The 72,089-nt window shown below is 42.8% G+C and overlaps 1 long non-coding RNA gene across 1 annotated transcript; it reads left to right on the plus strand.

The window, feature by feature from the left end:
• The first annotated feature begins 11,712 nt into the window (after nucleotides 1–11,712).
• On the plus strand, nucleotides 11,713–13,581 carry LOC142488552 (uncharacterized). Its single transcript, XR_012799486.1, has 2 exons — nucleotides 11,713–12,259; nucleotides 13,338–13,581. It is a non-coding gene; the product is annotated as an uncharacterized LOC142488552 (long non-coding RNA).
• Nucleotides 13,582–72,089: the final 58,508 nt, after the last annotated feature.

Consider the following 72,089-nt stretch of genomic DNA (forward strand, 5'->3'; position numbering starts at 1 on the left):
TGTTTTATTATGGGGTTTTTTTTCATTTAATTTTAATGCAAGCTGAGGAACATTGGTTCGGGGGTCAAGCTGAAGAAATTGGTGCTGCAGTTGGATGAGGAGCTTACCATTTAAAATAACACAAATTACACAAATGACACATAGGGCATAGGTAACCACAGTTACCTCATGAAATCAATGAATTAAATGGCTGGTGTCTGTTTTTAAAGTATTCTATTGTTTTTATTGTGTATTTTGTAGGCTTTTGAACGGTCAAAGGCGCTATTAGCTATATTTGGCTAATAGGATTATTGCCCATTACTGTGTGTGGTGGTGGGGTTTTGAGGCTAGAGTGGGTCACGTTAGGGTCATGTTCGGGCTCCGTTCGTCTACACAACTGACAATCTAAATCGAAAAAAATTCCCGCACATAAACTTGTTACGAAACCTTCACATAACATTTAACTGTCAACTACAATGTCAACTACGTGCGGAAGAACTGTAAACGCGGATTTGGTGCAGACGCAGCCATCTTATCTTACGGCGCTCGCTGGCAAACTCCTTTTCCTAAAGGCCGCTCAGCACTCGGCTGCACAATTATAAAATTTACAGAAGACAGAAAAACCTGTTAAGCTACATTTGTGTAAGATGGTAAGCTACTTTTATTATAGATCTTTAAGGAATGTATCAAAAATAATCAAAATAATTTACCATAATCCATCCATTACTTTTTGTAGGCCCTAGGCATAGTGCCACTAGTGCCTAGGCCATAACTTGGGCCTGATGCTAACCCATGTTAATTAAAAGCGGCATGTTCTACCTGTTTGGAAATTGCTGCATGGCATAGTTATTTATTTCAGTCTAGCAGAAGGGATTATTACTTTATGCATTTGTTTATACTGGGACAATATACAGTATTATATTCCCTTGGGCATTTCAATATGCAACCTTAGAGACAAAATGTGAACTGTGAAGCTTCATTCTAAAGTTAATAAAATATTCTCAAAAATGTGGCTTTTATAACAAGGGAGCAGGGCAAGATGTAGAATAAAAAAAGGATAAATCGATACCAGCATGGGAACCAAAACAATCAAAGTTACTTAGCGTAATTGAATTTTTTCTTCAAATGCAGTTCTAAATTAAGTGTTGTTTTCCTTTAAATTGGAGCTCTTACTCTCATTTTTATAAAGGTTGTCATCCTAATCAAAAGGCTCTGAGTCTTCCCTTCACTGACTCTATTTATCTCTCCCCTCACATACCCACCTCCCTCCTTCCAAAGCTTGATTTCAGCCGCTTGAGCTAAGAAGCCTGAATTTTAATCAGGCCTCAAGCGTTCCTTAAAGGAAAAGAGCAGGAAAGAGGAGGGGTTGTGGGTATGCATTTTCCCCATTAACTTTATGAGACAAATAAAGGCTTTTCCTCCTGCTGGGCAATCACTAGGATGCCTGAGGTACAGCTGCACTGCTGTTGTGTTGGTTTATTTGGTAAAAGGGTAGAATATTTTAAAAAGAACATGCAGTTCTTTTGTACATGTTTGTAATTAATGCTGTGAGCATGTCTCTTAACAAGCAGTGATTTACAAGTCAAATATGAATAAAGTTTGATAGGCACGGATAAAAACATATAATCATATTGTCAATTACAAATGTTTGAAGGCATTCAACATTGATGTCTACAATATTAATGAGTATATATGTACTAAGGGATATTCAGGATATCTGTTAATAATTAAATCAACATGCAACTTTTTAATATTGTATATTTAAAAAAAATGCTGACAAAGGAAGACTGAATTGACAGCTCAGAATTGCATTAAAAGTAAGAAATGTGTAAATCAAGTTTCTTATATAAGATGCAAATTATTTGCTAGTGCGGTTTATGCAACCTCATACTTTTTGGTTTAAAGAAAGGACAATAAATAGTAAGGATGGGCACTTTCGAGGATCTAAAATCCGGCAACTGCAAACTTTTGAATTGACCGTATTCGTCGAATTCGGGTTCCCTGACCACTTGATTTCAGGGTTGTTATTGACCACGTAACTGTAGTTACATAGCCAATCCACAGGGAAGCAAAACCAAAATGTAGTTTAATATATTGTTATAATGTTTAATATATACACATCGTTTCCTTCACTTCCACCGAGTGGCGTAGCTACTGTAGATATGTGCTGGCCCCCGGGCAAAAAACAATTCAGGGCCCCCTCATGTCTCTGCTCTCTGTCTGCCCCTCTCTGCCACTCTCTCTCTCTGCCTCTCTCTCAATGCCCCTCTCTTTCTCTCTGCCCCTCTCTCTCTGCTCCTCTCTCTCTCTGCCCCTCTCTCTCACTTCCCTTCTCTCTGTGCCCCTCTCTCTGCCCCTGCCTCTCTCTCTCTCTCTCTCTCTCTTTCTCTCTATCTCTCTCACTCTCTCTCTCTCTCTCTCTCTCTCTCTGCACCAGCCTCTCTCTCTCTGCCCATGCCTCTCTCTCTCTGCCCCTGCCTCTCTCTCTCTGCCCCTGCCTCTCTCTCTCTCTCTCTCTCTCTCTCGCCTCTCAAATAAAATCCAATAAGCTCTATTCGCATGACAAAAGAACATTTCCCTATTGCAAAAGCGTGAATAATAGGGGGTGGGGTACAATGATTACACAGTACATGAATAATAGGGGGTAGGGTATAATGGTTACACAGATCATTAATTATAGGGGGTAGGGTATAATGATTGCATGGTACATGGGTAACAGTTACACACAGGGATGTGGGGGTTAGTGGGCGTCTCTCAGCCCGTGGCAGGTGCTCATATAGTGTGCAGTCAGTGCTGCTGTGGTTTCATCGTCTCCCAGGAGGATCGCTATTTTTTGGTTCTCTTCTATATTATTACATTTCTGGATAAGCGAACTAAGGGGAAAGGGGGAAGGGAACCCTCGCTACTGCTTAGGTGTATAACAATGTGATGCTACTATCTGGGGAGTAATTAGAACATAGACAAGAAGAAACAGAACCCCACTGGAGAGCACTCAAACATGTACAAAAATCACAGTGTACTATCAATGGAATTGGTCATGAGTGAAATGAGGGGTGAGTGATTAAAATAGGGTTTAATGGGAGTAATAACTCAATTAAAATAGGGGTAGAACACTAGGTTATCAGGGTGAATGAGACTCAAGGTGAGCCAAAAAAGCGTAGCGAAAATAAAATATGCCGAATAGATGTGTATAATATGTGCTAACACCCTTGATGATATGTGCAGGGTGTAGCTAGATGGTCAAACCGAGGTGGCCTCTGCCTGTGAGAGTATAACACAGGTACAGCCTCTCTGTGTAAGGTTGTAGTAAATACCAGCAGGAGGGGAGATACATACACCAATATAGGTATGGGTGAGTCACCCTGCCTGAGTTGGCAACAGATGATGTGGATGCTGAATGAGCACTGCAACTGTCTGTGTTAGTGAGCTGTACTGGAGACTATAATGGTGGCTCTACACATCCCATAATGTGACAATCCAAGCAATTGTACCACTGTAAATATCAGTGATAATAGCTGTCATATATGGACACAGTTATAGTAGTAGGCAGACACCCCACACTAAGTGAGTCACCTGTGTAGGGAAACATAGAGAGGGTTATAAATCTGAGCACAGCATACAGCTGTTGGCACACCAATTGACAAAAATAAAAAAGAGAGAGAACAGTAGTACACAAGTAGTGTCTACTCACACCTCGGTAGGTAGGAACAACATAAATATCCGGTATAGATAAAAAAGCAGACTCTGTGGTAGCGCTAGATAATAAACACCTACTTGCTAGTGCTGGGTGTATTCGAGCTTGCCATGAGTGCTGCTTTGATAGTTTAAAGTAAGCTCAATGCATAGGAATAGCTCCGTGTTAGGGAGCTAGTATGGGACGGTCGCGCTCCGATCACGAGCGTTAGTCCCGCCACTTTGACGTGATGACGTCACTGCCGACGTACGTTTCGCAGGGCATGCTTTCTCAAGGCTGATATGCATAAATGTGTGTATAATGTATTTTAAAATTAGATAGATGTAATTGTTGCTATTGTATGGTGTACTTTAGTTCAGGGTGAGGCTTGCTTTTGTATATTGTATTCTTGTTGGTACTTATATTTTTTCACAGCATAACTTGTTCTGTTCAACGCTTGAATTAGTTAATTGTTTAATTGTTAGGGATGGAATGTAAATTGTTTAGGGATGTAATTAATGAATGCTAATTGATTTATGTTTACTGGATGGGTTTAAATAGTATACTTGTTTGGATGTATTGGTATTTTGTTTTGAATATGTTATTGTTAACATTCATTTGCAGAATGTATATGGTGCATAGATTGTATGCATCATATATACAATGTAAATGCAATGTTTTGATTGTCATTTGAGGTTTTTGATTGGCATTTGCAGATTTTGATTGGAAGATCAGATTGGATTATTAAAGGAAATTGATTTTATTGTAGTGTGTCGGTATTGAGAAGTGGTATTTGTAGTACAGCATGTTTTTGATAACCATTCTACATTTATTTGTATATTGGTTCATCATGTGTGTGTATATCTCTCTCTCTCTCTCTCTCTGTATATATATATATAGTTGCATGATGAAGCCACTGTACAAATGAATGGGTGAAGGGTGGGTATCGGGCCAGTGTGGCTTAACCCCTTAATTACCTTTGCGGTTATTATCCGATAAGATGTTTAAGGGGTTAATTGATATCTGAATGTAATTGCAATGTATTGGCTTTGTATTGGCTATGTATTTTGTGGGCAACGAAAGACAAGGATGTTGCTGGCGACGGGGGCTTCTTATTGATGAGGTCAGTAGTACTTTATTTGTTTTAATATGCTAGTTAATGTGTTTAATAATGGGCAAATAATCTATTATCCCTATCTGGATAATAGTTATTTTGCACATTATTGTACTGTAGGTGTTGGGGGGTGGGGGGTGTATGTATTGAATGTATAGGCCAGGTTTATTATTTTTACATTCAGGGTTGGTTTCTTGGTTCTGCGTGAGACCTCTGGAGACCACCTGCGGTCTCCTCGGTTATCTCACGGGTATCAGGCTAGTGGTTGCACGGATGACACCTGCGGGGATGAAGTGGTGGCCTCACATCTGTGGGGGCACCACGGACCCGTAGTCTGTGGGGATAAAGTGGTGGTCCCACATCCGTGGGGGCACCGTGGACCCATAGGTGCGGGGATGATGCGGTGGTCCCACATCCGTGGGGGCACCGCGGACCCGTAGTGAGCACTCGTGAGTTCCCCAGACCCCTGTGGAACCACCCGAGGCCCCGCAGACACCTGTGGGTCTGACCCGGGGCTCCCAGACATGGGGCCTACCGTGGGGACCCAATTGTGGCCCACGGTGACCCAAGGAGAAAACCTAGGGGCCATGGCGCTTGGCGGGATCCACCAACAGGCCTCCAGAACCTGTGTGAAACAAGTTGCTGGTACCCTGTAGGTCTGTCAGGTGCCCTGCCAGCCCGCCGGGGACTCGCGTGGGGCTGGAGTATGAACCCTCTATGTAAAAGGATAAATTGTGTATTTATTGGGGGGCACAGGGGGTGGGTAATGTATTAATAAATAGAATGATATTTATTGTGGGGCTGTGTATTGTTTTTATTGTGGGTACTTGGGGTGGGGGGTGTATTGGCCCCGACGGTATGTGGGTAGGCCTCCCTTGTGGGTAGTGGGTGAGAGTGGTTTGGCCTTATGGGGTGGGGGGTTACTGTGGGAGGGTATGTAGGCGTCCCGAGTGGTGAGTGAGGGTGGGTTAACCCCTTAATGACTGTAGCGTTTAATAACTGCTATGGTGATTAAGGGGTTAGGGGATATTACATTGGATGTTTTCATTCTTGTGTCTGTTTTGCAGCAGCGGAAGGGGCATGGGCAGGATGAAGATGAGGATGGCTTTCATCGTGACAGCCGGAAATGGGTGAGTGCTAAATGTATTTAATGTATTTATTGTTGTTTATGTATTTTAAAAACACAGGAGATGTATGTTGTTTATTGCAATGTTTATTGGGGGCAAATGTCCCCAATAAACATGCTATTCTGCCTTAACCCCTTCATTGCCTTAGCGGCTATACGCTATGGTAATGAAGCAGCATTTATGTATTTTAATAATATTGTGCGGAAGCAGTGGGTCCCCTGAGCTGAACCGCATTGATTTGTGGCTCAGAGACCCCCTGCTTCCCGAGTTACAGGCCCCGGTTTGGGGCATCGGTTACAGTGTCGCCGCCATATTTATAGCGGACACGGCGCGAATGGGACACTATAAAATGGCAGCATCACTGCCACCCGATGACACATACCGGGGCCTGTAACTCGGGAAGCAGGGGTCCCTGGTCCACAAAGCAACGCGGTTCAGCTCAGGGGACCCCCTGCTCACAGTACACTATTATTAAAAATACATTCATGCTGCTTCGTTACCGTAGCACATAGCCGCAAAGGTAAGGAATGAGTGTTTATTTTTTTATGTGTTTTAGTCATAGTGTAGATGTGCAGAGGGTCTCCGGAGCTGAAACGCTTTGGTTTTAGGTCCGGGGACCCCGTGCTTCCCGAGATACAGGCCCCTTTATGGGGTGCCGGTATCCCTCTGCTTTGTTTACATTCCACGGTCACATGATCGGGACCTTTTGCAGGAACTGCAATTGGCATTAGACAGTGAGGCATTTAAAGTGAGCTTTTTAAGTGATAAATACAGTTAGACTATAGTTAATATACTCACTTTCTTCATGCAAGACCAATAACCAATAACCTCAGCTGATATGACATGGATCTATTTGCATTCTCTTCACAGGTATGTTCCTGATGTTCAAATCCTGTGTAAAAGACTGACTCTGGCCTTGTAGAATTGATATAAGTGTGTTCCTGATGTTCAAATCCTGTGTAAAAGACTGACTCTGGCCTTGTAGAATTGATATAAGTATGTTCCTAATGTTCAAATCCTGTGTAAAAGAGTGAATCTGGCCTTGTAGAATTGATATAAGTTAGTATGTTTGAATTTAAAAAGTTTTTTTTTCCCCCTCTTAACTCTGTGCTGTTAATTGACCAACTGGAACAAGCTGATTGATTTGGGAGGGGGAGGGTTATGTGACTGTTTTAGCTGTATAATACAAACACCTCTCCTGCAATTTGCAGGAACTGCAATTGGCATTAGACAGTGAGGCATTTAAAGTGAGCTTTTTAAGTGATAAATACAGTTAGACTATAGTTTGACTAGAGGTGACTGGGGACTGGATCTACTGCACACTCTTTTACTCAAGACAACAAACGGTAAGCTATTCAGATCACACTATGATCCCATGCTTGCTAACCTGCCTATTTCAACCCCCCACCCTTTACAAATTATTTACTGCAGTCTCTCCCAAAACTGACTGCACAATACACTGAAACCCTGAACTGACTCTAGCAGTGCAATACAGCTAAACATTTGACAAGGAACAGGCACACACCTGCTGTTAGTCTGCTCACACTCACTCTGCTCACAACAGCTCCTTGCAGCACTACCTACCTCTGGCATCATGAACCTGCTATGTATTTTAACTTTTTTCTTTCTCATGGCCTCATGGAGATGTTACTCCCTCTATCCACTACAAACTCCTCCATCCTGGCCCACACCCAACATCACCATACACCCTGGACTACTCAAAAGCCTTGGATTATCTACTGAATGTTGGTGGAGAACTCTAGAAACCAACACATCAACCACTGCTCACTCAAATGACAAACACCACAAATCTACAACTTGCAAACAACTAACCAAATTTCTACTCATACTATTACTCTCTTTAGAGGGTGATATTGAACCTAACCCAGGTCCTCCCATTTCAGCTCTGTCCCATGCCCCTGAGAATTCCACCTTTAAATTCCAAAAAGGGCAATCTGTCGCCCATATAAACATCCGGAGCGTGCTGCCCAAACTGGATTAACTAAGGGCATGGTGCCTTATGCATAAACCCAAAGCCAACGTTCTTACAGAAACATGGCTATCCCCTAAAACCCCTGATGCAAATATTGCCATTCAGGGATACTCCATTTTTAGGAGAGATAGGTCAAAAAGAGGAGGAGGGGTATTATTTTATATTGCAAACACATTACAATTTACACTGTTAAATTGCCCACCAAGCCCACCCTCTTTTGAAATTCTAGTTGGCAAAATCTGCCTCCCCTTTTCTAAGCCCATCTTGCTTGCTGGCATCTACCGCCTCCCTAAAGCCCCTCTACAATCCTTGACTGATATCACCCAATTTCTTGGCTCCATTTCCTCTCTGAATGAGAAGAGTGAGCTGCTAGTTCTTGGGGATTTCAACTTCAATTGGCTTGACCCTTAAAAACCACAAAATCCAGATACAACTCAAGTCACTTAACCTATCACAACTCATTTCCCAAACCACACGGATAAACCTGAAATTGCATAACCATTCCTTGCTAGACTGGATTCTCTCCTCAAATCCCAGCAGAATCCAATCCTCTGGTACCCTTCCTGATATTTTCAGTGACCATGCAATAGTGTACTGTGTAAGGAAAATTAAACCACCCCATTCAAGCCCTAAAGTTCTCCTCACTAGAACATTTAAAAACTTTAACCCACAACAGTTTCTGGATGACCTTACCAACTGCCCATGGCAAAGAATCGATTTAATTCCCGACCCTGATTCTGCGCTCGACTATTTCCAATCCGAGTTCTTAAAACTCTGCGATACCCATGCTCCACTACGCAAAATAAGGGTACGGGGGGCCGACCTTCCGTGGGTTACACCTGACCTTATAGCACTCTACCAGTTCAGGGATGCCTTGTGGAAAAGCTACAAAGTAACTGGCACTACCAAGGATCTCAATCACTACAGATGCATGCGGAACATGTGCACAAGGCAAACAAGGCGTACAAAAGCACAATATTACTCTGACAATCTCCACCAGAATGCAGCTTATCACTTGGTCCTCCTCTTGAGAAATCCTATTGGATGAGGTATTAATATACCTTTAAAGTACCATATTATGTAAAGAGGGAGATCAGTGATTGGCTAGGTGTACCTAGGTATGTTACTCAAAGTGGTGACTGATAGGAAGGTTGTCCCATAAGTGTAGGTATACAGATGCACCTTGTCGTAGAGACCCGCGGGCATTACTAATACGTGATCTCGGCCACACTTCATCACATAGATAGGTTCACGATCAAATATAGGATTTAATGATACAAACCATTGATTACACCGTGTGATCCATTACCACAGCATAGACACAAACGCATATTATATGCCTGAGCTGCATTAGTCATTCCACAAGAGCACACAATATGAGATGTGACTCTATGTGGCATTATTACATGATCAAACCACCGATTACGTAATTATATAGTGGCACTACTGTGAGTGATAACATTCTTCTCAGGCCACAATACGTACCTGTTAAATGCATCACACAATGGTATGTATCTGGGAGTAGTATCTGCAGATACTTCAGAGTATTCACTTCTGGAATAGCAGCCTGGAGTCAAAACTATCATTACATAGAGTCTGATAGTTACACGGTACTCCTGGTATACTTACTTACACATGTGTGTGTCGAAGTGGCACGGTTGTTTAAACACAAGTACTACTGTACACAACACCTGTCAACATTACCCCTCAGACTCCTACTCCCTACTACAAGGTGCATCTGTATACCTACACTTATGGGACAACCTTCCTATCAGTCACCACTATTCACCTATACACTTTGAGTAACATACCTAGGTACACCTAGCCAATCACTGATCTCCCTCTTTACATAATATGGTACTATAAAGGTATATTAATACCTCATCCAATAGGATTTCTCAAGAGGAGGACCAAGTGATAAGCGGCATACTAGAAGGTATACCTTTCGATTTACTGTGAGACTTGATATCCTAGCAACATCAGTAGCTTTAGGTTTTTAAGAATTATTTTAATTATAAATAAAGTTTATATGTTGTATGTTTAGCGCATTTATAACCAGGATTTAATACCACTCAGGTCTGCGGTGCGCCCTAGTGGGGATCTTTTCGTGTGTCTCTTACACACATATCCCTTTTGTCCATATGTTTATCCCTGGCAGCACGCGACCTTAACCCCTTATGGTTATAGAGTTCAGAGCGAGGTTTTGCAAACTCTTGCAAAATCTCCACCAGAATACATCAAACCCAGCTAACTTCTGGAAGGTTATCAACAATATATTCCAGCCTCTTAACCATCAAAAACCAAGTAATATCACTAAGGGGGATATTACTCTGACAAACCCCACTGACATTGCAAATGCATTCAATGATTACTTTGTGGGGTGTGCCACTAACTTATTAGCGAAACGCAACACAAACCCCAAACATGAATCTCATCCTGGGAGTATCCCTACAGTCCCACCCCCTCCCAACACTGCCCACAATTTTCAATTTGGCCCAGTATCTGAAGAGGAGATTATACAAGCGCTCCTCAAACTAAAACTAAGCAGCCAATGTGGACCCGACTTACTACAATCTAGGTTCCTACGACTTGGTGCCCCAGCCATTGCCAAACCAATTGCGTCCATAGTCAACTCTATCCTGTATGCAGGCCATATCCCGAAGACCTGGAAAACTGCCAGAGTTGTCCCAATCTTCAAAAGTGGGGACAAAAACACTGTCTCAAACTACAGGTCAATCTCACTTCTCCCAATTCTATCCAAAGTCATGGAAAAATGTGTCCACTCCCAATTAAGCGCTTTCTACACCAAGACAAATTTCCCTAGCCAATTCCAATCTGGGTTTCGTCCCAAACACTCCACCGTAACTACCCTGCTAAAAGTTTGCAATGAAATCCAGTGTGGAATGGAACGGGGACAACTCACTGGTGCAGTATTCCAAGATTTTGCAAAGGCTTTTGTCACAGTTGATCATGCTATCCTGCTTAACAAACTCCAGAGCTCTGGAATAGGGGAACATGCTTTAAACTGGTTTCAGTCCTACCTATCAGGAAGATCCCAACATGTGTCCATCTCAGGCTCTAACACCAACCCCCTGGATATCACCTGTGGTGTCCCGCAAGGCTCTGTTCTGGGGCCCCTACTCTTCTCAGTGTTCATTAATGATCTTCCCACAGCTTGTAAGGAAGCCTCAATACACATGTATGCAGATGACACAATCCTATATGCACACAGCCATAGCCTCTCTGACCTTCAACACATACTTCAGTCTGACTTTGTGAGACTCGAAAACTGAATTTCTCAAAACAAACTGTTTTTAAACACTGACAAGACTGTAACAATGGTATTTGGGTTCAAGACTAAATTGGTAAAGCTTCCAGTGACTGAGCTCCTGATTAGAACCAACGCTAACACCACCCTAACACCTGTCACTAGTTTTAAATACCTGGGCTTATGGTTTGACTCCCACTTAACATTCGGGATGGAAATTGATACCCTGACAACCAAGACCTATGCCAAACTAGGGGTACTTTACAGGAACAAATCCTCCCTAAGTCTCCTGGTCAGAAAGCGTATCGCACAGCAGATGCTAATGCCAATTATTGACTATGGAGACATAGTATATGGCTCGGCTCCTCAAACCCACCTTAGCAAACTTGACACCCTCTACAATTCAATTTGTCATTTTGTTCTCCAATGCAACTACAACACACACCACTGCGAAATGCTCAAAGAACTAGATTGGTCAACACTAGAGTCTAGGCGCAAAGTTCACCTTTCCTGTCTTGCCTTTAAATTCTTCATGGGCAAGCTACCCAGCTTAGGATCCAGGGCAGGAAGGGAGCAGCATCATCAGGAACACCCAGAAAAAAATACAAAACTCATCATAGTGTAGTATGAAAAATAAATGTCAATATGTGGAACTTGGCTCTTTAAATAACCTACTTACAGAATGTAAGATATATAATAGCAGGTTTGTAATTGTGATGGATCTTTGGACACCTCAGGTTATGGGTTGCAGCAAGCAGCAGCATACATCAGATAGGGGTGGTGTCAGGCAAGATGGTGTTTTCACTCTGGCAGCAGCTTCCAATCAGTCATATGCAGTCATACAAAGATAAGGGAAACAATAGTGCTTTACCAAAATAACACAGAGTTTTATCGTGAAGACGAGCAGGAAATGTACTCACAATATAATAAATGAGCACATTCACATCATGGTATCTTTAGGAACCAGGGTATTGGATCGGCCGGTGGAGAAATCCCTCACTTCACTCCGCTTCCTTGTCCTCCACGAGGGTGCCCCCTCGTCCGGTGCCAGATGGATGGCGTCTGTCGTCACTTCCTGGCCTGGCGGTGACGACTTCCGGTGAGCGTAAGTAGAGCGGAGAGTAGGGGGAACGCCGGTCCAAGACTATGCCTCCGTGAATACAGCAGAAAGACAGTTCCCAAACGGTAGATACAGCTGGGCTCTGCTAACTGTCTGCAGATTTCTTTAGCTCAACGCGTTTCACTGCATGCCGCAGCTTCCTCAGGAGCAATGATAATGTCCCCTACTGGGTGCTATTTAAATAGCCCATTCAATTAGGGCAATTGGTAATGCAATCATATATAATTGACACAAGATGATTAACATCATTACACACAGAGTCTCCCAAGCTGGGTACATAATCTCTGTGATCCAAAAAACGACGCATAAAATACTTTAATACAATTTATTTAAAAAGAACATAGAACAGAATATATACTAAAATAAAAAATTAAATACTAAAATTAATGGGTAGTCGTTAGGTCGAGATGCTTAATGGAAGGTAGAGAGAGAGAAAGAGACATATGTTAGTTGATCATAAACACAAAATATGATTAACTTAAATAAAAACATATAAAAGTTATACAATGAGAAATCCAAACTGGAAATGTAAAAGACTGGCATGACTAAAAGTGACTTAAAAAGGAGGGGAGGGGGAGGGGGGAGTGTGTGACATAGGGGAAAATTTATTTTAAAAAATAAAATAAAAATAAAATAAAATAATAACTAGAGGAAGGGTGCAATCTCAAAATCAACATTAAGACCATGTGGTGTCAGCGTGTTAAGTTTATGCACCCAAAACATCTCTCTTTTGCTTAAATCTAAATTTCTATCTCGTCCTCTCCAATGTTGTGCCACATGCTCTATTGCGGTAAATTTTAACCCTTTTGTATTGGAGTTGTGAAAAGAGGAAAAATGTTTGGAAACATTATGTGACTGCACACTACGCCTTATATTGCTTAAATGCTCCAAAATACGTATCTTAATAGCTCTTGATGTTTTTCCAACGTATTGGAGCCCGCATGGGCATTCCAGGAGGTAGATTATATAATTAGAGTTGCAGTTCATGTATTGTTTAATTCTGTAATCCTCATTTTTATTATTGCACCTAAATCCCTTTTTGTCTTGCTGTTTGTATTCACAGGCCTTGCAACAACCACAGCCGTGAAACCCTTCCAATTTTTGAAGCCATCCATTTCTATTTGTCTCTACTTTCTTAATATTACTGGGAGCTATTATACCTTTTAGATTTTTGGCCTTTTTAAAAATCACTCTCGGGCGATCTGGGATTTCTTCTTTTAAAATCGGATCATTTAATAAAACATGCCAGTGTTTCTGTATTATTTTCTTTATATTGTTTGACTCTTTATTAAAAGAAGTTAAAAATGCTGTGTCGAAATTTTTCTTATTATTTGAAGATGTTTCTCTATCTTTAGCTACTAATAGGTCAATTCTATTCAGACCATTTGCTTTTTCTAATGCCAAAATTAGAAATTTTATTTTTATTTTATTTTTTAAAATAAATTTTCCCCTATGTCACACACTCCCCCCTCCCCCTCCCCTCCTTTTTAAGTCACTTTTAGTCATGCCAGTCTTTTACATTTCCAGTTTGGATTTCTCATTGTATAACTTTTATATGTTTTTATTTAAGTTAATCATATTTTGTGTTTATGATCAACTAACATATGTCTCTTTCTCTCTCTCTACCTTCCATTAAGCATCTCGACCTAACGACTACCCATTAATTTTAGTATTTAATTTTTTATTTTAGTATATATTCTGTTCTATGTTCTTTTTAAATAAATTGTATTAAAGTATTTTATGCGTCGTTTTTTGGATCACAGAGATTATGTACCCAGCTTGGGAGACTCTGTGTGTAATGATGTTAATCATCTTGTGTCAATTATATATGATTGCATTACCAATTGCCCTAATTGAATGGGCTATTTAAATAGCACCCAGTAGGGGACATTATCATTGCTCCTGAGGAAGCTGCGGCATGCAGTGAAACGCGTTGAGCTAAAGAAATCTGCAGACAGTTAGCAGAGCCCAGCTGTATCTACCGTTTGGGAACTGTCTTTCTGCTGTATTCACGGAGGCATAGTCTTGGACCGGCGTTCCCCCTACTCTCCGCTCTACTTACGCTCACCGGAAGTCGTCACCGCCAGGCCAGGAAGTGACGACAGACGCCATCCATCTGGCACCGGACGAGGGGGCACCCTCGTGGAGGACAAGGAAGCGGAGTGAAGTGAGGGATTTCTCCACCGGCCGATCCAATACCCTGGTTCCTAAAGATACCATGATGTGAATGTGCTCATTTATTATATTGTGAGTACATTTCCTGCTCGTCTTCACGATAAAACTCTGTGTTATTTTGGTAAAGCACTATTGTTTCCCTTATCTTTGTATGACTGCATATGACTGATTGGAAGCTGCTGCCAGAGTGAAAACACCATCTTGCCTGACACCACCCCTATCTGATGTATGCTGCTGCTTGCTGCAACCCATAACCTGAGGTGTCCAAAGATCCATCACAATTACAAACCTGCTATTATATATCTTACATTCTGTAAGTAGGTTATTTAAAGAGCCAAGTTCCACATATTGACATTTATTTTTCATACTACACTATGATGAGTTTTGTATTTTTTTCTGGGTGTTCCTGATGATGCTGCTCCCTTCCTGCCCTGGATCCTAAACTGTTGTAAGGGAATCAGTGCATATTCCCTGGAAGGTTGAGAGAATTCGTCAGTTTCACAAACTTTTAATTTTATTTTTTTGAGCACTTTTATAGTTGTTAAGCGCCTTTCCAAGTCACTGGGTTTCACAAGCTACCCAGCTACCTGAACAAGCTCCTCACCCCTACCACTTGCAGCACTTATCACCTGAGATCAGACTCCAAAAGACTATTCATGGTCCCAAGGCTCAACAAAGTATCTGGACGTTCCTCCTTCTCCTTCCGTGCACCCCCAAACTGGAACAACCTACCAGAGACTCTCACATCCACCACCAGTTTAAGTTCTTTCAAATCTAAGGCTGTCTCACATTTTAACCTGGTCTGTAACTGTTTCATACGCTCATAATATATATTTTCTTTAACTGTGCACGCAATGTCTTGTATATAATGTATACCCTGTTCATTTATGTAACTGTACTTGTAACCATGTTTTATTTGTTTTACTCTGTGCCCAGGACATACTTGAAAACGAGAGGTAACTCTCAATGTATTACTTCCTGGTAAAATATTTTATAAATAAATAAATACATTTAAATGCAGAGGGAAACCGGCACCTCATAAAGGGGCCTGTATCTCGGGAAGCAGGGGGTCCCCGGACCTGAAACCAATGCGGTTCAGCTCCGGAGACCCCCTGCACAAACGGCTTATCGGAAGGTTATCGGGAGCCAGGCTGTTTCGGCACAGGCTCATCGGCAGTTTTGCTTTCACTGTGATTCGGCAGGGATCGGCATGGATTCGGCCCTTAATGAATACTGCGAGGGCAAATCGCCAAAATCATGCCTTTCGGCAACACTTGCCGAAACCACTTTTTCGCCGCTTACTGCATAGAGCCCTTAATCTCTGTTCCAGCCAAGTTGAGCCCAGGTGCTGAGGAGGATTCTATGGCTGCTGCAAGCTCATTGACGTATATTGTAAAAAGTGTGAGACTCAGGCTGCAGCCCTGTGTAACTCCATGGCCTTGATGGAAGAAATCTGTTCTTTTGTTATTAACTTTCAAGCAGCATTTGTTTTCAGAGTACATGATTTTGATGGTGTTGTATGTTCTCCCCCCTATTCCGCTCTCTAGTATTTTCAGCAATAGACCTGGATGCCAGATGGAGTCGATGGCCTTTTAAAGTCCACAAATCAAGCACAGATTTTGCCCTGGTTGGTGTTGTGAATGTGCTTATTGATCAGCCTGTATTGGGTGTAGATGTGATCTGTGGTGCGGTGGTTTGTCAGGAAGCCTGTCTGGCTCTTACTCAGTACCCTCTACTCTGTTAGGAAGGTGAGAATTCTGTTATTAATGATGCTGTTGTACAGTTTCCCCAGGGTGCTGCTGGCCAGGGCCGCCAACAGAAATCATAGGGCCCGGGACAAATGAAAGTAGCAGCCCCCCACCAACCCATAACGCACCTACCACAAAAAAAATTTTAGCGCACAACTTTTACTTAACTATTTTTTTATTGTTAATACGGAAAAAAACATAATTCTATTCAATTTGTTTATTTTAATATTTACAACAAAAGACAAAGATACCGAATGCTACATCCAATGTGACAAAAGGTCTGGGGGGGATTCAGTATGGGCCGGAGGTTGGGGGAGGGTTGCAGGGCCGGTGGAGGGGGGTGGCGGGGAGTTGGATGATCAACTTTGTTAGGGCCCGGGTTGGAGTATTTGACAGAGAGAGAGAGAGACAGAGAGAGAGAGAGACAGAGAGTGGAAGGAGGAAATATGGCCAGGTTTGAGAGAAAGTATGAGGAGCTCTGTTTTTGCCATGAAATTTTTTTAAGTCAGGATAATATAGCCGAGAGACATACAGAAACTTTAGTCTGTACAGCAGGTGTAAGTTCAGAAAAGTAGATGTGTGTGTCATCAGCATAGAGGTGATATTTGAACCCAAGATATGTGATTAGGTCACTGTAAGAGATGTGTACAGAGGTACTTTAAATGGAGACCGATTAAGGTGAAATTAAATCCTGGCTTTATTGAGCCTGTTCCTTTATCCAGGAAAAACATACAAAATACTGTTGCGGCCGAGTTTATTAGAAGCTTTACCCGGTCTCGGCCGCAACAGAAACCGCGCGCGCGCCGAGGTGTCCCGGGCGCGCGACGGAGCCTCGGAGGATCGGTCCTCCGATCGGGGCTTCCCCCTCCCCTCTCCGGGTCCGCCGGGTCCCCCGGAGCCCCCCACCGCAACCCCCACATTAGGAGCAACCCTGGGAACGCGTGCCATGCGCGCACGCTCCCGATGAAGCGTGACCGCGCATCGATGACGCGCGGCATGCTGAGGGAAAGCAATGAGCAAGCCGGGACACCTCCCAGCTTGCGGCTCCAGCCCACTTCGAATAAAGTGTGCCGCCTCTGTATAACAAAATAGCAAACCCCTATCCCTTTGTAAGGGCTAACTTACTTCCCTAGACCCTATCTGCAGGACTGGAGGAATATTCCCATTACCAGCCTATCACCCCAAAGATTCAGGAAGTTCCTTAAGCAGGTGACCCTCCATGTCAGTCTAATCAGCCAGGTGGAGTCTGGTTGATTGCCTGTGTGCAATTAACCAGCTCGCTGCTGGATTTAGAGGCAGTTTCTCTTAAACAGTGACAAGTCCCTGTTACATACAGCCTTTTTGTGGGAAGCTTGGGCTTACCACAGCCAAAGCCCATCCTGTCACTCTAACTCGAGATATCCCTACGGCTCGAATGAGTGTGGATGGAGAATGAGAACCCTCATTCCCTCTGGGATTGGAGCCCTTTCTCCAGGTTATTAGTGTCTCCTCCAGAAGGTACTTGAGATCAGCACTCTTCAGTCGCTCGAGGAGGACATTTTCCAAGTACAGTCTTTCTTCTGACCGCTTGTTTACGTATTTTACCCTGCATCGGGCGATCCTTTCTTCCCCGAGTTAAAAGTGTCCACCAGCATCGGATTCTGTAGCTATATTCACGGGAGGTTCAAGCTGGGCGGAGTTTTTATCCATGCCGATTAACTCCTGTGGCATCTCAATTTGGTAGTTACCTAGTGTTGTACCTGTAGAGGTGTGAACACCGAAACAGTTCTGCCTCAATCTAGCCAAAGGTTGCCTCTTTCTAGTGGCTAATTTCATTGTGAGGAATATGGCTTGGCCCATGGGGCCACAGTAGCATGACTATATTAGTATTGTGCTTCTCAGTCGTAATTAGGTTTTTCTTTCCTGACTTGTGTGGAAAGCCGATAATAGTACTGAGATGGCATTACGGGTGCGCTTATAGCAACGCACAGCTTGCTTGGTTGTGATGCAGAACCTATATCTGGATGCAATAACACCAGCAGCTTCCTTCATTTTTTTGTAGTATATTTGCTGCAGACACTTCCTAACATCTGACTGGATTAAGATTACATACTGCTTCAAATGTTCATAATTCTTTCATTGACGTTGTTACAGTCACCTAGAGAGAGAGTGTAAAGAGAAAAGAGGTCCCAGAACAGAACCCTGGCGTTGCCCCACAGAGAGATCGATAGAGGAGGAGGTGTTAGCAAAAGAGACACTGAAAGTACAATGGGAGAGATAAGAGGAGATCCAGGATAGAGCTTTGTTATGAATGCCAAGAGTATGGAGAATGTGAAGGAGAAGAGGGTGGTCCATGGTGTCAAATGCTGCAGAGAAGTCGAGTAATATTAGCAGAGTGTAATGACCTCTGTCTTTGGCAGCATGAAGGTCATTAGTTAGTTTAGTGAGGTCTGTATCAGCGGAGTGAATAGAAAAACCTGGCATGATGCCAAGAAGACTGCTGCACCACAAAAATATAATGAAGCAAAGAGGATGACAAAAAACGGTTTATTGTAAAAAAAAAAATGGAGAGACTACACTGACATTTTTCACCCAAAATGGCTTTATCAAAAAAAAGAGTCTCTCCATTTTTTTACAATAAACAGTTTTTTGTCCATCCTCTTCGCTTCATTATATTTTTGTGGTGCAGTAGTCTTCTTGGCATCATGCTAGGCTTTTGTATTTGCTCTTTAAACACAGAAGAAACTACACTGCAAGTGAAGAAACTCCGACTGCTGTGGATTCCACTAAGGAGTAACAGGACTGTCATCTAATTGTGAGTATCATTCCAGGAGTACCGGACTGTCTTTTTAATGTAGGAGTTATCTCTATGCATTGGGACAGTTTAAAAGGTCCAAGATATACTCTAATTAGGGTGGTACCATAGTCCAATGCTAACACCTCCAGAAGAATACTCACATATATCTAAACTGATTATATGCTTGCTAAAGGGTTTCTGCATTATTGCTATCAATTTTCATAGAAAGTATACAGGATAAACTATACAACCATTTTTCTTTCATTTGCAAGTGAATCCCATATTTTTGGAGCCCCAGTTTTTTTCCCCTTTCCTTTCAGGTTAGGAGATATCATTGTATCAGTGGAGTGAACAGTGCGGAAGCCAGATATTAGAGGGTCTAGGAGAGAATAGGTGTTGTGAAAATGGAGCAAGCAAGATAATACAAGCCGGGAGACATGTCAACAGTTAAAAAGACAGGTATGGTTAAGCTTGCTGTTTTTGAGTAATGGTATAATTGTTGCATGTTTGAAGGAAGAGGGAAAGGTATCAGAGTAGAGGGAGGAGTTAAAATGTGTGTGAGCGTAGGGATTATAGCAGAAGCAAGAGATTTTAGAATATGGGATGGAATGGGGTCAAGAGGGCAGGTGGTAGAGGAAGAAGAGGAGATCAGCAACACATCCTCCTTTGAAACAGCAGATAAAGAGTCAAGGAATGCAGGAGGAGAGTTAGGAAGAGTTAGGAAGAGGTGTAGGATGGGAGGAGGATATAGAGGGGATGGCCTGACGTATGGATTCCACCTTTTCCTTGAAATAGTCGGCAAAGTCCTGAGGTGAGATGGAGGAAGAAGAACAGGCAGCAGAGGGTGGTCTGTGTAGTGAGTCAAAGTCAGAGGAGAGTCAGCGTGGATTAGACTTGTGCATATTGATTAGTGAAGAAAAGTAGGTTTGTTTCATTTTAGAGAGGGCAGAGTTGAAACAGGATAGCATAAATTTGCAGTGAAGGAAGTCTGCGAGAGTGTAAGAGTTCATAGGAACAAGTGCAGGAATGCAGCATGCATTTGTGGGAATTTAGCCAGGGTCTGCGGTTCAAAGGCCGAGAACGCCAGAGAGAGGAGAGCAGGAGCCCCACGCCCCCACCCATCGGGGCACGGAGTGTGGGAGAAATAAAGGCCACCATAAGAGAGGGTAGCTTCCAGAGCAGAGTCAGACTGAGTGTGCCAAGTCTCAGTTATAGCAAAGAGGAGCAGAGAGTGAGTGAAAAAGAAGTCATACACAGAGAGGAATTTGTTAGCAAGTGAGCGTACATTCCAAAGAGCACAGGAGAAAGGGAGAGAGGAGGGAAAAGTGACAGGAATCAGTATGAGATTATAGGGGTTGACCCCAGAAGGAATAGAAGTTGTATATGGAAGGCGAGGACGAGAGCATGTAGAAATAAGACAGGGACCAGGATTGGGAGAGATACCCCCAGAAGCAAGGAGGAGAAGCATGGGAAGAAAGAGAATGTGTTAGGATGATATGTAGGGGTGTGTTTCAGTGCAGTGTCAGAGGGAGCAGGTAAGGAAGGAGTTCATGTGAACTGAGAAGTGGCGAAGGAAGGAGAGATGGAGATATGAATAGAGTTAGAAACATAAGAAGACTGGTAGAAAGAAGCACATATTTTGAAAAGAAGTGAGGTCAAAGCAAATAGAAACAGTATCGGCAGCATGGCAGGAATAGTTTAGAGCTAAGATGTGCAGTCTGGGATAGATAATATCCTCCTTTCCAGCATAGTTAAAATCCAGGACTCTGGGCTAGTAGGTGTTGTATTGTCCACTTGTCTCACTTGTGTTGAACTCCCTGTTCAACTCCACACTGCATGATACTTAAAATCGTGCTACTTTAAATATGGGCTTCTTTAAATGCAGGCTGCTACATACAGCAAAGGCTGCTATGTCTGTAGTTAGATAGGTCTAAGAAGTCACCTAACTGAATTAAGTTCAGCCAAGCCAGCTCAATTAGCACATGTGAGGCACATTAAAATAAATGGTACTTCTAAACTGGCTGTTGTCCTGTCTAGGTGTTACAAGTTGAAATGAATTAAGAGACACAGCAAGAGGTGATTTGGAGACAGACAATTCAAATATGGTTTTTAACTAATTCTTACAAGTTGTGTTTACTAAAATAAACACAGCAGGGGGTGCTTTGGAGACAGACAGTCGATAGATAGCTAGATAGATAGCTAGATAGACAGACAGACAGACAGACAGACAGACAGACAGACAGACAGACAGACAGACAGACAGACAGACAGACAGACAGACAGACAGACAGACAGACAGACAGATAGATAGATAGATAGATAGATAGATAGATAGATAGATAGACATAGAAATATTGTTATTACACTATATTATATAAAACCTGATGAATCAGACTGCACACCTATGTAGAAGGTCCTAAAGGATGCAGGTGCAAAAGGGTAAATGATTATAGACAAAACAGAGGACCCCAAGAGATAGGGTCAAAAATCACCCCCGAAATATGCACTCAATGCCCAGTACGTCAGATAGCTAAATACTCTTATTTGTTAATACTACTAAGTGGTATACAGTAGTCTGAAGTTGATGGGCTAAAATCACAAAATAATACAATTTTATTACATCTTAGTTATTAAACACTCCAATATTAAAATATTAATATCTTGATGTGGAGGGACTTTACTCAAGCATCCCACACACTTATGGGATGCAGGCTATCGCCCATTTTCTCAAAGCTAGGGGAGATGACACCAAGCCCCATAGTGACCTAGTACTGTCACTTCTCGATTATACTCTGAACCACAATTACTTTCTGTTTGGAAAGCAACTCCATCATCAAGTACAGGGTACGGTGACGGGGGCCACCTGTGCTCCCACCTATGCCAATTTATACCTAGGCTTGTGGGAGGAGACGTGGTCTTCATCGAGACCCTGGAAAGATTCACAGTGCACGTAGTATTGTGGGTAAGGTATATAGATAACGTCCTTCTGTTTTGGAATGGAACTAAAGCACTCCTTGTTGAGTTTATTCAAGTGCTGAACACTAACTCACACAACTTGAAATTAACATACCAAACAAGTAAGACACTTATAGAGTTCCTTGACATCACAATATCAAAGACAACAGAGGGCAAAGTAGAAACGAGTATCTACAGGAAACCTACCTCCACGAACACCTTACTAATGACCTCTAGCCATCCCCCTAGGCACATAACAAATAATATACCTGTGGGTCAATTTTTAAGGCTAAGACGCAATTGTTCATCAATAGCTGATTTCAAGAAACAATCCAAGGACATGTCACAGAGATTTACCGAAAGGGGTTACTCTAGGAAAATCATCAAGCGGGCATATTATAGAGCCTTGGTGTCACAAAGAGACACATTACTTTACAATAAAAGAGTGGACCATTCCGAAGACAAAATTATAAGGTTTATTGGAGGATATAGTAGTTAATGGCAAGACATAAAAAACATTCTAAAAAAACATTGGCATGTCTTGCTTGAAGACACTGATTTGAGAGGTATCCTTCATGACGTTCCAAGTACGGGATGTAGACGGAGTAAGAACCTTAAGGATAGCCTCGTACGTAGTCATTTCCAGGCACAACCTTTGAAAACCTGGTTGGGTGAAAAACCAAAGGGTTACTTTCCTTGCACTAGATGCCAGGCTTGCCAATACATGAGGGTAACAAAGACTTTTACAAACTCATCAAACACCAAAACATATACAATCAAAGACTTCATGAACTGTCTTAGTTGCAGTGTTATTTACCTCATGACCTGTGTCTGCGGAATTATGTATGTAGGCAAAACCCACAGACCTTTCAAAACGAGAGTCTTGGAACACATAGGCAGCGCTAGGAATGCAGTTGATACTCCTGTAGCAAGACACGTTATTGAATGCCACCAAGGTAACAAAAAATGTCATGCATTTCACTGCAATTGAACACATCCCATGTCACCCTAGGGGAGGAGACTGGGATAAGAGGCTGCTCCAACGCGAATTTCGCTGGATTTTTTAGCTTCAGACCCAGCTACCGTTCGGTCTTAATGAGGGATTCCTCTATTCATCTTTCCTCTAATAACATTGTCCTTAACATCTGGGCTCTAATGGGGATCCAGGGATACAGTCATAAATACATCTTTGATCTGTATTGACCGCTATGGGCAGATCTCCATAAATGGTTCATTCATTCCTACACTGCTTCATTTTCCACAGCTCATTGCCCTTAGTGATTTTCATGGTTTTTATGGTCCCACAAGCTCCCAATATATATGTATACTGTATGCTATGTGCATGTATATATGTGTACATATGGGAATGTTTGTATAACCTACATACTTTGTTAGTAATCAATACACACAAAATCAGTACTTTGGCAAAGAGTATATATGTGTTTTAATGTTCTGGTCTGTGATAATCATCATTTAGAGTCTGCCAGCTCTGATAGGGCTTTCACAGACAACTGCGCTGATTAGCTAAGAAATAACGAGCCTTCAGACTTTAGGTATATAAGAGTCATGAAGAGGAGGGCTTTATACAGACTACCCCCCTCCCCCCGATGAAACGTGTCATACACGCGAAACACGTGCCGGTGAAGTAGGACGTCGCTCGAGTGACGCTACGGAGGGAGCTGCAGACAGCAGTAACGTGATCTACACAAACACGGCTTGTATATGGGCGGCTAATCTTTGATGTATGAGAATAGTTGTACTGCCAGGTGGCTGTTTGTCCCAGCATATCCTTGCAATCTGCTGCAACTTTATTGTGCCAGTATAGCTTATATGACTCAGTTACTGTAGAGGGAGAAGGGGGTTGGCCCAGTATTAAAGGGGTTGCACCCCATATGGCCACCCCCTGACCTCACCAGGGAGGCAAGGGGTTAACTGGACTGTGGTCCAGGAATGTGGTTTACATCTTGTCATGTCATGAAAAATGTATGTTCCCCTGTTCCCATGTTTCATTATAATCCTGTATTTTAATGTTTTAAAGTGCATTTCTGTATCTCCAGTTCTGGAGGTCACAGAGAGTTGATATTTGGCCAATATGTGGAGGCACTGTAGGCATTAAAAACTGGCAAATTTCGGATGCGCAAGCACGACGGGTTGGAGATGGTGGTGTAACTTCACAGCTCCGCCAACCATCGGCAGTTTAAGGCAAATAAATTATTATAAAACCAGAAACTCCAAAATACTCTCTTGAGGCCCCTGATACACTTCTGATCATAAAAAGTTACCGGAGGAGCCATGGCAGCAACGCAGCAGAAGACCCGGCGCAAATCTGATGTGCGCTCATATTTTACAGGCTCGGGCAGGGCCGGAGCAGCGGAGCTCTCAGCGGTGTCGGATTCGGACTCAGCCCAAGAACCGGAGGGGGCTACAGCGGGCCATTCCAAAATAATAAAAAAGGAAATAGCACGGCTTCTCGTGGACTTAAAGGCCTTCTTCAGAGGGGAGGTGGAGGGGCTTAGGAAGGATATACTCCAGATTGGGAATCGTCCAAGCGAGCTGGAGGATCGTATGGAGGAGAGCTCCAAATGTCATCAGGAGACAAACTCGCGGATGGGAGCCTTAGAGGGGAGGATTGCTGAACTAGAGTCCCGGCAGGAAGACTGCGAGAACAGGGACCGGCGCAACAACTTACGCGTCCGGGGGATCCCTGAAGAGATCCTTGATCCAGAGGCCCTGCTGAGCCGGTGGATGTCGTCCATTCTACCGGGCAAGTCAGAATCAGATCTATTGATGGACCGTTGCCACAGGGCCCTAAGGTCGAGGCCTCTGCCTACAAACCCCCCCAGAGATATCATTCTCCGGCTACATTATTTTACAACTAAGGAGGAGGTGAGCAGGATTGCGAGGGCCACCCCCAACATCACCTTTGAGGGGATCACCCTTACAGTGTTCCAGGATATCTCCCCCCTCACCCTTGCCCGCATGAGAGCAGTGCTACACATTACCAAAGAACTAAGGGACCGAGAAATACAGTACAGGTGGGCCTTTCCTTTTGCCCTGGTAGTAATGAAAAATGGCCGCTCACACGTGTTGAAGCACCCATCAGAAGGTACTGCCTTACTAAAGAAGCTGGGGACAAAGGGGGCTTCAGACACGGCCCTCCTGGTGATCCAGGAGACAGGCCCATCGGGTGCGGCACTGAGAGGGTCTGGATCCTCCTCCCCAAAGGACAAGAGAAGGGAGAAGGGAGGAGGGGGTGACAAAAGCCCCTAAGCCTTCAAGATGCTGCAGGTGCAGCACGATCCCGTCAAAATTGGTTAATAAAGCTTTTCCCGGTTTAGCCCCTGTTACGCACAAGTTATAACCCCCGAGGTGGGTTACCCTGGCACTCCTATGGCACGAACATGCGGACAGGAACTTTGGATATCCCTTGAACAACTTTTCCTAAGTATCTGACCCTAAAATGGCCACTCCAGACTTACCTTGGAAAGAAGAAGCAGGAAGGGCGTGCAGAACTTCATGGCGGCAGGGTTTTTGGCGCGAGGGAATGCTCCGCTGTCTCGGTCCGCCCACGGATCCGCCTACAGGTCCACCCTCTTCCCTCGAGGATCAGCCTTTGACTGAGTCCGCCTCGCCCAGCTAGATGACGTCACCCGACCGGGGTGGCACCTCTAGAGACCGAGAGGCATGTCGGGAACAGCGGAAGTCAGGAGGGCGGCTCGTGAGAGCGGCGATCCAGAAGCAACGCGGTACTCCCTGGCGGGGGTGCGCAAACTCCGCCACCGGGGAGACGTGTAAGGGGGGACGGGAGGAGGCGAGGGGAAGAGTGTTGGGGCTTGGGAAAAATGTTGGACTCTCGCTGTGGGATATTTATTTGCACCGGAACTCCAGCTTAAGCCAGGGATTCAGACAGAGGAGGGAGGGAGAGCGGAGTCTAGCGATGGCTTACTGCTCAGGGGGAGGGAATCAGGCTGGAAATCAGCAGAGACTACAAGGTGCATAGGGGTCTCTAAAAATGTGCCCAGAAGAAAAGTTAACTTGTCTGTTTGGGGGGTATTCTGCGCATTAGGTGGGAGCGAGGGTTTTTTGTAGTTTCCTGGGGTTTAGAGCTGAGTTTTAGCAGGGGCAGTTATAAGGAGGGAGGGGAGGGAGGGGAGGGAGGGGAGGGAGGGGAGGGAGGGGGGTAGTTGTAGTTATTGATATGTTAGTAGTTAGAGTTTTGGTTTTTATTACGTGCGGCTGTCGGCGGGAGGGGGCCTGTCACCACTCTACCCGTAGGCATGCGCGTCGGCACCGGGGAGGTAGGCCTAGCCTGCACCCCTGGCAAAGTCCCGGGTATTCATGGCCGGAGTCGTGGACCATGGAGCTGGATCGGGAGGGAGGGGGGTCCAGATAGGGAGAGTCTCTCCCGGGCGTTGAACCCGAGGTCCGGTGGGACCAACACGGTTCTTTTTGTTTATGCGTGTCTTCTGTGTATGTGTTTTTCCCTTGTGTTCTTTCTTTCCCCCGTCACAGCCCCCCACGGCGAGAGAAAGAAGGTCCGCAGGAGCCATCATCACAGTCCAAGAGGCCCTCAAGCTGCTCTACTTCTAGGTAAGCACGAGATCTACTGTAAGCATGTCCACACAATCCACACTAAGATATGGCGGTAACTTTTCTATCCCAGAATGCCAAGGGGTTCAATAGTCCAAACAAGAGGAAAGTTGCCTTTTCGGAATTTAAACGTAGGAGGGCAGACGTGGTCTTCCTACAAGAGACCCACTTCAGCTCCCGTAACAGCCCAAAGTTTTTAGACAAGCACTTTAGACAAGTGTACTTGTCCTCGGCAGGAGAAAAGAAAAAGGGTGTAGCTATATTATTCCATAACAAATCTCCCTTTCAAGTCGAGAAGGTGAAGAGGGACCCAAAGGGGAGATTTCTGATTTTGGTGGGCCTCCTCAAACAAAGTAGACTGACACTGGCCTGAGTGTATACACCCAGCGAGGGAGAACACCAATTCTTTGAAACATTTTTCCAGACGCTCCAGCGATGGGCGGACGGACAAGTAATCTTAGCTGGGGATTTTAATAAAGTAATGGACCCCCGGGTGGACCGCTCCGCACCCCAGCAGACTCCGAGGAGGGAAGGGAATGGCCCCTTGTTGAAAGGATTGAGGCAAATGGGTCTCATAGACATATGGAGAGAACAACATCAGGGAGACCGTAGCTACACTTTTTACTCCCATCCCCATGACAGTTACAGCAGGATTGACCACTTCTTTGTCTCTAGTAGAATGGTCCCACAGATTTCCGACACCAACATACATGACATTACATGGTCGGATCATGCATCGGTAGAGCTACGATGCACGCAAATTGGGGCTGCTAGGTCAGGAGCAAATTGGAAGCTAAACGAATCACTGATTAAAATACCAGATATTGGGAAGCTAGTTAAAGATGAAATCTCAAGATACTTTCAGACTAACCTAGGCAGTGTGGAATCCCACTCTACGTTGTGGGAGGCTCACAAGGCCACGATGCGGGGGGTACTAATAGGTATAGCTGCCGGTAGGAAAAAGCAAAGGGAGGCCAAATTGACCCAGCTTTACCAGAGGTTGCACGAGCTCTCTACACTACATAGCCGTACAGGTAGAGGGGACACATTACAGGAGCTGAAGGATGTCAGGATTGAGCTTAACCTCCTCCTCACCTCCAGGGCCGAGAAAGACCTGAGTTGGACGCAGAGGAAGTTCTTTGAGAAAGCTAATAAACCGGACACTATGCTAGCTACCAGACTCCGCAATAGGAAGCCAAATTTTAATATACATTCTATCAGGACCGCAGAGGGGCAGGTCTCCTCCAACCCCAAAGTTATAGTGGGGGAGTTTGAAAAGTTTTATGCACATCTAGGTAAGCACGAGATCTACTGTAAGCATGTCCACACAATCCACACTAAGATATGGCGGTAACTTTTCTATCCCAGAATGCCAAGGGGTTCAATAGTCCAAACAAGAGGAAAGTTGCCTTTTCGGAATTTAAACGTAGGAGGGCAACATGGTCTTCCTACAAGAGACCCACTTCAGCTCCCGTAACAGCCCAAAGTTTTTAGACAAGCACTTTAGACAAGTGTACTTGTCCTCGGCAGGAGAAAAGAAAAAGGGTGTAGCTATATTATTCCATAACAAATCTCCCTTTCAAGTCGAGAAGGTGAAGAGGGACCCAAAGGGGAGATTTCTGATTTTGGTGGGCCTCCTCAAACAAAGTAGACTGACACTGGCCTGAGTGTATACACCCAGCGAGGGAGAACACCAATTCTTTTAAACATTTTTCCAGACGCTCCAGCGATGGGCGGACGGACAAGTAATCTTAGCTGGGGATTTTAATAAAGTAATGGACCCCCGGGTGGACCGCTCCGCACCCCAGCAGACTCCGAGGAGGGAAGGGAATGGCCCCTTGCTGAAAGGATTGAGGCAAATGGGTCTCATAGACATATGGAGAGAACAACATCAGGGAGACCGTAGCTACACTTTTTACTCCCATCCCCATGACAGTTACAGAAGGATTGACCACTTCTTTGTCTCTAGTAGAATGGTCCCACAGATTTCCGACACCAACATACATGACATTACATGGTCGGATCATGCATCGGTAGAGCTACGATGCATGCAAATTGGGGCTGCTAGGTCAGGAGCAAATTGGAAGCTAAACGAATCACTGATTAAAATACCAGATATTGGGAAACTAGTTAAAGATGAAATCTCAAGATACTTTCAGACTAACCTAGGCAGTGTGGAATCCCACTCTACGTTGTGGGAGGCTCACAAGGCCACGATGCGGGGGGTACTAATAGGTATAGCTGCCGGTAGGAAAAAGCAAAGGGAGGCCAAATTGACCCAGCTTTACCAGAGGTTGCACGAGCTCTCTACACTACATAGCCGTACAGGTAGAGGGGACACATTACAGGAGCTGAAGGATGTCAGGATTGAGCTTAACATCCTCCTCACCTCCAGGGCTGAGAAAGACCTGAGTTGGACGCAGAGGAAGTTCTTTGAGAAAGCTAATAAACCGGACACTATGCTAGCCACCAGACTCCGCAATAGGAAGCCAAATTTTAATATACATTCTATCAGGACCGCAGAGGGGCAGGTCTCCTCCAACCCCAAAGTTATAGTGGGGGAGTTTGAAAAGTTTTATGCACAGCTATACAATGGGGAGAAGGTGGTCCATAACGCTAAGACAAGCAGTAATCTGCGGAAATTCTTAGCGGACGCAGCTCTGCCACAACTGAACAGATTGGAGCGAGAGGCAATCCAATGCGACTTCACAGGGGAAGAACTAGCAGCAGTGGTCAAAAGTTTAAAGTCATCAAAAGCCGCCGGCCCGGATGGGTTCTCTAACTTGTATTATAAAAAATTTATAGGAGTCTTAGCTCCACACATGCTCCGGATGTTTAACGGAGTATTAGCAGGAGAGCCATTCGCGGAACAGATGCTCCAGGCGTCGATTTCCTTGATTCATAAATGGGACAAAGACCCCACAAATTGTCAAAGTTATAGGCCGATATCATTGATTAATACAGATGTTAAAATCTATTCCAAATTGCTGGCCAACCGTTTAAGTGTCATCCTACCGAGGTTAATCCACCCGGATCAAGTTGGCTTTGTTAGAAATAGACAAGTGGCCGACAATACTGTACCAGACGGATTGTAGATATAATAGATTTTGTAGGAGCAAACGAGATCCGGAGCGTAGTTTTAAGCTTAGATGCGGAAAAAGCCTTCGACAGGATTGACTGGCCATACTTGGAGTTCACGCTTGAGGCATTTGGGTTCGGAAGTACATTTCTTCGGGCAATAAAAGCGTTATACAACGAGGCAGCAGCGAGGGTAGTTCACCAGGGGTTCCCCTCAGAGCTGTTTCAAATTAAAAGTGGCACGAGGCCAGGCTGCCCGCTATCGCCCTTGCTGTTTGCCTTATGTATCGAGCCACTAGCAGCACAAATTCGGAGCAACGCTGATATCTCTGGAGTACAAATCCACTCGCAAGAACACAAAGTGGCTTTTTACTGCTGCGGCAGACTTTATTCTTACTAATCACTGGCTTGTACCTGGCATGTTCCTGGAATGCCACACTGTTCACCCGGAACATGCCGGGCTCCTTTTGCCTTCCCAGCCAGGGGTCATGCCCGGCTGACGCGCGGTTGATGTGTTAATTAATAATGGTTCAGGATTTACTAGGCTGCAATGCTTCGCGTGTCCGCCAGATGGCATAAATTCATGAATTGTAATGCAGTATATATATATAAATATATATATATATATATACTGTATAACAACAACCCCTATAACCCCTAACATACAGTACTGTACACATACAGTACTGTATATGCACCACAATGATACTATAGGCCGGCGGGGGCGAGATATGTTTGCAGCAGAGAGAGAACCGCTGCTCTCTCTGCGCAAACATCGGCACATTCAAAATGATTTAAAATACATTTTTATTCATAGTGTACATGTGCAGGGGGTCTCCGGAGCTGAACCGCGTTGGTTTCAGGTCGGGGGACCCCCTGCTCCCCGAGATACAGCCCCATTTATGAGGTGCCGGTATCCCTCTGCATTTAAAGGTCCCGATCACGTGACCGTGACATGTAAACAAAGCAGAGGGATACCGGCACCCCCTAAAGGGGCCTGTATCTCGGGGAGCAGGGGGTCCCCGGACCTAAAACAAAAACGTTTCTACTCCGGAGACCCTCTGCACATGTACAGTATAAATAAAACACATATAAATAAATAAACACTCGTTCCTTACCTTAGCGGCTATGTGCTATGGTAACGAAGCAGCATTTATGTATTTTAATAATATTGTACAGTGAGCAGGGGGTTCCCTGAGCCAGAAATTAATGCTCAGGGACCCCCTGCTCCTGCACAATATTATTAAAAATACAGAAATGCTGCTTCATTACCTTAGCGTATAGCCGCAAAGACAATGAAGGGGTTAACTCACCGTGCCCGCTTTATTGTGGGTAGCGGGGGTGGGTGAGGGGGGTATTTGGCCCTTGGTGTGAGTTTAGGACTTGCGGGGGGGTTGCGGGTGCACTTAACCCCTTCACGGCTGTAGCAGTTAATACCGCTACGGTCATGAAGGGGTTAAGCCCTCCCGCTACCCCCCGCAAGCCCTAAACAGCCACTGTTGGGGCTAATACCCCCTTCACCCACCCCCACTACCCACAATAAAAAAAAACTCACACACAGCAGCCGCCAAAAAATAAATAAATAAATCTAAATAAATAAATGACTATAAATAAATACATTTGAAATACATATTTATTTATAGTGTAGATGTGCAGGGGGTCTCCGGAGCTGAACCGCGTTTGCGAGCTGTTGTCTTTAAAGCCGTCCCCTATAACCCCTAACATACAGTACTGTACATTTTTATTCATAGTGTACATGTACAGGGGGTCTCCGGAGCTGAACCGCTTTGGTTTCAGGTCGGGGGACCCCCTGCTCCCCGAGATACAGCCCCCTTTATGAGGTCCCGGTATCCCTCTGCGTTTAAAGGTCCCGATCACGTGACCACGGCCTGTAAACCAAGCAGAGGGATACCGGCACCCCCTAAAGGGGCCTGTATCTCGGGGAGCAGGGGGTCCCCGGACCTAAAACCACAGCGGTTCTGCTCCGGAGACCCTCTGCACATGTACAGTATAAATAAAACACACACATCAATAAAGAATCGTTCTTTATCTTAGCGGCTATGTGCTATGGTAATGAAGCAGCATATCTGTATTTTAATAATATTGTACAGTGAGCAGGGGGTTCCCTGAGCCAGAAATTAATGCTCAGGGGACCCCCTGCTCCTGCACAATATTATTAAAAATACAGAAATGCTGCTTCATTACCATAGCGTATAGCCGCTAAGGCAATGAAGGGTTAAGGCAGAAAAACAATAAATACATTACATACTGTACATATTTTTAATGTGTGTTTTAAACCTCCCTGCCTTCACTGTAATCTATGTAAAAACCCCTCCCCCTATTGTGTGTGAAGCTTCCCTGCCTTCACTGTAATCTATGTAAAACCCCCTCCCCCTATTGTGTGTGAAGCTTCCCTGACTTCACTGTAATCTATGTAAAACCCCCTCCCCCTATTGTGTGTGAAGCTTCCCTGCCTTCACTGTAATCTCTGTAAAAAACCCTCCCCCTATTCTGTGTGAAGCATCCCTGCCTTCACTGTAATCTATGTAAAAAACCCTCCCCCTATTGTGTGTGAAGCTTCCCTGCCTTCACTGTAATCTATGTAAAACGCCCTCCCCCTATTGTGTCTGCTAAGATTCCCTGCTTTGACTAATCTGTGTAAACCCCCCTCCCCCTATTGTGTCAGTTAAATCTGCCTGGCCTGTGTTTTCTGTGAGTGCAGTGTACTGTATGTAAATGTGGGGAGGGGGATCCCGTGTAAATAACCACACCCACACCCACTACCCACTACCCACGGCCCCTCTGCTGCTTGCTGCAAAACAGAGACAAAAATAAAAACATACAAAGTAATGTCCCCTAACCCCTTAATCACCATAGCGGTAATTAACCGCTACAGTCATTAAGGGGTTTACCCACCCTCACCCACCACTCGGGATGCCTACATACCCTCCCACACTAACCCCCCCCCCGTGAGGCCTAACCACCCAGTACCCACAAGGGAGGCCTACCCACATACCGTTGGGGAAACACCCCCCCCCCCACCCCCAGTACCCACAATAAAAACAGTACAGTGACCCACAATAAACAGCATTATATTTATTAAATACATTACCCACCCCCTGTGCCCCCCCATAAATACAAGATTTATCCTTTTACATAAAGGGTTCATAACGCAGCCCCACGCGAGTCCCCGGTGGGCTGGCGGGGCACCTGGACAGACCTACAGTTTACCAGCAGCCCTTTTTACACAGGTTCTGGAGGCCTGCTGGTGGATCCCGCCAGCACCATGGCCCCCAGGTGGTCTCCTTGGTCACCGTGGGCCACAATTGGGTCCCCACGGTAGGCCCGAGGATGTCTGGGAGCCCCAGGTCAGACCCACAGGTGTCTGCGGGGCCTTGGGTGGTTCCCTCGGAGGTCTGGGGAACTCACGGGTGCTCACTATGGGCCCGCGGTGCCCCCACAGAAGTGGGACCACACATCATCATCCCCGCACCTACGGGTCGGCGGTGCCCCCACAGAAGTGGGATCACACATCGTCATCCCCGCAGACTACAGGTCTGCGGTGCCCCCACAGAAGTGGGACCACACATCATCATCCCCGCATGTGTCACCCGTGGAACCACCAGCCTGATACCCTTGGGATACCCGAGGATACCTGCAGGTGGTCTCCAGAGGTCCCACGCAGAACCACGGAACCAACCCTGAATGTAAAAAAAATAAACCTGGCCTATACATTCAATACATACACCCTCCCCCCCAACACCTACAGTACAATAATGTGCAAAATAACTATTATCCAGATATGGATAATAGATTAATTGCCCATTATTAAAAACATTAACTAGCATATACAAATAAATAAAGTACTACTGACCTCATCAATACGAAGTGTCCGTCGCCAGCAAAATCCTTGTCTTGCCCACAACATACATAGCAATACAAAGCTAATACATTGCAATTACATTCAGATATCAATTAACCCCTTAAACACCTTATCAGATAATAACCGCAAAGTTGGTTAAGGGGTTAAGCCACAGTGGCCCGATACCCACCCTTCACCCATGAATTTGTACAGTGGCTTCATCATGCAACTATATATATATATATATATATATATATATATATATACAGTATATATATATATATACACAGTATATATACACACGATGAACCAATATACAAATAAATGTAGAAGGGTTATCAAAACTATACTGTCCTACAACCAAACACTTCTCCATACAGACACTACATTAAAATCAATTTCCTTTAATAATCCTAACTGATCTCACAATCTATATCATCACAAGCTAATGAAACACCTCACATTCCAATTTAAATGATGCATACAATCTATGCACCATATACATTCTACAAATGAATCAACCAAGTAAACAAAATCAATTAGCAATCATTATTTACATCCCTAAACAATTCACACTCCATCCTGAACAATGAAACAATTAACTAATTCACGCCTGGAGCAGAACAATTTAGCCTGTGAAAAAATATAAGTACCAACCAAAATCCAACCTTTAAAACCAAGGCTATCGCTGACCTCCCTCAAACACACAATACAATACCAAGGAATACATCTATCTAATTTTAAAATACTTTAAACTCACAATAAAGCATAGCAGCATAGACAAATTAATTTAAAACACATCAAATCAAGCTTTTAAAACAACATCATTTCTTACCCTGTATGTATATATCTCTCTAGACATAAATACATACATACATACAGTGGCAAGAAATGATATACCACAAAAACAAAAAATACACATTTAAAAAAAGCTTTTAAAAAAATTAACAAGTTAAGTAAAATACATTTCTTTAGTTCACTTGCCCAAGGCTATCGCTGACCTCCCTCAAACACACAATACAATACCAAGGAATACATCTATCTAATTTTTAAATACTTTAAACTCAAAATAAAGCATAGCAGCATAGACAAATTAATTTAAAACACATCAAATCAAGCTTTTAAAACAACATCACTTCTCAAATGAATCAACCAAGTAAACAAAAATCAATTGTAATCATTATTAACATCCCTAAACAATTTACACTCCATCCCGAACAATGAAACAATTAACTAATTCACGCCTGGAGCAGAACAATTTAGCCTGTGAAAAAATACAGTACCGACCAGAATACAACCTTTAAATACAATGACGTCACAATGAGTTTAAAGTATTTTAAAATTAGATAGCTGTACTCCTTGGTATTGTATTGTGTGTTTGAGGGAGGTCAGCGATAGCCTTGGGTAAGTGAACTAAAGAAATGTATTTTACTTAACTTGTTAATTTTTTTAAAAGCTTTTTTAACATGTGTATACTTTTTTTTGTGGTATATCATTTCTTGCAACTGTATGTATGTATGTATATATGTCTAGAGAGATATATACATACAGGGTAAGAAATGATGTTGTTTTAAAAGCTTGATTTGATGTGTTTTAAATTAATTTGTCTATGCTGCTATGCTTTATTGTGAGTTTAAATTATTTTAAAATTAGATAGATATATTCCTTGGTATTGTATTGTGTGTTTGAGGGAGGTCAGCGATAGCCTTGGTTTTAAAGGTTGGATTTTGGTTGGTACTTATATTTTTTCACAGGCTAAATTGTTCTGCTCCAGGCGTGAATTAGTTAATTGTTTCATTGTTCAGGATGGAGTGTGAATTGTTTAGGGATGTAAATAATGATTGCTAATTGATTTTTGTTTACTTGGTTGATTCATTTGCAGAATGTATATGGTGCATAGATTTTATGCATCATTTATATTGGAATGTGAGGTGTTTCATTGGCTTGTGATGATATAGATTGTGAGATCAATTAGGATTATTAAAGGAAATTAATTTTAATGTAGTGTCTGTATGGAGAAGTGTTTGGTTGTAGGACAGTATAGTTTTGATAACCCTTCTACATTTATTTGTATATTGGTTCATCGAGTGTATATATACTGTATATATATTATATATATATATATATATATATATATATATATATATGTATATATAGATAGGTTCCTTACCGAGTAGATCTAGGATCCCAAGATCACGAGACAAGAAGGAGACAGCACACTCAAAGGTACAAAAAGCAGCGTGTATTCAGCAGAAAAACCGGCACATAAACCCGATGTTTCGGTCCTTGACACAGGACCTTTCTCAAGGGAGTGCACTCCCTTGAGAAAGGTCCTGTGTCAAGGACCGAAACATCGGGTTTATGTGCCGGTTTTTCTACTGAATACACGCTGCTTTTTGTACCTTTGAGTGTGCTGTCTCCTTCTTGCCTCGTGATCTTGGGATCCTGGATCTACTCGGTAAGGAACCTATCTATACATTACCTGTATGGGACAAGCACCTTTTTACCACATATGTGTGTGCCATCTGTTTATTTTTATATATGTATGTATATATATATATATATATATATATATATATATATATATATATATATATATATATATATATATATATATATATATATCTCACTCTGTATATATATACAGTATATATATATATAGTTGCATGATGAAGCCACTGTACAAATTCATGGATGAAGGGTGGGTATCGGGCCACTGTGGCTTAACCCCTTAATCACTTTTGCGGTTATTATCTGATAAGGTGTTTAAGGGGTTAATTGATATCTGAATGTAATTGCAATGTATTGGCTTTGTATTTGCTATGTATGTTGTGGGCAAGACAAGGATTTTGCTGGCGACGGACACTTCGTATTGATGAGGTCAGTAGTACTTTATTAATTTGTATATGCTAGTTAATGTTTTTAATAATGGGCAATTAATCTATTATCCATATCTGGATAATAGTTATTTTGCACATTATTGTGCTGTAGGTGTTGGGGGGGAGGGTGTATGTATTGAATGTATAGGCCAGGTTTATTTTTTTTACATTCAGGGTTGGTTCTGTGGTTCTGCGTGGGACCTCTGGAGACCACCTGCGGGTATCCTCGAGTATCCCAAGGGTATCAGGCTGGTGGTTCCACGGGTGACACATGCGGGGATGATGATGTGTGGTCCCACTTCTGTGGGGGCACCGCCGACCTGTAGGTGTGGGGATGATGATGTGTGGTCCCACTTCTGTGGGGGCACCGCGGACCCGTAGTGAGCACCCGTGAGTTCCCCAGACCCCCGAGGGAACCACCCGAGGCCCCGCAGACACCTGTGGGTCTGACCCGTGGCTCCCAGACATCCGCGGGCCTACCTTGGGGACCCAATTGTGGCCCACGGTAACCAAGGAGACCACTTGGGGGCCATGGTGCTGGCGGGATCCACCAGCAGGCCTCCAGAACCTGTGTAAAAAGGGCTGCTGGTAAACTGTAGGTCTGTCCAGGTGCCCTGCCAGCCCACCGGGGACTCACGTGGGGCTGCGTTATGAACCCTGTATGTAAAAGGATAAATCTTGTATTTATGGGGGGCACAGGGGGTGGGTAATGTATTTAAAAAATATAATGCTGTTTATTGTGGGTCACTGTACTGTTTTTATTGTGGGTACTGGGGGTGGGGGGGGGGGGGGTTGTTTCCCCAATGGTATGTGGGTAGGCCTCCCTTGTGGGTACTGGGTGGTTAGGCCTCACGGAGGGGGGTTAGTGTGGGAGGGTATTTAGGCATCCCGAGTGGTGGGTGAGGGTGGGTTAACCCCTTAATGACTGTAGCGGTTAATAACCGCTATGGTGATTAAGGGGTTAGGGGACATTACTTTGTATGTTTTAATTTTTGTCTATGTTTTGCAGCAAGCAGCGGAGGGGCCGTGGGTAGTGGGTAGTGGGTGTGGGTGTGGTTATTTACACGGGATCCCCCTCCCCACATTTACATACAGTACACTGCACTCACAGAAAACACAGGCCAGGCAGATTTAACTGACACAATAGGGGGAGGAGGGCTTACACAGATTAGTCAAAGCAGGGAATCTTAGCAGACACAATAGGGGGAGGGCGTTTTACATAGATTACAGTGAAGGCAGGGAAGCTTCACACACAATAGGGGGATGGGGTTTTACATAGATTACAGTGAAGGCAGGGAAGCTTCACACACAATAGGGGGAGGGTTTTTTACATAGATTACAGTGAAGGCAGGGAAGCTTCACACACAATAGGGGGAGGGTTTTTTACATAGATTACAGTGAAGGCAGGGAGGTTTAAAACACACATTAAAAATATGTACAGTATGTAATGTATTTATTGTTTATTCTGCCTAACCCTTCATTGCCTTAGCGGCTATACGCTATGGTAATGAAGCAGCATTTCTATATTTTTAATAAAATTGTGCAGGAGCAGGGGGTCCCCTGAGCATTAATTTCTGGCTCAGGGAACCCCCTGCTCACTGTACAATATTATTAAAATACAGAAATGCTGCTTCATTACCATAGCACATAGCCGCTAAGGTAAAGAACGATTCTTTATTGATGTGTGTGTTTTATTTATACTGCACATGTGCAGAGGGTCTCCGGAGCAGAACCGCTGTGGTTTTAGGTCCGGGGACCCCCTGCTCCCCGAGATACAGGCCCCTTTAGGGTGTGCCGGTATCCCTCTGCTTGGTTTACAGGCCGCGGTCACGTGATCGGGACCTTTAAACGCAGAGGGATACCGGCACCTCATAAAGGGGGCTGTATCTCGGGGAGCAGGGGGTCCCCCGACCTGAAACCAACGCGGTTCAGCTCCGGAGACCCCCTGCACATCTACACTATAAATACAAATGTATTTCAAATGTATTTATTTATAGCCATTTATTTATTTAGATTTTTTTTTTTTTTTTTTGGCGGCTGCTGTGTGTGAGTTTTTTTTTATTGTGGGTAGTGGGGGTGGGTGAAGGGGGTATTAGCCCCAACGGTGGTTGTTTAGGGCTTGCGGGGGGTAGCGGGAAGGCTTAACTCCTTCATGACCGTAGCGGTATTAACTGCTACGGTGGTGAAGGGGTTAAGTGCACCCGCAACTCCCCCGCAAGTCCTAAACTCAAACCAAGGGCCAAATACCCCCTTCACTCACCCCCGCTAGCCACAATAAAGCGGGCACGGTGGGTTAACCCCTTCATTGCCTTAGCGGCTATACGCTATGGTAATGAAGCAGCATTTCTGTATTTTTAATAATATTGTGCAGAAGCAGGGGGTCCCCTGAGCATTAATTTCTGGCTCAGGGAACCCCCTGCTCACTGTACAATATTATTAAAATACAGAAATGCTGCTTCATTACCATAGCACATAGCCGCTAAGGTAAAGAACGGTTCTTTATTGATGTGTGTGTTTTATTTATACTGTACATGTGCAGAGGTTCTCCGGAGCAGAACCGCTGTGGTTTTAGGTCCGGGGACCCCCTGCTCCCCGAGATACAGGCCCCTTTAGGGGGTGCCGGTATCCCTCTGCTTGGTTTACAGGCCGCGGTCACGTGATCGGGACCTTGAAACGCAGAGGGATACCGGCACCTCATAAAGGGGGCTGTATCTCGGGGAGCAGGGGGTCCCCCGACCTGAAACCAAAGCGGTTCAGCTCCGGAGACCCCCTGTACATGTACACTATGAATAAAAATGTACAGTACTGTATGTTAGGGGTTATAGGGGACGGCTTTAAAGACAACAGCTCGCAAACGCCCCCATGCGTTTTTACACGGCATTGCAATATTGCAGCCAGCGGGAATAAAATGCTTAAATCACAGCCGCGAATATAACGCTATATACCCAGGGAGAAAACGACACAAAACCGCACATCACCGGGGTCCTCTGAAATTCGCGGAGCTAGCCAAGTAAGAATAAAGTTGGTCGCCAGTGTATGCAGATGACATTATTCTGACCTTTACTAAGCCGCTCATCTCGCTACCCAACCTGTTCGAGCTTCTAGAGCGTTTCGCCCAGATCTCTGGGTTTAAAATAAATCAGACAAAATCTGAGGCACTAAGCCTCAACATCCCACGAGATACGGAGAAGCTGATTGAACTCAACTTTGAGTTTAAGTGGCGACCTACATCCATAAGGTACCTGGGGGTGCATATCACAAAAAAGATAAGCTCCTTATATCACGCAAATTACCCCAGTCTATTGAAGACTCTTAAAAAAGAATTACAAGACTGGGCGGCATATGGTATCTCATGGATGGGTAGGATCTGTAGCGTCAAGATGAACATCCTTCCCCGTATTTTATACCTATTTCAAACTCTTCCGATACCCGTGGTACGCGCGGACATTAAAGGGCTTCAAAATTCAATCTCAAAGTTTATTTGGAACGGTAAAAAACCACGGATAAAAGTCAAAATGATGCAGAAGCCTAAGGAGGCAGGGGGTCTAGCTGTTCCGAACATTATATCCTATTACAAAGCGGCGCAATTGTGCCAAATCACGCAGTGGCATGGAGTCCCAGAGCTCAGGCGGTGGGTGGCGCTGGAGAGGTAGATGTGTGCCCCGCTTGAGCTCAGGGACCTAATCTGGTACCCGAGGACACGGGTAAAGGATATACTCAATCCACTAACCTCTGTACTCAACTCGATCTCGGTCTGGGAGGCGTCTTAAAGTAGTCGCTCGCTAACCTCCAAACATACACTGATGGCTCCCTTATACGGCAACCCAGATTTTGCTCCGGGTCTAGCAAGCAAGAGTTTCCTGTTGTGGCGCAAATTGGGGATTAGGCAGTTGAAGGACCTGGAGGGCAGTGACAAGATTAAATCCTTTGAGCTTTTAAAGTCAGAAACAGACATACCCAACACAGAATTTATTAGGTACCTCCAGGTTCGGGCATATTATAACGCACACCCGGTGAGACCACCGTTAACAAATTTCGAAAAGCTCTGCGTGAGAGGTGCAGACACGTGGGGACTGATTTCTACTTTATACAGAGAGGTGGTTGGTACAGACAAAGACGAGACTGACAAACCCAGATTCATGGTTCAGTGGGAAGCGGACTTACAGGGCTCACTAGAGGACGAGGACTGGTCAGCGTTTTTTAAGGCCGCAGCTAGCAGCTCCATATGCACGACATTAAAGGAGAACTCATATAAGGTAATGTTACGTTGGTATCTCACCCCAGTTAGACTGGCAAAATTTATCCCGGGCTCTTCCCCGCTCTGCCTCAGGCGGTGCGGGGAACAGGGGGATTTGGTACACATGCTGTGGTATTGCCCGAAGATAGTGCCTATCTGGGCCCAGATTCGAGCAGAGAAGGGAAAGGATCCACCGATCCTTCCGTGGTCCATCCGCTCCAAAGAAAAAAGGTAAGAACTCACCAGCGTGGAAATTAAAAATGTTACTTTATTGGGCTACATAAAAAACAAAAAACAAACAGCACAAACAGACTCTCCCACGCGTTTCACGCCTGCTATGGCGCTTTTTCAAGGAGTGCAGAGAAAGGGGAGGCCCTGGGTATTTAACGCACACCAGCAAAACAGCTGGAAATGATTAACTAATTAATTCTGTTTTGCAGAAAGAAGAGAGAAGACCAGAGAAAGAAAAAAGAAAAAAAGAAGAAAAGAAGAAGAGTGACAATAGAGATACAGGATAATCAATTATGAAGAACCAACAACATAATATGAATAAAGTTAGTAAAAAATAATAAATAATAAATACATAATCAATGTGGGCCAAAGATATTTCATTTAACCTAATCCTAATCAAATGATAAAACATCCTACCCAGCCTCATACAGATTAAGCGGCCATATGAAAAATGCCTATCTAGAGGAAGGAGTGCAGAGGATCTTTTTGGGCCTCCAAATTCAGCTTGACCCGTGGCTATTCTTGTTAGGCAAACCCACAAATGAGGTTTCACGCTTGGGAAACAAATTAATCGCACACTTTGCTACAGCTATGAGGTGCGAGACCGCAGCATTGTGGAATCAGAATGCAATTCCTTCATTAGCAAAGATCAGGAACAGAATTTGGTTCATATGCCGCATGGAAAAGTTAACAAGCCTAGTTAACGATTCGGGTGATAAATTCCAAAAGGTCTGGTTGCCTTGGTTGGCAAAGACAGATATCCAGGGGGTGAATGATGCCACAATCTGGCTTTGATTGAAGTAAATTAGTTCTCCTTTGATGGGTGATTGGGAGCCAGACAGGACGGGCTGACTTTAGGGAGGACCCACCCCCCTAGGTAGATCCCTCTGGGTATTGCTAAAAGAGTGGCCGCAGAATTGATCGTGCAGATAATAGGGTGTCGCGCTATGGATGGAGCTAGTGTCTGATGGACGTGGCTCAAGAATGCAATGATGGATACTCATCGCCTGACCTTACCCCCCCCACCTTTCCCCCCCCCCCCCCCCTCTCTCCGTTGTCGTCCTGGGTTTGTGGCTGTGTTGTCATGTTGTCTCCCCATCACGTGTCCGGGCTGTGTGGTACGTCTCAGACAGTTCTGTGTCTACTGTGGATAGTTATCGACATTGCTTTCTCCCATGTATGTATGCACAAAAAACTAATAAAGACAAAGTTGAAAAAAACAAAACTGGCAAATTTCGACCCACTGAGCCACCAGAATGGAACTTATTAATATGTGTAGATATTAAAGTGTATATGTATGGTATTTTGGATCTGCTCTGACAATGCAGACTCCATCTGCTATGCTAATAGGTCATGAAGGGCAGCCGTCTGATTGAGCCTAAGCACTGTGATTAAAAGTTAACTGCCTGATTGTTTACACTAAGTACTAATCAACCAACCAAGTACTAATCAGCAGACTCTGCCACTCTAATTGTTACCTGAGGTTGGAGAATCATCAAACTGGAGTGGTTTGTAAGTGTTATATCTACACCTACAAACAATGCAGATACTTCATTTGGTAGACTGGTCGTTGCCCCTGATTTAATTATGGGGCTACCCATAGAGTCCCAGTACACATGGGCTAATTAGCTGAGGGGCATGGGTTAATCTGTGTCTCCACGTTAGGGATTGGATACAGATAATTGTTCACCAATAGTCTGTATTCAATGTTAAGAATAGGGTTACACAGGTATATAAACTGTGTCAACCCTACAGTTTTTAGTTCTTCTTCTGATACCATCTTGAATGTCACCGGATTGCTGGAGAATTGCTAGCTGATACTTCTCCATCCCCCAACCCTAAGTAAGTGTTACCTTCTTGTCTGTTAATTGTACTATATTGCTGTGATCACCTTATTTAAGGAATAAATATATTTTATTATATCTAAGCCTCGTTCAGTTCAACCCAGATATTTGGTGTTCATTATATCTTGTCATAAGCTACCGTGACAGTTACGCTAGAAGATATATGTGGGTACAGCGTAACAACTACTCATATACTGTGGCAGTTTCCCAATTGTGGCTTTATTTACTGCACCTTACATCTCAGCGTCTCTATTATATATGGGACACCAGGGAGGCATTGCAGCAATTGACGGATGGGGGCTTTTGGTACTTTGACTAAGTGATATATCTGCTTCACGTTACATCTACATTGCCTATAACATTTAAGTCTATGGTACCATAGCGTTTAACCCTTTATTCATGCTATGTCTGGTAACAACAAGTTATTGCCGCACACCTGCTACAACAGCGGTATTTGACTGATTGCTGTCACTACCATACAGGCCCTATCTGGCTCTACATCCCTATACATATCTGCAGCTTTTGAGGACCCTATACCTATTAAGGAATAATCAATAACTAGGGTTCCTCGGACTCCACTACGAGGATTCTATATGATATGATTTTAATATTGGATGAATTTTAATATTGGAGTGTTTAATAATTAAGATGTAATAAAATGTTATTATTTTGTGATTTTAGCCCATCACCTTCAGACTACTGTATACCACTTAGTAGTATTAACAAATAAGAGTATTTAGCTATCTGACATACTGGTCACTGAGTGCATATTTCAGGGGGGCTTTTTGACCCTCTCTCTTTGGATCCTGTTTTGGCTATATTATATATGCACTTTTTATGTAGTTACACTTAGTCCTCTATTTTTTTGTTTTGGGCCATATTAGGTCTATGAATTTTTTTTTGTTTTTTCCAGTAAAGTGTTTGCCTTTTAACATTGATTATAGGACTTCATCTCCACTGGAATTAATGAATATTAATTATTCTACATTGGGCCTATATTCTTCCAATACTACAAATCCACTATGGTACTCAGGAAACATACTGCATTTAGTGGTTACGTTATCCATCTCACTCAACACTACCTAGTAACCATATTTTTCGTTCTTCACTCACCATCTTATTTCGATTCTATAAACACCTTGTCTATTGAAAACATAGAAGCTTAATATAACATTGGTAAATGTGAATCTCCATGGTTGTAAGTAAAATACAGTAGCTGTAAATGTGAGTGCATGCAAAGATCTCAGTGAAAATCAGAGTGTAATTAAATGTGTTCAGGAGCAAGGTGCGGAAGTCCTTAGTGTTGACCCAGGTTAAAATTACAGCTTACCAAGCAGGCCTTGAAATAACGGATGAGAGTTGAATGGGAGCTTGGCCATGCTAGATAGATGGAGAATCGTGAGACTAAACAGTAAGTGGTAGATTTACTAAAGTGTTAGCAGTTCAAATGTGGCACTTTAGTTAATAATAATAATAATAATAATAACTTTATTTGTATAGCACTTTCTCTCAATGGGACTCCAAGCACTTCACAGTTACAAATAGGGAAAAATAAGACATCATTTAAGGTTTTAAAAGAGAGCAAACACAAGGAAAGATGCAATACAGGATGGGATGGTACTATAGCTATTAAATTAATTAAATGTCTTGGTAAACAGGTTGGTCTTGTGCCTATTTTTATAGATTTCCAGACAGGGGGGCCCTCGAACTGTACGAGGCAGACTGTTACAAACAGTGGGAGCAGCATGGCTAAAAGCTCAGGCCCCAAAAGAAGACAAGGAGATTCTGGAAGCTGTTAGGTGTCCTTCACCTGCAAATCGAAGTGAGTGAATGGGTGTGTAGGGAATTAGAAGCTCTTTCAGATAGCGGGGACACTGGCTATGTAGTGCTTTGAATTTCAACATGCAAATCTTGAATTAAATTTGCCATTTTACAAGCACCCAGTTCAGAGAACAGAGAACCGGTGTCATGTAGCAAGAAAGGGTCTGGTTAGTTAAAAACCAGACAGCAGTATTCTGCACCAGCAGCAGGCCACGCAGCTCTTTTTCCGTAAGACACCGATAGAGTGCATTGCAGTAGTCCAGGCATCTGAACACAAAGGCATGGACAAATGTAGTAAGATCCTCTGGTGGCATCAAGTTATTAACCCTGACTATGTTCTTTAGGTGGAAGAATGAAGATTTGATCACGGCTGACACCTGATGTTTAAGGGTCAAGTCAGTAAAGGACCACACGGCACCGCACATGGACAGAGTTAAGCAACTGGGAACTCCCAAGCTTAAGGCCAGTTGGTTTACCTAGCTTCCAATGTTGAGCATCCACCACAAGCTGTCTTATAAGGATTCAACCTCAACCAACTGTCACTCATCCATGCTAGGAGCTCAGATTAACATCTATTGAAGTTTGATAATGGGCCCTTAGTACCTGGTGCAAAGGACAAGTAGCGTTGAGTGTCACCTGCATAGCAGTGATAACCCAGTCCATGCTGTCTGATTATGTCTCCTAGTGGCAGCATGTACACTGCGAACAATGTAGGAGATAGCATAAAACACTGTTGCACTCCACATTACAGGGGCATTTGTGCAGAGGGGTATACTGCTGAAGATACTCTGTCACCTGCCAATTATAGAATATCTGAACCAGCTGAGAACTGTGCCACCCAGTCCACAGAAATCCTTCAGGCTCCCATGGTTTATATCAAATGCTTTAGCGAGGTCAAGGAGTACTAAGATCTAACAGTCTCCTATTTCTCTCGCCACCAGGAGATCATTTAGCACATGAACCAGAGATGTTTCAGTACTATACCATCTTCTGAATACTGACTGGAATGTGTTATAAATATCATGGATTCATACAAGGGTTTTCAGTTGGGTTGCCACCACTTTCTCAATAACCTTACCTAGGAAAGGAAGGTTTGATACAGGCACCTAATTAACCATAGTAAAAAAAGGGGGAAATCGCTAACAATACTAAGTAAATGTCTCAAAATTGAACAACTGCAAACAATGTGAACATAAAATCAAAAACATATGTGAAAACACAACAAAAGAATCTTGAAAAAAGTCCTGAGAAATTGCCACCCAAGGTGTTGAAGGATTTTCCAAGTCCTTTTTGTAAAATTGAAAGAAAAGAGTCTTGTGGCACATATTTCCAGGTGAAAAAATGAGGAGAATCTTATATGCACATGGTTGAGTATTTTTCTCACATTCAGTTTTTTCCTTTATGGAAAAATTGAAAAATTAGAAATTTGAATAGGATAATTTTGGCTTTCTTTATATATCAGCATGTACCTCATGTGAATATAAAAAATCTTCTTATATCATATGACCATGTCAATAATATAAAAATGCTAGTATGATATATTATTTTAAATAAATTAACAATCACAAGCGTTCCTTTTGAGTATTTTTGCATGCAATATAGAAGTTGTTAGTCTCTTGAGGTATATCTAAGTCAAATGCCAGGTGGATGATTCTGATTATGTGGCATTTCCTTGATATCCACTGCTGGCTGGAGCATTTCTGAAACAGCCTCTCTGAAACAAAAATGAGTTCCTGGTTTTTGAAAACATAAATGAGAGGATTGCTGGTTGGAGAATCATCCCTGGATTGTTTGCACAATGACTTCTACATACAGATGGTCAAAGCTTGTCTATAAAAGCCAGAGATACTGCATTTTCATGCCGGATTCTTATTAGAGAGCACAGCTGGGACCTAAAAATAGAGGTTACTATATCAGAAAAGAAGAGATCAAAGTCATCACAACGGGACTGTGTAAAGGCTTCACCAGACTAGAGACGTGTTGGTTTGCAGCGCCTCTCCACGATGCGGAAGTGCTGAGCTGGTCTATTGTCCACTGCCATGATCAAACGTGATGGGAACTCTAAGTAGAAGAAACCGTCTGTGATGGGAACTCTGACTTCTTACTAATAATTATAAACTGTTATTTCATCATGTGTTTACGAAAGCAATGATTAATGTTTGGAAATATTTTACACCATGATATTTAAAACCTTCAATACTTAAATTAGGCATCATTTTCAAATTGGCTGGGTATATAAATACCTTTTGCAACCATTTTCTAGAGCAAAATGGAGGTTTTCTTGGTTCTTCACGGGGTAAGAGACTGAGCTGGGGAGCGATATGGCAGATAGGAGAGGGAGTAGGGGGAAGAAGTGTAGGAAAGAGTAAGAAGTAGAGCAAAAATATTGTGAGGAGCATTTAAAAATAATTTCAGATGTTTAGACTAGTGTGGTTGTGTACCCTACTGTACATACAATTATTGATATTACTGTGGCTTGTTACATATTACACCACAATTAAACCATCAGTTATCTCCAGTTGACATTACTAATAATTTTGAAGAAGATTCTTTTGAGCCACCTGCTCAAGTCAAAATATAACATGGGGAGCGTTGACAAGCTTGGAGTACAATTATACAGTAGAGTTTTCAGTGCTCTCTATAAAGCTCTTTGAGACTGTCCTTCTGCCGGTCTACGTATGTCCTGGGAGGATTAATGCAGAGCTAATCCAAACAGGTCCCTTACTGCTTTCGAGGTTGTGATCGCATGCGGCCGCAATGTGGTCCGGAGGCAAAGCTTGAACGCGGTACCGAGAACAGTAAGTCTGACAACATCTGTATCTGTTTTTATACATATGAAATAGATTAAAATGGCAAACAGGCTTAAATGCATATTATTCATATTCATAAAACAAGAGTTTCTTTCACACTGTTTTTTACATCTAATATATTGCAATTATAACCACATGTAAATATATAGGAGAGTAAAACCAATTCTTATAAACCACATACAGTAAATCAAAAATCAGCATCTACTAAACTTGTAGAATGCTTTTACAGACTGTGATATTATCATATTATTTATAAGACTTAAACAAACAGTTGTAACCAACATTGCTTATTAATAGTCAGTCTTCTACTCATTCATTCATGCATAATGTAAACAAAAAAAATCACAAATAAGAAAAACAAAATATGAACAAGTAATCTTAGGCTCTCTTTCAATCCTCTGAGTATTGCATTGAGTGTATTCTTAATTTCCTTTGTGACACATTTTTTCTGAAATCAAGCAATTTAATGATTAAAAATAGCATTTGAAGGCAGCTTTGCCCAAAGCATTTACTGTGAAGTTTCAATAAAAAGCACATTAAATATCTTAACGTAGCATTAAAAAAATAGGCTTAAATCAACCAGGTGTTTTTTTGTAGATAATGCGTTTAAACACAATGTACAGTAACTCACCTTTTTAGATTTCTTAAACAATTCTATAATCCACAAACATTGTACACTGTAACATTACGTTTTGCAGATTGCTACAACACTGAATAATCACAGCCTTGATTCATTTCAGTTTTGATCTGGAAGTGTAGGGATAGAAATGCTTCACTTCTTTTACATTGTGACTTCTGCAATTTACTGTTACTCTTACTAAAGCCTCTTGCTTCCACTGCAATCCAGAAACACCACATTTTCAACTCCTGAATCTGCTCTAGTAGCTTTCCCAGCCCATTCAAGCATGCAATAATTACACATATTCTCAAAAATAAAACTCTGGACCCTACCTGCCTCTCAAACTATTGGCCTGTCTCTCTCCTTCCTTTGGCCCCTTCCCCATTATGGGGAAGAAACTCCAGGTGTCACATTTAATTTAAGTTCTCCCTCACATTCATACTAAAACCTGCCATTTTTTCCTCTGAACAAAATACTAAGATACACCCTTTACTCTGTCGTTGTACTGCTAATACTGTAACACATACACTGGCGACACACTTTATTCGAGCTCGGCTAGTCCCACGAATTCAGGTATACTCGGGTGTATTGAGGTTTGTGACTGTTTTCTGCCCGAGTGCATTGGGTTATTTTCCAGGCAGGGATTGAAGCATTTTATTCCCGCTGGCTGCAATACTGCACAGTATATATATATATATATATACTGCATTACAATTCATGAATTTCTGCCATCTGGTAGACACGCGAAGCATTGCAGCCTATTAAATCCTAATCATTATCATTTAACAGATCAGCCGCCCGTCAGCCAGGCATGAACCCAGGCTGGGAAGGCAAACGCAACGGGGCTTGTCAGAGGTGAGGAGCGGCGCATTCCAGGTATCTGCCAGGTACATACTGGGTATTTGCTCGAATAAAGTGTGTCGGTGCAGTACCATAGTTTTCAGCCATTTTAATTATTCTAACATACCACTGTCCGGCCTTCCTGACTCTCACCTTTCTTCCATACAATATATTCTAAATGCTGCGGCAATAATCAATTCGCACTCTGCTAAATCTGTCTCTACTTATTTCCTGTTCAAATCCCTCCATTAGCTTCACATTAAATTCTGTATTACTGTACATGTAGTATTGTCATTCTCTCTTTCAAGGCTATAGACTCCTAACCCCTTCTTAAAATGCAGCCCTAGTTAAGGTAATGAAGGGGTTAAACCCTCCCCCCCAACCGCTACCCACCCGAGAGGCCTTACACCAACCCTGGTCCAACTACTACCTTCACCCTCCCCCTCTACACCCAGTAAACATTAAAATACAATACAACAATTAATTATATCCAAATCACCCATTGATTGCCAATGAGGTTACCTGTGCCCTCAATGGGAGCAATCATAAGCCCAATGGCAATTAATGGAACCCTACTACCCACACCCTCTAACGCAACAACCTTCCCCAAACACATACAGTACAGTAATGTGCAAAATCCCTATTATCCAGATCTGGATAATAGCACATTAATAATAAAACAGTACCCAGACAGCATATTGTAATTTAAAGTTGTACTTACCCCTGCCAGGAGGAAGGCTGCCCTCATCCTCATCTTTGTCCTCCATGTGCTCCATGGGCAGCAACATTAAAATTTAAACAATAACTACTGGCCACTAACACTTTAATTACCTTAGTGGTTATTAACCGCTATAGTAATAAAGGGCTAATCCTGCCAGCTACCCACCCGGGAGGCCTAACCACCCTCACCAAGGCAACTACTCCCACCCCCGCCCCCTCTACCCCCATAACCAAACATACAAATGATCAAAAGCACTTGTAGCCACAAAAAGGCTAATAGCACGTTTGCCCATTTGTTTTTAAAACAAAAGAAATAAACAATAAAATATCATTCACAGAACAGTACAATACATTACACAATAGCAAATAAACCCATTGATTTGGGCATGGATTGCCACAATGGCAATGAATGGGCAACCTAATAAAAAATAAAAACAAACATTTGCCAAAAAATGCATTGATTGTCAATGTGCTTATCTAGTCCCTAAAAGGGGAATAGATTAACACATTGCCAGTCAATGGGCATGCTAAAAATATGAAATAAAATACAATCAATGTGCTTCTTACCTTTGCCGGGATGAACATTCATCCTCCTCATCTAACAGCTGCACCAACTCTTGCCACATGATGCAATGATCCTCAGCAGCACGATGAGTACTGTAGTTCTTCTTTCTTCTTTCTTCTCCAACAGGTCCTGGAGATGTTGATCTGATGGCATCTTGGGGTCAAATTAGACATGACTGACCTTATATAAGGCCTTAGATGTCACATTTGAATGACAAATGGTACATCCACCAATCTGGACCTGACCTACATCAATCAAAGTTTCTATGACTCAGTGCTCCTGCCATTGCCATACCGCTTGGCTTCCTAATCAACTTTATTTTCTCTACATGCCATATCCCAAAAACTCGATGAGGCTCTCCTCCATACAGCCACGGCCCCTTTTATTCTCCAACATCTCCGAATTTTTTCGGGGATTTTTTCCGAATGCCACGCACTTCACCGCACTTCACCACGTTCATGCCGCAATCATACCGCATTCCTGTTGCATTCATGCCGGCGTCACCCGCGGTTGATGTGTTTATTGATGGTTTATTGATAATGGTTCGGATTTAATTGTTTGCAATTCTTTTCGTATCCGCCAGGTGGCAGATATTCATGAATTGTAATGCGCATGCGCTTCAGTAATGTGTCAACTTGCAGGTGTTTAAAAAAATACCACAGTGGTCCTTTGTAAATTGACCTTGGTACTGAAGAAGTTACAATAATGTATCAATTTAGGCTTTTCATATTAAAAAATACATGCACAGTGTCTGGTGTTTTATTGTCCTGAGAGTCCCGACATGAGTGCACCACTGCAGTCCGTGTTCCAAAAACCCGACAGAACGTACGCTTATTTAATATGGGCCGCGATTAATGCAACAGATGATAAGATGGCAACAGTTGGTCAAATTTATCAGTATTCTATTGAAAACTATGACTTTTACAAATTTTCACCAGATGCTCATGTGTGGAAGCGTGTAATAAGGAAAAAGTTATGTATCGATCCGTGATTTTTTCGTATTGATCCCGGTGTTATTGGAGGGTATTGGTGTGTAGCATCAGATTTTTCCCGTATCTTTGATCATGGAGACTTCAAATGGCGAAAGGTCATGTTAAAACCAACTAAGAAACGTCTGTCGCTGGCAAGCAATGCGCCAGCGACAGCGCCAGCATCCAATAACGGTCCGACCGTCAGTGAAAACCTGGTGACCGGCAACCCTTGCTGTCTATCCCTGCCCGGATACCTGCAGCCTGAGCCGGATTTCGCGTACAGATTCCAGCATGCTTGCATGTACCAAAGCAATTTCCAGCCTCATCCGCTGGCACCTGTCAACTACGTGTATAATCAAGAATACGGGACTGGCAGTGGCTTGGTGCCAGCTGATTGGCAAAGTCTGTGGTGAGTAATGTTGCCGTATTTTATTCTGTTTTTGAAATATCAATATCAATGCACAGTCAAGCGATTCTCCTGTAAGCAATATCATTGGCTGAGCAGCTTCATTGGTGGAAAGCTAGGCGCATGCGCATTGGAACCTTCTTGAAACGCATACGCGTGTCATCACATCTAAAGTAGGCGCATGTGAACAGGAGACGCCCCCGAGAAAATGATTGGTGGGACTGACTGTGGGAACTTCTTTAGGGGACTGACTGACCATTACAGTAAAACTTGTACTTTTGTTTTTCCTCAGAAAAGAAAACTTTGTCATCTCATGCGGAAAACATCAAATGGAGGGATTTCGATGGATAATATCGCTTTATGTAACAATGCCTGCACATTGCTGAATCGGATTTAAAAAAACACTTACCGGAGTCTACAGTTTAGTGGCCGTTGTTATTGATTAGGATAGAATACTGAGAGCTTCATAGAAAATCTGAAACAGTATGCTGTTGTTTTCGGACTGTATACAATACTTTTTTTTATATATATATACTGTATAATAAACACGAAAAATAAAAAGTATGCATTTATTCTACATGTATTTCAGTACATATGTGTATTCTATACCCGTACAGCATGTATTGTTTTAATACTCTTGTGAAGTACAGTACTGAGCATGCCTACAGTATACAGTACAGCACTGTACAGTATGTCTAGACAGTTCTGTATGTTTTAGAAACACTGTATTTTGTTACTGTATAAAAGGAGACAATGGAACAATTTAAAACAAATCAATATTTTCTTTTATTGGTGGAGTAAGTACAAAAATATTTATTTACAAATACAATTTAAAAACACTTAAAGTGTACAGCAATTCAAAACATTAACAGGTGTATGGTTTACTGCTAGTGAAAACATTTATGTACATAAAGTCAAAACATTTACAGTAGGATGGTGTACAGTACAGTAAGTCAGGCCTGCACAACTCCAGTCCTAGAGGGCCGCAAACAGGCCCGGTTTTCAGGATAACCTTGAAAATCGGGCCTGTTTGCGGCCCCCGAAGACTGGAATTGTGCAGGTCTTGTGTAAGTAAAAATCATTTCTTTATTAATAAAATTTAAAACACGCAACATCTCCTTTATTAAAGTACAGAAAGTCAAAACATTTACAGCACAACAGTATGGTGTTACAGTATTAAAAAAAATTCTTTATTAATAAAATTTAAAACACGCAAAATCTCCTTTATTAAAGTACAGAAAGTCAAAACATTTACAGTAGGATGGAGTACAGTACACCTTGAGAAAGAGCGGAAGCTCGAAACGCATTGGTGGGGGCCTTAGGGCTCGTTTTTTGGATCCATTAAAACGGCTTTTATTTTGGGACCCACACTCTAGTAGTTGTTTTTTACAGTTGTGCTCCATCTCTCCTTCATCAACCCTCTGTACAGTACAGTAAGTCAGGCCTGCACAACTACAGTCCTCAAGGGCCGGATTTGTGCAGGTCTTGTATAAGTAAAAACATTTCTTTATTACAGTAATACAAGTTTAAACAAGCAACAAGTCAAAAAATAAACAACATTTGAACAGTCACGCAAATTCGATCCCTACCAGATTGTCCTTCCAGGGCCGATGCCATGTACAGTGGCGACAAAGTTTATTAGAGAAAATGCCGCCGGTTCACCGGGACTTACTCCGGCTGGTGCTGAGAATAGTCAGCGCATCAGCCGCATCCAGCCGCGTCCCCTCCGTTCCCCCCCCCCTCCAATCCGCGCGCAATTTATATACCTTCCCGACCCCCTAGCTGGGCCTGCTGTGCCCCTCTGCTTCCCCGCTCCCCCGCTTACCTCACTTCAAACCTTCAGGGGAGTTGGGGAAGCCGGGGAAGCCGGGGAAGCCGGGGAAGCCGGGCGCTCACGTGACTGTGACGTCACCGACGTCACGCGAACGAGCCGCTTGTCAACGCTTCTCCACGCTGCCGCCACGCATCCTGCCGTGCGGTTTTTGCTCTAATAAACTTTGTCGGTGCTGTATGACGCAAAATGCCGTGAATGGAGTCTCGAACGATTTTCATTAAAGGTTCTGAAATTGAAAAATAGCGCCGCAATTCCTCCCCAATAGTCCTTCTTAAATTTTCAGGAAGGGCCCTTTTTTCGCGATTTCCTTCGTAGTTTACATTTTTGGCCCACCCGCAGAACACCGAGTAGGACACGTGGTGCTTAAAAATTAACATGCCATACTTCTGGGGTAAACCAGCACTCATCACCCTATACTTCTCCCTGAGTGCCAGTGGCAGCTCGCGCAGGATGATGTCGGGCACCATATCGATACAAGCGTATGTAGGTAGGATTCTGGGAGAGGGTGTGCTTCTGGAAGAGGTTGTGCTTGTGGCGGCGTGCGAGGGTAGGTTGCCTGGGAGGAAGCTTTCCTCCTGTCTCGGTCGCCCTGTTGTCTCCTGGCGTGGTCTTGACGGGGTTGTCATGTTATCCTCCTCGTCAACGGCATACATGTACACAAATTCTTCTGGTGGAGGGGGTGCGCTTGGTGTTGGAAGGTGGTCGAAGGTCCCATTCATCCCATCCATGCCACCCTCCTGCTCTGGCGTCGGGGATACAGGGGAATGAACACCGAGCAAATTATGTATCCCCGCTATGTCAGTTTCTATCATCTCCATCCGTTGATCCATCTTCTCCATCCGTTGATCTATCTTCTCCATCCGTTGATCCATCTTCTCCATCCGTTGATCCATCTTCTCCATCTGTTGATCCATATTTAGCATGGTCTCTAAAAGAAGATCTATCTTTACCAGCATAGTAGAGTTCCCGGGGATATAGACACTTAACCCATTCAGCATGCGGTCTAACGAGCTGGTTCTTGTGCATGGGGTGCTATGGACATCTGGGTGGATGTGTGCTACGGGGGGTGAGATGGAGGTTCCCTGGAGAGAAGCGGCAGCGTCGTCGAAGATGGATGGAGGAGGTGACCTGTGGATTTCCGGGAGAGAAGCGGCAGCGGCGTCGAAGAGGGATGGAGAAAGTGACCTGTGGATTTCCGGGAGAGAAGCGGCAGCGGCGTCGAAGAGGGATGGAGAAAGTGACCTGTGGATTTTCAGGCCAGAAGCGGCAGAGTCGTCTAAGTGTAATGGAGAAAGTGACCCGTTGATTTCCGGGAGACTAGCGGCAGCGTCATCGAAGAGTAGTGGAGAAGATGGGCTGTAGATTTCCGGGAGAGCAGCGGCAGAGATGTCGAAGCGTAATCGAGGAAGTGGCCTGCAGGTTCGATGGGTTGGCTGCCATTTGTTTTGCCTTGAGTGTACATCAGCGAATTTCTTCTTGACATAATAAGGCTTACATATATTAAAACTCTTAGCCTTTCGGGTCAGCAGAAGGTATTCTTTATTAGCCTTAGCCTGTTGCTTTGGCCTTGGCTTGGAAACGGCTGCCGCCTTTTGCTTTTTCGGCATGACAGGCACGGCAGAGGCGAGTTGGTTCCTGCGTCCGTAGAATTGGGGTTGATCCATGGAAGCAGATGGCACAATGCAGTATCTGGACAAGGACAAGTTCAGATACAGATCATCGAGTGGTGAGCTATGCAAAGTGTGTAACCTTTTATGCATGGCGACGAGGTACAGGTGTTAAAAGTGGGCGTACTCTAATGTGAGTCTTTAACGTATAAATACACCATCCATTTTGTGGATTCACTGCACATTGAATACACATCGACTGAACATCGAATATACATTCTTGTGCTTGTATTTCTTTCTACTCGCAGCAATGCCTGTTAAAAAGATTTCAAAGGATCTCAGCATGAGAATTAAGGAGATGTACACGAGCGGACAATGAATCGCAGATATCCAACACTGGTTAGCTGCTTCTGGCCTCGTTGTGCCATCAACCACCGTGTGTTATCATGCACACGGAAAAACCAAACAATGCACGAGGACACCAACGGTAACTAACACGTAAGTATATTTATATAACTATATAATACAGTATATCTATTATTGTTTATATTGCTGCATATTAATATAACTATATAGTATAGATCTATCTAATTTTATAGTTATTTCGGTATATTTATATAATAACAGTATATAATACAGAATATCTATTATTGTTTATATTGCTGCACATTAATATAACTAGATAGTATAGATCTATCTAACATTATGATTATTTCTGTTTATTTATATTACTATATAATATAGTATATCTATCTATTATTGTTTATATTGCTGCATCTATAATTGTTTACTGTAAATGATGTCTATGGCGCTCTGCACTAGTAATATACCATATATATGATAAAAAATCAAATAAATTTATACAACCAGTGTCGTGGATATTCTCCCTTTGGTATTGATGCTCCACACGTGGTGGGTACACATGTAAGGAAAGAAAATCAAAACATAGTGTAATATTGTTAAACACACATATAAACATGCAACATGAGACAGACGCTGAGAACAACAGGTGACAAATTACAAACACATTTAATAAGGTATATCATTAAAAATACATAAAAATACATAAAAACATATATAAGGATCTGGTAGGATACTCCAACTCAAGTGGGGGTTCCTGCTTACCAAACGTAAGATGGTATCAGGCAATGGATATTGTTAAAGAGTATCCCCTCTTGTGGATGGCCGCTGCTGTAGCAAACTCCTGGGCTCACACGTGGAGTCTCCGCCTCTGTGACATCCGCCTCTGTCCGCCGTGGACACGTGATGCTGGCGTGGAAGCTTACTTTCGAAACGCGTAGGGTGTTACTGAGAGGTCTGAGAGGTCTCCCACACTCAGTGGTGAACACTGTCCCCCTTGGAATTAATAGCTGCTACCTGCGGGCTGCTGTATCTTTGGCGCAAATCCATCCGCATTTGAATCTGCTCCGGTTAGCGCGCTTTCAACGGCAAGGCAGGAGGTGTCTACAGCGGTCAGCTTCCACGCCAGCATCACGTGTCCACGGCGGACAGAGGCGGATGTCACAGAGGCGGAGACTCCACGTGTGAGCCCAGGAGTTTGCTACAGCAGCGGCCATCCACAAGAGGGGATACTCTTTAACAATATCCATTGCCTGATACCATCTTACGTTTGGTAAGCAGGAACCCCCACTTGAGTTGGAGTATCCTACCAGATCCTTATATATGTTTTTATGTATTTTTATGTATTTTTATGTATTTTTAATGATATACCTTATTAAATGTGTTTGTAATTTGTCACCTGTTGTTCTCAGCGTCTGTCTCATGTTGCATGTTTATATGTGTGTTTAACAATATTACACTATGTTTTGATTTTCTTTCCTTACATGTGTACCCACCACGTGTGGAGCATCAATACCAAAGGGAGAATATCCACGACACTGGTTGTATAAATTTATTTGATTTTTTATCATATATATGGTATATTACTAGTGCAGAGCGCCATAGATATAATTTGTTGCCATACTCATCACCTGACTGGGGGTCAGGATTATATCTCAGGCTGCCTGCCTATTGGGATATAGCGCTACCTATTTGCTTTCCATTCCTTACTGTAAATGATGTGCTGTACTTTTGGCATACTGCACTGTAACTTACCCGATTGTTGTTTTTCTGTACACTGTAGGGAGACAACTCTTCTGGTCGACAAAATAAGTGAAGAGAATGATGAGAAGAGTGCCTAAAGGGTCAAATACACTCTGCTGCAAAATCACAATCTCACTGTATCCGAGACCAGCATAAAGAAGATGAGACGCAGAATTGGATGGAAATATGGACGTGTGAGGTTAGTACTGGACAGTACAGGAGGTTAAAGTGTTAAAAAGGGTTAAAATTTCCTTGTCATTACAGAGCGTACCCTATGATAAGGGACATTAACAAGATCAAGAGAGTGGTCCAGGCCCAGGCATGGATCGACAGTGGAGAAACTTTCCAGGATTGCATCTTCACTGATGAGTCTACTGTATCGCTGGAGAGATTTGCCACCTTTGCATTCCACAAAAAAGGTCGCATATCTATGAAGTCGCGTCCGAAACACCCAGTGAAGATGCATGTGTGGGGTGCCATCTCTAGGCGTGGACCAGGATGCATTGTCATCTTTGAAGGTAAAATAAGTCACACGCTTTTGCCTTATGCACTGTACTGTACCAGTGTGCAGTTTTTTGAGCACTTTCCTTGTTATAGGAATCATGAATAAAGCTTTTTTCCAAGAGCAAATTGTGCCTGAGATTGTGGAATACATCACACGTGAGTTCCCAGATGGTCACCCATTCTACCAGGACAACGATCTGAAGCACACCACGTCAACAGCGCATATTCTTTAGCGCGGTATCAACTGGGTGAAGACGCCAGCGGAGTAAGTGCGGTAACCGTGTCTCATTTTTTCCCACTGTTTTTACTGTGTACTGTATCTCTTTAACTAATTGTCCTTTTTTTCCCCCTCCAATGACAGATTGCCAGACTTTAATCCTATTGAAATGGTCTAGCATTAGCTGAAGGACCATATCCGAAAAGTCGTGAAACCCTCCAAAAAGGATGAGTTGGCGCAAGGCATAATGAGTTTTTGGAACAATGTACTCATCGTGGAACGATGCAATAAATATATTGACCATATTGCGACTGTGTTGCCCATTGTGATCGCGCGTAATGGGCAAGCATCAGGAAGGTAGTATGGTATAGTACTATACTGTAGTATGGTACTGTAAGTACAGTATGATACAGGTAAGTATGGCATAGATTTTTTCTTTCCTGAGAGAGCAGCACTAGCCACCTGGTTACAAAGTATTTAACAGTAGTTACAGTATACAGTAGTTCCAGTATAGACTAGTTTGACAGTACTATCTGCATACTGTTGTCCAATATAGAGTAGCTTTACAGTACACAATGCCATAATACAGTATGCACATAACTGCACTAATTTTTTCTTTTCTTGTTTTTTCAGAAAAAAAAGGATGGACAAGGGGAGAGGGGGGTATCATGTGTAAAGTTTGTGAACTGTGTGTACAGTTAAGTGTATCTAAAATGCAGTCATGATTTACACAAAACCTCCCCTCTCTCAATGAACTACACAGAATGAGGAAGAAGATAAAGACGGAAAATATGTATTACAGTTTTTATTATTTTCAATGTGCATTATTCATGATTATCCAGCGCCCCTCAATTTTAATCCCCCCCCTCTCTCAATGATTATTTGTATTTTTATTTCCTGATAAAATAAAATACATATTTAATTACATTAAGATTTTATTTCTATGAACTTTAAATTCACTGTGATGTGTGTGGGGGGGATTCTTGAAGAAGACATACAGTTTTAATAATTGGTTACCTTTTTAATAATTGGTTACATAATCAGATTAACATAAGGGAAAGCCAACAATAGGAAAAGTAACGAATGGTGTGAGAGAGGTTGAAAAGCACAATGACAAGCTTTAGAAACGGAATGGTTCTGGAGAGGTGTCGATAAGAGGTTGTAATCCTTGAGCGAGCCCTGTGTGTGTCTGCGGGGGGGGGGGGGGGGCTAACGATGCATGAAGGATTAGCTGTATTGTAGTTCAAAGACATGACATATTTTCAACAGGCAGGTCATCATAATAATTTGATCTCAACACCCCCAAATACATAAAAAACACACAAATCAATCATGTGCAGTCAAACGCACAGTGTCGCAGTCAAAAGCTACAGCACAGATTGAATATCGTAATATCAAGATGGTTTAGGCAGGCTTGTGGAGAAAATAAAAATAAAAAATGACGAGAAAAAAAAAAATATTTTTTTTTTGGTCACTCACTCTTGAACTTCGCAAGCAAGCAGTGGTGAAGTTATAGATGCATACGCAGTAATCATCAGCTAGCAAGCAGGAATGTGATTGAAACCAGAAAGACATGCATGCAAATGAATGGTGGGGGAGAGGTGTACTGTACTGTAGATAAGAAGTTGAAATACTGCAGTGCAGTAAATTAGCCTGTGTATGTGCCGGGGCGAGCCAGGGGAGAGTGCTGTATATGCCTAAATGTGATACTGTTACAGTACACGCCTATGTATTTTAACAATGTTCAAATGAGACATTCAGCACTGCACATGCATGTATAAATATGCAAATTTACAATTACTGCGCGTGCACACGCAGACTGTGTACTGACGTAGGTTGAACTGCTAAAGTATTAGACTTTGAAGACAACAGCTCGCGAATGCCCCCCTGAGTTTTTAGACGGTATTGCAGTATTGCTGACAGCGCTAATAAAATGCTAATATTACGAGCGCTAAAATACCGGAACATATTCCGGAAAATAAAAAAAATACTGCATCTGCCCGCGGTTATCAGAGTTGCGCTGATACGGTCGCATTAGGATAAAGGCGGCAGCAGCTGTACCCTGCCAAATCATAAAGACATCATCTATGCACCTTAGCAACATAATATGTATTGGTATGGAGAGTGGTTGTAGACATAATCTGCCTCATATTGCCTCATTTAAATGTTGGCATATGAGGGAGAAACATTGCTCCCCATAGCCGTGCCTTGTATTTTAAAAGAAATTCCTTCTCTAACCTAAAGTAATTTTTGTGCAACACTATATCCAATAACTGTAACATATGGGAGGATCACCCTTATGATGTTTTTTGTAAGGTGTTATATATATCTAGTGAATCTAATTTTTTTTTTACCTATTTCTCCCAGCAATTCCCATTTGTGGTAATGTATACTGAATTTTTGGTAATGTATACTGTAGATCACCGGGATCCTTGGTTAGAAATGTTTACTGTTTCTGCATTGATCCAATTTTCTTGTAAAACCCATCAGGACAATTGAGTAAATTTCCTTTTTTAATCTACTTGTAGGGTCTGCAGGTTTTATATTAATAGAGTTGTCGTGTGGGAGCTGTTGTGTAGTTGCATATTCCGGTGTATTTAAATTAGAATAGGTATGTTTAATTATGTCACTCTATTTTGATATATCATTCTTTACCATCCTCATAAAAATACTTACTGATGACCTTCATCGGGGGGAATAACTGTGCTTTCACTGTGCTGTTTTATTTGTTGTTGCTGGCATATTAACAGTCAGTTAAATAGCCTGTTGTAAAGGTTTATAAAAATAAAGATTCCAAATTGAGTGGTTCTTTCAAATTTAATCATATCTATTACCTGTTGGTATTACTCAAATTTGTTGGTGGTTGAAAAAGTGAATGCCTTTGACAATACCTTGATGTCACATTCAGTTAATATACATGATGACAAGTTGAAGATTAAAAGTTCCTTTGTTTTGACCTTTTGCTTGGCGGTCTCTGGCTTAAACCAATGCTCCTACTCCAACCTGGTAAACCTCTTGTATGTCTCTTCCCTAAAAAATATTGGTGCTGAGAAGGGTCCATAAGGTACTGAGAAATCCAATGATGATCAGAACAATCACTAAATCTAGTATTCCTCATATTTGTTTTTGACCATGTAAAGTTGAAGGTGGTTTTTGATGTAATCCTTTTTAGCACTATTTAACCGGTAATAATCTTTAATGACTTTCTGGATTTTTTTCCGTTTGAACTTGATATGTTCTTCTTTGAATTGTTTTAGTTGTGTCTCTGTATTAGATTGTAACTTTGCAAATGTGGATGTCTTTGCTGTATTTTAGCCTCTATATATCAGCTACAGTAAGTCTTTCCCAAAGGAATTCAGTTATTCTCGAATCTCCTGAATCATCAACAGTAATAGATCCAAAGAACATCTATTTAGTATTTAATATAATTTCATACAAAATGCTGGATTGAGCTTCCCTATCAGAGGCTGATTACGTATTCTGAATCCACTACATTTATCATTTTCTTTATATGTAATGGTGTTTCCCCACCCAATCGCAGATAGGGGCCATTACAGGGTGTATGGTGTATATACCTGCTGGCAACAGGAGGGCTGAGTCGTCCACTGATGATAGTGAGGATACAGGACCAGGCTTCTGGGTTCATACCCCACATATCTCCTTAGCAGTGCAGCACCTCCATCTGCCGTAGGCTCCAGGAACTGAAGGTGATCTCCCACAGTATAACTTATTACCTCTACCTCTGCGTAAGGTCATGCACCTGGCAGGAGGTATATTGCAAAACAGGAATGGGTTTATTACTACACTTCTGAAGTAACAGTTACTCAGCATGCTTCTGCCGGATACAGTCTGTCGGTATTCACTGGATGATGGTGCCTGGACCACCACTACAGGCAAAGGACACCAACAGACGTCCTTGCTCTTCCCCACCTCCCTAGTAGAGGCAGAGGTATGGTCCACACTCACTCTCCCTGGTGGGAAGAGCACATGGGAAGGCCCCAATCTCAGGCTCGTAATTGTGTGTCCTGGGTAAGGATCCACGCTGCGGGTACACCCACTTCCAGTGCCTCCTTACCTTTGCTCCGTGCCACCCAGGCTCCCCGGCAGCGTGCCTCACTCCGTGCGGCTCCCTCCATGGCTGATCCCACACTTCCGGGTCGCGCGCATCCCCCCTACGAGCGCGCACGGACCCAGGCTTCAATTTTCTGGCACCGGGCGCCTGACTCCGCCTCCTCTGACGCGGCGCGCGCATTACGAGCTTCCCTGCCCTTGCTCCTGCAGGTCCGTCCCCCAGACCCTTATCTCCTATCAGGCCCTTCTCCGGGCCATTCCTCCGCTCCTCCCAATGCTCTGACAGGTCCCAGCTGCCCAGGCACCTCTCCCCTATCAGGTCCTCCCTTGGGCCGCTCCTCCGTCCCTCCCCTTGCTCCGATTGGCCTCAGCCTCCCAGACACTTCTCCCCTATCAGGTCCTCCCTCAGGTCACTCCTCCGTTCCTCCCCTTCCTCTGATAGGTCCCAGCCCCCTATTTAGTCTCCCCTCACCATTTCCTCTTTGCTCTGCATAGCTTCTGTACCTTGGTGCTGTCTGCTTTTGCCTGGCCCCTTTTGTCTTTTATTTCCTTATCCTGTCCCTGGATTTACTGCTGACCTCCCTGGATCACGACCATTGGCTTTGGACATTACTACTCTGCAGACTTCTATATCCCTTGGGCACGGCTTACGGACACTCTACTACGCTGCTCTCTCCACTCCACGACCCAGGCTTACGGACACTCTACTACGCTGCTCTCTCCATCCCACGACCATTGGCTTACGGACTTTACCTTTCTACACTGGAGTTGGCAAGTACGATACCCATTCTATTTTTGTTACCAGGACCACCTACGCTACTTCCACACTCCGGCCGTGCCCCCGTTTACTGCTAGGTGTGTGTTATTACTCCTTTCCACCTCAGTCCCGGGGTCTCGTCTGGCTTGTGGGCAGGCCGAGCATTACATCCTGTCTTCCTCAGAGAGAAGGAACAATGTGCTAACTTTATGGCGGTTCTGCCCTTAAGTACAGCCAGGAGACGGGCACTCCATTGTCCTAGTTACAACAGGATGTACCACCTTCTGCTGTCACTCAAGTGCAGTACCAAAAGGTGAGGGGGAAAACCCCATAGCAACTACTGGCAAGCCTGTTAATACCAGGGTTTACTGCCAGCCCATAGGGTAGAATAGTAGCCAGGGGGTACCCCGCTACATATAATAATCAGAAAATTTAGATCCTTGTAATTCTATTTTATACAAATAAAAAGAGATACCGGCGCCTGATCAGTCCAAAATGGATGGAAGTCCAGTGGAAATAGTCCCAATTCCAGGATGTGTTACAGTCACTGAATCTTTGAGTGCTCCGTTAGGAATTCATGCAGGGGATGTGGAACATGAAATAAAAGAAGAGAGAAATTAGTGCAACACAGCTAAACAGATTACACAGACAAAAAATGCAAGCTGGCTGCCACAGGGGGACAAGACAGACAGACAGACACAACTAGACAGACAACATTAAAGCAAAGCTAGTAATAAAAGTTAATTTATTATAACTGAAAATAAAAAGTAGGACAGGTTGCTGATGTGCCGCTCCGGTGGGTTAAAATCTGAATAACACTCACAGGACGGCAGATGTAGATTCGCATATGTCAATGTGAGCCGAAATCCACGTGTGGGGAGGTCGCAGGGTTCTCAGGATGCCGTGTACTCCCTCTGTTACTCCTTACTGATGAGGACCGGAAATGACGTCTCCGTTGCGCCGAAACCGGAAATGACGTCGCCGGATATGACGTCAGGACTGGTATTCAGTGAAGCCTCAGGGAAATGGCGATCCACACCTCCTTGCCCCTACTTCGCTCAACCAAAGCGCTCAGCGATACTACAGCTTGTATTCAGCAAAATGTCCAAAATCAAATAAAATAGCCCTACGCGTTTCGTGTGTGTGACCACACTTCCTCAGGGGATATAAAGTTATGGCAGTGAGCCCAGGTATATATATCCTTAGCTTGGCTCCGATTGGTCTGTCAATCAGGGCAGTCAAGGGGATACACCAATTAGCTTAGTAAATCACTGACATTTGATTCAGCTTTGCAAACAAAAAAATAAAAAATCAACATGACACACCATTTAACATGACATAAAAACAGATAAGATAGTGGATGGATAAGGTTAATGGCATAGGCAATAAACAGTAGAGTAGATAAAAATACATAATTAAAAATATATATATAAAAAAAGTCCCATTCAAAGGGTGCAGGAATAAAAGAAAACATACGCCTGATGTTATAAGAACGCTCCTAGCTCAAAGTCTATATTTAACCCTTGAGGTGATAATGTTTTAAGCTCGTATATCCAGTAAGCCTCACGCATACTAGATTTTTGTAATCTATCACCACCTCTTGCACTAGCAGGAATTTTCTCAATGGCTTGACATTTAAGACCGCTAGGATTTTTATCATGATGTGTCAGGAAATGGTGGGATACGCTATGGGTTATCAGTCCTCTTTTGATATTGTATATGTGTTCATACACTCTCCTCTGATATGTTCTTCCGGTCCTTCCCACATATTGCAGGCCACAAGGACATTGTAGCAGATATATGACAAAACTCATATGACAGTTAATATGTGACTTGATAGGATGTTCTATCTTAGTGACGTTAGATTTAAAACTCTTAGCATTACTACTGTATGCACACGCCATACACTTTGAGCATTTAAAAAAAACCTTATTCAACACAGCTCTATTCTCTTTTAAATGAATCAGTGGACAACTAGGAGCTACCCTAGATTTTAGATTGGACGCCCTAGTAAATATAATTTGCGGTTTCACAGGTAGAACTCCTGCTAGAACACTATCCCTCAGTAGGATTGGCCAGTGTTTGCTGATTATTTTTCTGATTTTTGGTGCCATGCCATTATATTGTGTAATAAATGGGACCTTTTCAAAAAAATTATTTTTCAAATCTTTTTTCTTTTAAACCAGAAGATCCTCTCTTTTCATGTTGGTAACATGATTGATAACCTCATCTAAAGGTTGCTCTGGGTAGTTCCTACTAAGAAACTTGCACTTCAGTTCCTCCGCCTGTAACGCAAAGTCACCAATGTCGGAACAATTGCGTCTCAAGCGGAGAAACTGGCCCCTCGGTATGTTCTTTATCCACAATGGGTCATGTGAACTATCGGCTCTCAGGTAGGTATTTGCCTGCACTGGCTTGAAGTATGTTTTAGTTTGTAGAGTGTGATTGGTGATATAAATATTTAAATCTAAAAAATCAATGTGCTCTGTACTGTGCTTAAAAGTGAACTCAAGATTTTTATCATTACTATTCAAATAAGAATAAAAGTGTTGTAATAGTGCTTCGCCGCCGGACCAGATGAATATAACGTCGTCTATATAACGTTTCCAGAGCACCAGGTCTGCCCCATATGGACAGTTGTTCCAAATTGAACTTTCTTCCCAACTGTCCATAAAAAGGTTTGCATAACTTGGGGCAAACCTGGTGCCCATCGCGGTTCCACATACTTGATTATAAAAAAGTGAATTGAAAGTGAAATAATTATGGGTTAAAATAAAAAAAATGCTGTCAATCAAAAAATGTTTTTTAACAGATGTTAATTGAGTGGTGGAATCCAATTTTTGAGATATTGCCCTGCAGCCCAATTGATGGTCTATAATTGTATACAGTGACTTGACGTCCGCTGTTACCAGTATATAATGGGACTGCCACTCCAAATCCCTTAGGATTTGGAGAATATGGGTCGTATCTCTCAAATAGGACTTGCTATGTACTACATAAGGCTGCAAATGATAATCAATAAATTGAGATAAATTGGAAGATAAAGATGAAATGCCAGAAATAATACTGCTGCGGCCAAGTTTATTCGAGCATTTGCCCGGTCTCGGCCGTAGCAGTAACCTGGCGCGCGCCGGAGGGTGCCGGGCGCGCGCCAAAGCCGCGGAGGAGCGCCCTCCGATTGGGGCTTTCTCCCTCCGCTCGCCGGGTCCGCCGGGTCCCCCGGAACCCCCTGCCGCCGTCCCCCACATCGCGGGACACCAGGGCTCCCTCGGGGAGCCCTGGACGCGCGTGCAGGGGGCGCAGGCTCCCGATGACGCGTGACCGCGTGTCGCCTGTGTAGGTCTACCCGGTGGTGATGTGAGGTGTTTGTGTATTTTGGGTATAAAATAAAATAAAGGTGTACGTGGATGTGGTATGCTAAGATAAGCTGCCTCATCTTCAGTAATAGCTCTATTTTTCAAGCCAGTGTCAAGCAGAGCCTCTAGATCTTTTTGATATTGATCAAGGGGATCATTAGGAAGGGGGAGGTAAGTGGCTCTGTCATCCAACAATCTTTTGGACTCAGCCATATAATAAGATCTATCCATTACCACTATACCTCCCCCTTGTCAGCAGGTTTTATAACTAACAATTCATTAGTCTCTAAAGTGTGCAAGGCCTCTTTTTCTTTTGTGTTCAAATTGTCATTTTTAATTTTAAATGATCGACTGGAATCTTCCAGATCTTTAGTGACCATATCGACAAAAGAACTTACTAGGTGCCCCTGAGCAAATTTGGGATAGAAGGTTGATTTCCTTTTGAAGGCATTGGGATGATGGTATATCTGTTTTTGCCTCTTGGTTAGTACCAATTTGACTGGAAATGGCATCCCTAATAAAATACTTTTTTAAGGCCAATTTCCTAGCAAATTTGTGGACGTCTATATACAGGTTAAAACTATTGGGACCACAAACTGGAGCAAAGGTGAGTCCTTTCCCTAGGACTCGTTTTTCTAAATTGGTCAAGGTGTACTGACTAATATTAAAGATGTTGTATTCTTGTTTAGGTCTGTTTAATCTAGTTCTACCAATACCCCCTCTTCTTCCTCTGGCCCTGTTTTTCTTTTCTTGTAGTTTAGAGGTCGGAGGGGGTCCACATGAGGTTTGATGATTTCTACCTCCGGGAAAATGTGGTCCCTCTCCTTCCTCCACTAAAGAGAAATTAGTTTTGTTAACAGGGGTGGGTAAGGGTGTGTATGAAACACTGTCTGTCTCACTTCCTGACTCTATATCGGTCAACACAGTATATTTATTACTTGTAACAATAGGTGCTTGTTGTGACTTTGTTAACAGGTCATACCGTTCTTTAGCTTTTTTCTGTTGAAGGTAAAGGTTTTTGTTGTGTATAGGTAATAGAACCTGGGTTGTTTGGCTAGGAACCAGAATGTTACTGCTAGGTTTTTTTTAAAATAGTAGCATTACTTTTTTGGGCTGGTTTTGCCCTTTGTGCCCTTGTATTCTTGTTAATGTCTTGTACTGGCGGAATTGGTTTAGTCTCTTCTCTTCTTGTATTGTTGGTGTTAGAACTTTCTTTCAATTTCTTATTCCATGTACGTTGACATCCCGTATCGTAGTCTGTTTTGTCCCTAAAGAACTTTCTTTGTTTAGTTTGGACTATTTCTAATTCCATTTGGTCTAGTCTTTTTTTAATAGTAGGTTCCAATAAGAGTAGCTCATTACTATCTTTGAAGGGTTCTAATTGGTTCTCCAAATCTGAAATCTGCTGATCTAATATAATTAGAGATTTTTTCCGATAATAAATCAATAATTTCATCAAGGAAAATGAACATGAGTCTAATATCTCATTCCATTCCTTCATGAAAGCAGTGTTCTCTTTATCAGAAGTTGGTGACTTTGACACCCTCAAGCCTCTCGGAATGCGGTGATTTTCTAAATATTTGCTCAGTGTGGTTACCTCCCACCACTGTTTGCTTTCAACAGTGAGAGCATGTTCCAACCGAGTCAATATTGGATGAAAATTATCCGTTTCATTCTCTGTAATATGTATAGAGTTTGGGTCATTGAAAATATGATCCACATTGGCACTTCTACGTGCTCTAAAGGAAAATAAAGAGCTCATTTTAGAGCAAAATGTGAGTGTAGGATATTAAATAATATACTGACTAAGAGACCCAGCTTTGCCCGTCAGATTGTGAGTGTAGGATATTAAATAATATTAAAATAAGCAGCTAACATCAAAAATGTACAAAATACAGAAAAAGGAAAAAAGTGATGTAAAAAAGCGCTAATGGGAATAACAATGTACCCTGTTAAGAGGGGGCACCCTATTGGTGGAAAGGCAGCCTGGTGAAACTGATAGTACAATCAGATGGACAACATAAATAAAAAGAGATACTGGCGCCTGATCAGTCCAAAATGGATGGAAGTCCAGTGGAAATAGTCCCAATTCCAGGATGTGTTACAGTCACTGAATCTTTGAGTGCTCCGTTAGGAATTCATGCAGGGGATGTGGAACATGAAATAAAAGAAGAGAGAAATTAGTGCAACACAGCTAAACAGATTACACAGACAAAAAATGCAAGCTGGCTGCCACAGGGGGACAAGACAGACAGACACAACTAGACAGACAACATTAAAGCAAAGCTAGTAATAAAAGTTAATTGGTGTATCCCCTTGACTGCCCTGATTGACAGACCAATCGGAGCCAAGCTAAGGATATATATACCTGGGCTCACTGCCATAACTTTATTCCCCCTGAGGAAGTGTGGTCACACACACGAAACGCGTAGGGCTATTTTATTTGATTTTGGACATTTTGCTGAATACAAGCTGTAGTATCGCTGAGCGCTTTGGTTGAGCGAAGTAGGGGCAAGGAGGTGTGGATCGCCATTTCCCTGAGGCTTCACTGAATACCAGTCCTGACATCATATCCGGCGATGTCCTTTCCGGTTTCGGCGCAACGGAGACGTAATTTCCGGTCTTCATCAGTAAGGATTAACAGAGGGAGTACACGGCATCCTGAGAACCCTGCGACCTCCCCACACGTGGACTTCGGCTCACATTGACATATGAGAATCTACATCTGCCGTCCTGTGAGTGTTATTCAGATTTTAACCCACCGGAGTGGCACATCAGCAACCTGTCCTACTTTTTATTTTCAGTTATAATAAATTAACTTTTATTACTAGCTTTGCTTTAATGTTGTCTGTCTAGTTGTGTCTGTCTGTCTTGTCCCCCTGTGGCAGTCAGCTTGCATTTTTTTGTCTGTGTAATCTGTTTAGCTGTTTTGCACTAATTTCTCTCTTCTTTTATTTCATGTTCCACATCCCCTGCATGAATTCCTAACGGAGCACTCAAAGATTCAGTGACTGTAACACATCCTGGAATTGGGACTATTTCCACTGGACTTCCATCCATTTTGGACTGATCAGGCGCCGGTATCTCTTTTTATTTATGTTGTCCATCTGATTGTACTATCAGTTTCACCAGGCTGCCTTTCCACCAATAGGGTTCCCCCTCTTAACAGGGTACATTGTTATTCCCATTAGCGCTTTTTTACATCACTTTTTTCCTTTTTCTATTTTATACAAGCTACTCTAGGTGTGCAGTGGAAAATAAAATCTCTTCCAACTTTGTGTTGGAAAAATGTAATATTTTAGCTCTATTCATTTGCAATTCTGAGTTACCTGGAAAGATACCCATTAAAAAGTGTATAGGTTATGAGATATAGAAAATAATATCCACACGGAAAATTGAATACACATTAAAATTCATACCCAAAAATAATTTTTAAGTCATAAAAACATTCATAAATATATTTTACAAATGTATCCACCCCGCAAAAAGGGGACAAGGGAGAAAGAAAAGAAAAAAAAAGGGGGGGGGGGGAATTAAAACTATAAACATGGATTTGTAAGTAAAAACTGCAAAGATAAACTTTCAGAATTTGCTATGATTGACAAACATTTGCGTGGCCCAAAACTCTATTCAGCAATTCCATGCACAAGATCTGTTTTGGAAGAGTGGTGAACTGCTTCAGAAACCCTTTGTGATAAATAGTTTGGAGGGTCCTCATATAGTACTAAGCTTCCCTCTAGCATGCTGAGATGGTTACGCAAACAGCCCAAACCACCTATAAGTGCTCCTAAGACAGTTAACATTGGAAAATCAGGTGATTTCACAGTTATAACCATTTCTAGGAGACGGTAATGGTTTGTATACTGTGGGTGTTGTGGCTCGCCCCTTGGGGGATATTCGGTTTGGTTAGTGTTCTCCATTATCAATAATACACCTGTTGGTCTGAAATTCCGACAGCAGATCCATTTTGGTTCCAGCTTAATATTTTTATTTTAGAACATTTTCTTATAGAATTTTCTTTTTTTCCTTTTAAAAAGACATAATAATAGTAAACATATCTCATGTTTTTTAAGAGTCTCTACATTGTTGGTTCAACTGTTGCCAGTTGCCACGATTACCTAGCTCTTTTTCAGTGAACATATATGTATTTATCCACCCTTATTTATTTATATGTTTTCTCAACACCTATTCTCTCCTAGACCCTCTACAATCTGGCTTCCGTACTGCTCACTCCACGGAAAGAGCCCTCACTAAAATAACTGACGACCTCCATGCTGCCAAAGACAGAGGTCATTACACTCTGCTCATATTACTCGACCTCTCTGCAGCATTTGACACGGTGGACCACCCTCTTCTCCTTCACATTCTCCATACTCTTGGCATTCGGAACAAAGCTCTATCCTGGATCTCATCCTACCTCTCCCATCGTACTTCCAGTGTCTCTTCTGCTAATACCTCCTCCTCCTCTATTGATCTCTCTGTGGGGGTACCCCAGGGCTCTGTCCTGGGACCTCTTCTCTTTTCTCTGTATACACTCTCTCTAGGTGACCTAATAACATCTTTTGGGTTTAATTATCACCTCTATGCTGACGACACACAAATATATTTCTCAACACCCGACCTTACACCTACTGTACAAACCAAAGTTTCTGAATGTCTCTCTGCTATATCATCCTGGATGGCCCTCCGCCGCCTTAAACTCAACATGGCTAAAACAGAGCTCCTCATACTTCCTCCCAAACCTGGCCCTACTATCTCCTTCCACATTACTGTTGGAACTACTATCATTCACCCAGTAGCCTAAGCACGCTGCCTTGGGGTCACACTCGACTCCTCTCTCACATTTGCCCCTCACATTCAAAACATTTCTAAAACCTGTCGCTTTTTCCTCCGCAATATAACAAAGATACGCCCTTTCCTCTGTTGCTCGACTGCTAAAACTCTGACTCAGGCCCTCATTCTCTCCCGTCTTGATTACTGTAACCTCCTGCTGTCCGGCCTTCCTGCCTCTCACCTGTCTCCCCTACAATCTATCCTTAACGCTGCTGCCAGAATCACTCTACTCTTTCCTAGATCTGTCTCAGCATCTCCCCTCATGAAATCCCTCTCCTGGCTTCCGATCAAATCCCGCATCTCACACTCCATTCTTCTCCTCACTTTTAAAGCTTTACACTCTTCTGCCCCTCCTTACATCTCAGCCCTAATTTCTCGTTATGCACCATCCAGACTCTTGCGTTCTTCTCAAGGATGTCTTCTTTCTACCCCCTTTGTATCTAAAGCCCTCTCCCGCCTTAAACCTTTTTCATTGACTGCCCCTCACCTCTGGAATGCCCTTCCCCTCAGTACCCGACTAGCACCCTCTCTATCCACCTTTAAGACCCACCTTAAGACACACTTGCTTAAAGAAGCATATGAATAGGACTGTGGCTATTCTGAACACATGGCACATAAAGCTTGGCCCCCTGCAGATGCACTTACCAGAACTCCCTCCTACTGTCTCTGTACGTTCTCCCTACCTACCAATTAGACTGTAAGCTCCTCGGAGCAGGGACTCCTCTTCCTTAATGTCTAAAGCACTTATTCCCATGATCTGTTATTTATATTATCTGTTATTTATTGGATTACCACATGTATTACTGCTGTGAAGCGCTATGTACATTAATGACGCTATATAAATAAAGACATACAATACAATACAATGTCTAATGGGGCAGTGGTACACATTTGTCTTAATAAGCTTATGCACTATACAGAGTATTTAAACTGGTGCAGTCTAATGATTAAATGCATATTTTACGCTTTCTAATAATATGTGTAAAAAATGTCAAACATATTTCTGAATATTTTAACAACACTTTGCTTCTCTAAATATTATTAAGACCACTTTCTTCTAAAAATTCCCCCCAGGTCTTGAATCAGTAACACTTTATACCGATTAGAGTAATTTAAGGTTTCTACTTTACTGCATTTACTGCTAATACATCTTTCCACGTGCATTTTTCTCCGTGAAATACATTTTTTTTTTTCCTTTATACAGATGATATTTTTTAATGTTATTGTACCTCTCAGGGAAAATTACCATGGCACAGTATATTTAGTCTATGTTTACCTTTTAGATTGTGTTCTGCTTGATTTTAGTTATGTTAACCAAACTGTTTTCATAATTTATATTGTGGTATTTAAAATAGTTTTATACTAACTATTGTTTTACACTTTGCCATTTATGTGAAACTTGCGTA

Source organism: Ascaphus truei, chromosome 2 (genome assembly GCF_040206685.1).
Source record: "Ascaphus truei isolate aAscTru1 chromosome 2, aAscTru1.hap1, whole genome shotgun sequence".
Taxonomy (NCBI): Eukaryota; Metazoa; Chordata; class Amphibia; order Anura; family Ascaphidae; genus Ascaphus; species Ascaphus truei.